The 72,089-nt window shown below is 40.7% G+C and overlaps 2 protein-coding genes, 1 non-coding gene and 1 pseudogene across 4 annotated transcripts; 3 read left to right on the top strand and 1 right to left on the bottom strand.

Moving 5' to 3' along the window:
* The first annotated feature begins 25,720 nt into the window (after window positions 1-25,720).
* LOC147902689 (peroxidase 29 pseudogene) lies at window positions 25,721-28,429 on the top strand (annotated as a pseudogene). Its single transcript, XR_015540907.1, has 3 exons — window positions 25,721-25,936; window positions 26,898-27,252; window positions 27,714-28,429. The product of XR_015540907.1 is annotated as a peroxidase 29 pseudogene (transcript).
* Window positions 28,430-46,039: 17,610 nt separating this feature from the next.
* On the bottom strand, window positions 46,040-48,914 carry LOC147902688 (pentatricopeptide repeat-containing protein At5g66631-like). Its single transcript, XM_087373925.1, has 2 exons — window positions 48,725-48,914; window positions 46,040-48,429 (listed from the first exon to the last, which is right to left on the bottom strand). The coding sequence occupies exon 2, from the start codon at window positions 48,239-48,241 to the stop codon at window positions 46,040-46,042; it is 2,202 nt and encodes a 733-aa protein (XP_087230051.1). The 5' UTR covers window positions 48,242-48,429; window positions 48,725-48,914.
* Window positions 48,915-59,863: 10,949 nt separating this feature from the next.
* Window positions 59,864-66,478, top strand: LOC147902687 (nucleolar protein 56-like). Its single transcript, XM_087373697.1, has 9 exons — window positions 59,864-60,030; window positions 60,239-60,440; window positions 60,882-61,096; window positions 61,210-61,367; window positions 61,550-61,737; window positions 63,193-63,445; window positions 64,380-64,528; window positions 64,694-64,885; window positions 65,020-66,478. Exons 1-9 carry the CDS (start codon window positions 60,004-60,006, stop codon window positions 65,343-65,345), a joined length of 1,710 nt encoding a protein of 569 aa, XP_087229823.1. The 5' UTR covers window positions 59,864-60,003; the 3' UTR covers window positions 65,346-66,478.
* A 2,997-nt stretch (window positions 66,479-69,475) lies between these two features.
* TRNAG-UCC (transfer RNA glycine (anticodon UCC)) lies at window positions 69,476-69,547 on the top strand. The gene has a single exon. It is a non-coding gene; the product is annotated as a tRNA-Gly (tRNA).
* The last annotated feature ends 2,542 nt before the right edge of the window (window positions 69,548-72,089 follow it).

The following is a 72,089-nucleotide window of genomic DNA, read 5'->3' as shown; positions in this document are numbered from 1 at the left end:
TAAAGTAATTCACAACATTGATGAAACATTGTGCATCATCTTCTTCGAATCTTTTCTTTTATAGTAAAGGTACCAAGCTATCAAGAGCTAACCATACTCGTGCCTTTTCCAGTCTTTTTGGTCCCTTCCCCCCTCATTCACAACAGGCATTGTGTAACTTTCTCCATACATCAAACTCATTAGCACGTTTGAGCTTGTCATTCTTCTTCTTTGCAGAAAGGAATTTTAAAGCCTTGACACCACCAAAGCTTGGCTTACAAGGAAAATTGCATGTTTTTCCATTTCTTTTTTCATCTTTTGTAATCTTTACTTGCCCAGAGTGTAGTCCCATATCTGAAAGAACCTTTTCAATTCTTGCAATCATCCTCTCACTCTCTTGTTGGGGCTTCAAGTTATATGTATAAATGATGTACAAATGCACCAACTTTTCAATTACTCTCACAATAGCATGAAGTGCACAAATGTGTACTCGCTCAAGAGGAATTTCAAGAATTGGGCTCCATGATGGATCTTTCCCTGGAGCATCCCTATTTGGTGCCTTAATTTGATCTATCTCTGCAATTTCAGAGGCCCATTGCTTTTGATTCTTTTTACCACTCTTTGCAAGTACTCTCATTTGCATGCATAGTGGACAAGGATGGCTTGTATTTGCTCCATGTACCACATTAAACATACATTTAATAGTCTTGAGGTCAGCAGCTAGATGCCATTCTACACGGTAGGATCCATAGCCCTCAACTTCAAGTAGCTCACCATTGTTATGACTTTTGATCACACTTGGGATATCGGTTTATTCAAAAAACCACTTCAAATTTGAATGTGACTCTTTCGAAGCCTACAAAAAAAACTCACATATTATTTATATATAAATATTATGTGTCTTTTTGCATTATTGCATTAAAATTCAAATTTCCATCATACCTCAAAGGCAGCCAACCACCGAATCTCCACTTCTTATTGCACACTGAACTATCTTGCATCATCAAGCTCAACTTCAAGGTTTAGTATTCTATTCATCATTGTCAAACTAGATCTTTCTAATTTTTTACCTTTGACCACCTCACTTTCATCAAGCTTTAGTACAATCTTTAGAGTACCATTGCATTCCTCCATAGGCATATCATAAAACTTCACCATGGCTTGCAAAACTCTTCGAACATCATCACAAAGTTATTGTTGATTTTCAATTCCAATTCTTTAGTCTCTGCAGCCTTTGTTTTCAAAGTTAGTGTACTACATACATGTTGGGGCTCACTGACTCAATCAAGTACACCCAAATTGAGTGCATGCTTGGCCTTATCAACATCAGTCAGTTTAGGAAGCGAGGCCTTAACTTTTGCTCCCACAAAAAAGACATGCTATTTTTAAGCTCTTCAATATGAGCCGATATGCCCTTGTACTTATCCCTATAGTATCACAAACTCCTTGTGCACTAGTTGCATTGAAATGCTCCACAACTTTGTTCATTGACTCAGATGTTATCTTTGATTTTTGACTTTTGAATTTTGGATGTTGTATAACAGACTCCAACATTTTTTTTGTAAACACTTCACCCATAGCACCATAGTGTTCATCATGGATAGACATGAGTTCTGAAACACTCCTACAAGCTCTCACTCGACGCTTCCGGTGACCACTTGTATTGGATATTTCATCCATTGGATGCAATTTCCTCTTACATAGTCTTGGACCCATTGGAGTATCCTTCATGAATGATAATGTTTTTCCTAACTTCTTGATCTCATCCTTCAGAGCTATGTTTTACATGTGTAAGTCAATTGCATTTATAGTGCTCTCTCCCAATTGAGCAACTAATGTTTGAACCTTTATCTATAATTCCTGATTTTTCTTCTCTATGACATCATATACAGACATTTGAACACTTGTAGCTTGCATAGATGATACCAAATGTTGATTCCAAGCCTCCAACATTGCGATCCTTTTGTCTCTTTAACTAAACAAAGATTGATATTGGCTGTGAAGGCTACTTGCTCCATGACCAATCGACCTCCAACAATATCCTAACAAACCATTCTCACCCTTACATAGGAACTTTATTAAGCTGGTCAATCCATGGAATTGAGGAGTCTGACAAGTTTGTGAATCTACTGGATATATTTTCCCTTCTAACCACAAATCCATATGTGCTTTTCCTTGATTTCAAAGAGCTACTAAATCACTTTCACTTGCTAAGGAGGATTCATTCCTCTTTAAAAATGGTGCATTCTCTGCATCTATTTGAAAATGGATATCCACCTTTTTTTAATTCTGATAAGCTTGCATGATTTCATACACTTTCCACCTAACATAATATAACATTGACATCAACAAATAATATACAAACATGACATGTTTCAGAAAAGTATCAAACCAAGCAAAAATAAAAATCCCAATTGCATGCAAAATCTAACAATTGAAATCTACAAATTCAAAAAAACATTTAGTTATCATTAAACACCGTTAAACTATGTGAATGAACAATACCTCACAAGGATCTTTGAAGAAAAAATGTGATCAAACTTGTCCTCCTCAATGGTCCCTCTTGTAATCTAGGATGCTAAAATTGATGGATTTTTCTCCAATACTAATTATATGCTTCCAAACAACTCCAAATATATTTCAAACCATCTTCTGTAAAAAACCTCAATAGTAAGGGTGTATCTTTTAAAACAAAAAAATCTTTCTTCCTCTTTCAATCATGTATTAGAAGAAAACAACAAAATTACCAAAACAAACTACAAATTAACTGCTTCTTCAAAGTTGCATCATAAAATCTCATTAATTTCATTGTCTTGCATTGTTCTAAAGATTTTCTCACTTGAATCTCCATGCAAGTTGCTCTGATAGACCCTGATTTGAGTTGAAAACTAAAAACATTCTAAAACTACATGAATGAATAGTACCTGATTCTTGGAGCAAGGTTTTTTGAAAGAAAATTGTGATCAAACTTGTCCCTCCCAGTGGTCCCAAATGTGTACCAGGATTGATGAAGTTGATGGTTCTTGCTTTAAAACAAATTATATGCTCCCAAACATCTCAAAATCTATTTCAAGCAATATTATGTAGAAAACCATTGATAGTAAGAGTGAAAAAGACTCATTTCTCATGGAATTTCTTACAAAACAAACAAAATTTTTAATGTTATAAAAGAAAACAACACAACTACCCAAAATGAGCTACGAACTAACATCATTAACAAACAAATCTTGTCATAATCACTGTGTTGCATTGTTCCAAAGATTATCTCATTTGAACCTCCATACAAGCTATCTGGATGGACCCAAACCTTCAAAATGGTTCGAAATCATGCACCCTTAGAGATTGCAGTAGGGAAAGTAACTAGTATTGAGAGATGGGTAAAAGAAAGATTGATTCTCATGCATTAGCAACTGCAATGCCTGAAACTCAATCTGATTTGATCCTTTCTCAAAGAATCTCGTCCAGTAGCTCCTTCTAAGCTCCAAAAGCCTTGCATCATTCATGGCTCATGCAAAACATTGATTGCCTTATCTTCCTAGATGAAATGATTTCAGATCATGGGAGAATCTCGGATGAGAGAGGAAGTGGCAAGATTTGAAGGAGAAGTGCCCAAAATAGAGAAAGAAGAAGGTAGGTTGAATCTCATTCAAAAATCTTGAATGTTTTGAAAGAATGAGAGTGAAATGGGAGGGAAATGCAGGTAGAAAGAGAAGCGATGAGATTTTGGCATGAGAGTCCATCCCATGAGAGGGAGAATAGAGAAAGAAGCTTCCCGCTCAAGAGCTAATAGAAAATTTGAAAAAGGATTGGAGCAAAGAAAAATTCAAAATGGTGCTCAGAAATGAGGGGGAAGCAAGAGAAATGAGAAAGGATGAAAGGAGTGTGGTAGTTGGATGGGAGGATTTGGTTTCAGGTCACATGGTACAAGTTTGGTTGCGAAACTAGGTTTCTTAGTTTGGCTATAGTTAAAAAACGTGATGGGAGAGTTGAGGTAGCAAGTGGGTGCTCCACCTCATTGTTTGGGCCATTGAATAAGAAATAGAGAAGTCAGGCCACTTTCAATATTCTATTACCCTCCACTAGCCAATCTTCTATTGGGGTTTTTTCACCTTATTCTTCCATGTCACCAACCCAAGGGCTCCCTTACAGGGCCCTTTTTTAGCCCAAATTTTTTGTAATGAATGGTTTGAGCATATATGCACTAAAAGACCATCATATATTAATGATGTTTGTGCAGTGAAAATGAAAGAATGGGATATAGTATGGGTTGAGCATAAAGGTAAAGCCCTACGATTAGAGAAGAAGAACCACAAAATTGAGAGTTGGGAGAAGAAGAAGTCAGACTTAAGGTTTGCTACCACCGTCTTAACCTTCCTTGATCTCTAGCCTAACATCTACTCCCTTCCTCATCTCTTTGCTCATGCCTATCACCACTTTCAACTAACCCAATAGTCACAAACTTATGAGCCCTCGCACCTAACTTCTTCCCTTCCCTTGCTAATCCTACCCTTGAGGATTACCAAGCTGCTCAAACCATTTGCCTAGTTCTTCCCTCCCTCCCCTTTGATACCCCTTCCACAACTAACACTCTTCCATATTTCTCTCCGATGTCCCCAAATTGTCTCCCTGCCCCGTCATCACCTCTGACACTACTTGTGCTGCCATTAGCAAAAAATGAGCCAATATTTGATTTTGAATATTTGGATCCGGATAATCCAATTCCCACTCCCATGCCAAATTCCAATGATGTATATGATTTTTATGTGATACCACTTCCCAATAACCCCATCAAGGATTTTTGGAGCAAATATCCCGATATGAAAACTCGAGGTGGATGGACCCTGGACAATGGACCCTGGACAACTTCCTTACCAACCTTTGTCAGCGTCAAATTAGTGAAGATTAGGTAAGCAAGTTGGATCCCCAACCTAATTGGCATCATCCCAAGGCTTCTAACAAAGGATACTTGTTTTTCTTCTTTCTTTCTCAATCTAGGACACTCAGGGTGATAGTGACCTTTTTCACTACATTCATAGCAAGTGACCCCACTCTTATCTCGAGGCCTATCTTCACTCTTTGGTGCTCTAGGTTGTCATGCATTGACCAAATGCAATTTTAAATCAATTGGGAGATATTATGATCTAACTCAGGGCACACATGAATGAGAAGGATGAATCTAGGGAGGACACATTGCCTAGAATGTTGGCTTCCTGACCCCCATTATATCCGATTTGGGGAAGCAACACTTAGAGAATACTCCCTATTCGGTAGTTGCTCCATATTGCCTTATGCCCAACCTAGGTGAAGCTTTTGGGGACATTAGAGACCTAGATAAGCTCAATGCTTTTGGGTTGAGCCTAAATGGCAAGGCACACCAAAGGTATAGGGCTTAAACCATGAAGATCTCGAAGATCGATCGGGATACATTGCAAAAATCATTTTTAGTGGGGTTTGTTTTTAGTTGGCTAGAACTTTACAAGCATTGCAGTGGTTGCTCGCTTGACATGGGCCACAAGGCTACTAGCAATGTGTGTAGCACCACATGTTCCCATATCACCCGCCAGCATTGTGGTTGCTGTAGGGTTGACATGGCCATGGTGGTGGTCTTCCAAGTGCAATGGTTGACATGGTCCACCAAGAATCCTATCTATGGCTTCAAAGATGCACGGGTAGTGCCATGTGTAGGCGCCAACATGGTGGTCACAGATTGCAATGGCATGCCGCCACAGAATACACATGGAGGCACCAACATGGCAATCACAAACTACAACAGCATGTCTGATAGAGTCGCAATAGATCTACTAATGCTAGTAGCATTTGTGTAATAAAGAAGCTACATTTATGGTGGCTAGTAAACATTTTGAACTAGTCCCTCTCTTTTGCACACAAAAAAAAGCCCATGAGTGTGTGTGCTATTCCATGTCATCATGACCCACCTATCGATTTTGTAATCTCACCCACTAGCACACGTGCCGGTGCACCCCAAAAATGGTTCCATGATCTTCTACGCTTGATCGTGCATTAGCCCTCATCATTAGATTGGGATTTCATGGACTCTCCAAACTCCCACTTCAAGAACTAGCATATCATTTCATAAATCATAAATGTCTTTGCCTATTTGAATGAAAACAATTAAGAAATCATCTCTCTTTTGCATATACAATAGAAGAAAGCAAGTGCGAGGGTTGCCAACATATTTCCTTTCTTTTCTACGGTTGGTACTCGATTGGTATATCATGCTTTGAACTTCTACCACCAAGAAGCATGATTCCCAATATTTATGGTTAGCATTTCATAACATCTAAGATTCTCTCATAATCCCTTTTTCATAGTAGTTGTAATGTTCAACAATTTGTCCATACAATTCATCCCAAGGAAAATAAATTGATATGAGCACATGACTTTCTTTAAAGAAGAGAATGCATGGCATATAGCCATGTTACCATATCTTTAAGTCTCCTTATCATCATCATGTAGAAGCAAGCTCCGTGTCTCTTAGCGACATAATTGCTTGCCTTATGAGGAATCCTCTAGGAAGATGAACATATGAACCAAGAAAAAGAAACACCTAAGAAAAAGTCACCTCATTCACAACAAGACAAAGCATCCATAGATGCACACACAGACATGTCTACTGAACTAAAAAAAAACTTACGGGCATGTCTATTTGCACATCTATTTGTGCATCTAGAAACCCACGTCTAACAGTGTGTCTATATAGCAGACAGATGCACATATAGACGTGCATATAGATGCATAAATAGACACTCTGCTAAAAAATTTAAAAAATAGATAGACGCATCGTTAAATGCGTGTATAGACGCATTTATAAACGGTCTTATAGATGCTTTTATAGATGCACAAATAGACGCTACCCAAACAGACAGACGCGTATATAGACGCACTGATAAATGCGCTACATAATATTTTTAAAATTTATAGAATGCTGTGTATGTTGTGTGTGCTATGTAGTTACACGAATCCCATTTCCACATTGTGTAATTCAATTCTTATAGCCAACCATATTTTAATTAGCACTCTTGCAAGCACGTCTATAGCTGACAATTACAATTCCAAATAAAACATTACAACTCCAAAACGTTTAGTTCACAAGGCATTAATTGATAGAACGTTGCACAAGAAAATTGAAAGCTCAAAAAGTGCTTGTATGTACATATAGCACGAGAAGCTAAGCCACGTCATGTGGCTTCAAGTAAGTGTATATACAAGAGGCACGAAGCCAAGCCAATGGCTTTAAGTACAAAAAAGAGTAGCTAGCACTACTTCTATGACTAATCTAAGTTTTCCATGTCCTCGCTCCCTTCCACGCTCCCTTCTGCGCTCCCTTCTGCGCTCCTCGTCTTCTTCCCCGTCTTCTTGTGCAGGGGCCTGTAAACAAGGGACAACATATATCAATGTATGAAAAATCAAATCTTTACTTATAATATTGACATTATTTAATTACTTTCAAATACCTCGGGGGCCACTCCAGTAGCTTGGATATACTGCTCGTCAGTAATCAACCCGTCATGATAGAAGTGCTTCCATGTATCTCCTCTGCGATGGTGGTGGTGGTAGGCTGTCTCGACAGGAGTAGGGTATCTACCCACAATATCAAGCTGCAAGACGACACAATTTGTGAGGGGTTAGTACAAAGAAACAACCTCCTAATAAACTACATAAGTAATATAATTTGAGATCGATACTTACAAATTGGGCCTCCCATGATTCAACACCCCCTGCTCCAAAATGCATGCTTCCATATTGCTCCATCTAGATCCTTCGTGCCTCCACGTGCTGTCGACTAGGGTCCTCCCTCGCTGACTTCATTGCTTTCTTCCACTCACGCTTGTGAGCGGTGTGGGGCGGGCCCCTTGGTGGTTGACCTCCTTCGAGCCTGGCAAGCTCTACTAGTGCCTGCCTCTTAAGCGATCCTTTATTGCCAAGTATCGTAACAATCTTTGACTTGGCCCATTTATCTATGAACTAACAATTGGGGAGGTTAGGATACCTAGAGCGAACAACAGCGAGGGTCTCATCAGCCAACCTCTTTGGCTGGTCTTTGTAGTGGATAAAGCAATCTCTATAATTGTTAGCAATTACAGAGCGCATGAAGGCCATGATGTCCTTCCCTCATGCATCCATCAAGATGCCTCCTGTTTGAATGATGTCATAAAAGATCGTACCATCACCCAGAGGCATGTCTAAATCATCTGAATCATCATTGTCCCTAGCACCACCCCTCCCAAAGCACTGTGCCATGCATCCCCCACCGCTCTCCCTGCTACTACGCCTGCTACCGTGTCGTGTCGATCTAGTACACTGGCCACTCGTAGCTGGAGACTACACGGGACTATGTGGACCACTCATAGCTGGAGAACCGAGTCTCGATTGCACAGGAGTACGCTGACGGCTCCTCGAGATAGAAGGACCTCCTGATGGCATGGGGGAAGGGGCATAAGACGGCATGGGAGAAGGGGCATAAGATGGCATGGGGGAAGGGCCTCGGCTATGTAGCCAGCTAGGCTGTGCTAACTCCGCTGGGGTAATCTCAGCTGGTGTGGGATTGGGGTGGTTTGGAGTCTGTAGTGCCGACTCCTGGGGGGTGTTTAGAGTACCCTTCATGTAGCCGTATAACTCTGCAGGACTGGGAGGGTGCCCTAAAAGGTTGTATAACTCCCTAAAAATAGACTCTTGAAGATTAGGTGAGCCTGAAGACCTTCCTAGCCACATGATGAATTGGAAAAAAGAAAAAAAAGAAGATTACTGATGAGCTGAGAAGAGAAAAAGAAGAGGGAAGGGAAGAGAAGAGAAGGGAAGGGAAGGGAAGAGAAGAGAAGGGAAGGGAAGGGAAGGGAAGGGAAGGGAAGCATCTAAAATTGTCAGAGCGTGTCTATAGGTGTAGCTGTCTATGTCTGTAAACAGGCTAGACATGTCGATAGATGCGCCTGTAGATGCGGTTTTAGACGCGCTTTAAGATGCATCTATAGACACGCTCCGACAGACGGAGTATTCTAAAAAGTGAAAAAGGACATGCGCCCGACACAAAAGCGTAACACTGATACCAAAATCATTCGTTTCTTGGATACGACAAAGGACAAATCCAAAGAGAGCAACTTCCAAAGAAGATCAACTGTAAAGAGACTTACCTTGGATAGAGGTATGGAAGCTTCTTGTCCTTCTTCAAAGTTGCTTCTCTTCCTTGTTCACCCTCTTCTCCTGTAAGCCTGGAAGTAAGTGTGGGTGCCTTCCTCTTAAGTGTAAGCCTAGAAGTAAGTGTGGGTGCCTTCGTCTTAAGTATCGGACTATGGATCTGGATACCACCTCCAAGAGGGAAGGCTAGTAGCCTTTGAAAGCAAGAAGCTTTCTCCCTCTCAAAGGAATTGGCCAACTCATGTGAAGAAAAGCAAAGCAAGTGCGCTAAAAGTAGATTTGAAAACCGCGTCTATAGTCACGTCTAAAACTGTGTCTATAAGTGCGTCTATAAGCGCGTGTAATTCTGTGTTTAAATACACAAAGCAGACACGGTTTTAGATGCGCCTATAGATGTGCACCACAGAACAGACAGACATAGTTTTAGATGCGCCACAGAGTTTTAAAATTAAATATTTGAAGAAAAGCAAATATTTTTGGGTTGTTTCTTTGTAGGATGTCTTCATCTTCAACAAGTAGCTCTAGTGAGGATGAATCCCTCTGTATCCACCATCGCAAAATGTGGTTGGAGCAAAAAATCAAATGTATGTGTGATCGATGTCGAGGAAACATGTATCGTGCATGTAGGATTACACTCAATCACATCTCAAAGTATGGAGAATGGGATGCGACCGTAAACATGGTAAGTGTTAAAGAGTTAAGGTTGATTGAGATACCTATGGGTGTTCATATGTTTGAGTTATGATCCTATTTTAATTTGATACAGGATGCAGTGCCACACCCGCATATGTTGCCCTATGCTCGCCGTGAGGAGGCGAAGCATCGACGATATGAGGTGGGATCTTCAGGAGGGACCGTTACAGATACATGGAGTGATGGTGATAGTAGCCCTCCGCCATTACCTCATGAAGCCGTGGAGGAGGAGGTGTTTGATGATATGGTGTGGAATTTATATGTCCATCAATCCGAAGGGAGGGATGATAGCATGGAGTAGGATTATCTTTTTACCGCAACATCGACTCCACTGTTTGAGGGGTGCACATTCTCTGTTCTACGTGCCTCCCTTGAGTTACTAAACTTGCAAACCATCTATGGATGGAGCAATGCAAGTTTGAATGCATTACTCAAGCAAGCTTTAAAGTCTATTTTGCAAACATGGTGAATTATGTTCGTGGGTCAATTACTCGAATGCTTTTCCTCATTTATGGTCTTCACGTGTAGGCTATTGTGTAAAATGCTTCCAAGGGAGAATAAATTACCGACCTCAAGAGATATGGGAAGGCAACATGTGACCTCTCTTGGAAGATTAGATTACAAGTGCATCCATGCATGCGTCAACGATTGCATTTTGTTTTGTGGACTACATAAGGATGCAAGAGAGTGCCCCACTTGTGGAGAGGCAAGATATAGAGCAGATCTCAAAACTTTAGACGTGCCTCGTAAGGTTTGTGCGACATTTTCCCATAATCCCTCACATCCAACATATGTTCAAGTGCAAATCCATTGTAGAGCTCATGTCATGGCATTTCTCCCATCGATCAACCGATGGCAAGTGGAGAACTCCCGTAGACTCTCCTGCATGGAAGCATATTGAAGACACATGGCCAAGCTTCAAGGAAGAACCTATGAGCTTGCGACTTGGATTGGGTATGGGCGGTGTGAACCCATTTGGTCTCAAAAGCACCTCTTACAGTGTATGGCTAGAGATATTGGTGAATTATAATCGTCCACCCTCTATGGCTATTAAGAAAGGACATGTTATGCTATCCCTTCTAATTCCAGGGAAACATAAAGTCAAAAATCCTAATGTTTATTTGGAGCCTTTGATTGATGAGCTAGAGATACTTTGGAGAGGTATCGAGGTGCATGATGTGAGCAGGCCTCCCTCGTCATGAGACTTCAACTGCAAAGCAGTCTTAATGTGGATGATGCATGACTTCCCAGGCTATGGTGAGTGTTCAGGTAAGCATTGCACTTCTAATTATGAATAGGCAAAGGATGTGGCACCCTAAACCCACCTTTAACTCTTAATTGCATCTATTGTTCAGGTCTCACTACATCGGGTTACCATGCATGTCCTGTTTGTGGTCCTTCGCTTGTTGCCTCACGAGTAGACGCATTGAATAAGGTCATCTATGAGAATCACCATCGATTTCTCCCACCTGTTCATCCTAGATATGTTGCCCCTTGGAATGAAGTCCTCCCACAATCACTCACTGTGGGAGATTGGATGAGAATTTGGGACGGTTCCATGACTCCTCCACCACTTGGCATGAGCCGGTAAGGGTTTGTAACTATTGTGTGCTATATTGGCTGGAAATAAAGATTGCGCGCTAAGACCAGCTTTTGTTTAGATACTCCATCTTTTATCGTTTATCATATTGGTCCCACCTCAAGATCAATCACCTGCTCGTAGTGCATCGAAGGACGTGAAAGATTGTATTTACAAGATAGGCGAGCTTGTGCGGTACTTTACATGATACAAAATATGATGCATATCAATGCTCCATGCAAGGTGTTCATATTGCTAATATGGTGTACTTATTCATCTTCTAGGTATGTGAGCTCAAAGGAAATAGATCCCACCACGCTTGAGAATGCTTGAGTTATGTCAGTGGATGTGGTTTGTTTCCACGTTCTATTCTCACAAGCCAACTACATCTTATAGTGCATTTGGTGGATGAGATTGCTATATGCGGTACTATACATGCACGATGGTTGTTCTTCCTCGAGTGCTTCATGAAGACCTTGAAGGGCTTCATGAGACAAAATGCAAGACCCGAAGGTAGCATGGCCGAGGGTTGGTTGGTACAAGAGTCACTTGTATATATTTCTGAGTTTCTTGTTGATGTGGATAGCTCTTTCCCATGACTATGGAGAGATGATGAAGACCTAAGGATGACCTCTATTGTGCCTCAAGGGAAAGGGTGCAACAAAGTAATAGACACGGAGTTGCATAATAGTATCAACCTCTATTGTGTGCTTAATAGTGATGTGATGAAAAGATGGGTGACAAGATACGAGGATGCAAAGGCAAGAAGACAAGAAGAAAGGGTCCTCTTTTGTACACACCACGGATCTCGTGTGCCATACCCTCAGTATCTAAGAGCACTTCCAAAGGATATTCATGTGGATTCGCTACTTGATGAAATGGAGAAAGCAGAGAAAGACGAGAGGATGCATATCACATGGAAGAATGGAAGTATGCTAGGGAATGCATGAGCAAGGTCGGTATATAGAATGTTATGCATAAGTTAGGAGCTGTCAATAATTTAGATTGCTTATTTAATTAATTTTTTCTTGGTGTAGTGTACTATGTTCAATGCTATATGGTGTGAGGGCAAGCATTTTCGAACACAACGGATTGATTATAAGAGAAACACACAAGATTGCAGCGTCATTGCTAGCTTTGAGGGAGCCAATGGAGCCATGGATGATTATTGTGGCATAATCCAAGATATTATTAAGCTTGACTTTCGACGCTTCTTTGTGTATGTTTTGGATGTAAAGCGGTTTAAGGACATGGTGGAAAGAGGCCCTAATGCAACAATCAAATGCCATGCAAGTGGCTTTGTAGCTATTGACTCCACAAAGTTTTGGCAAAGTAGGAAGGACACACTAGTACTACCGCAACAATGTGAACAGGTACTGTGCACACATATAAAAATACTCGCTTTTAAATATTTGATACCTTCGATGCAAGGAAAATAACTTGATTGTATTTGTGTTTGAATTAAGTTGTCTATCAACCAATGGTGGATAATAATAGATGGTGGCATGTCATACCTATTATGCCACATTCCAAAGTGATGTATAGTACATTTACTAATATGGAGCGTATGGAGGATGATCATGGCCATGGAGGTGATGATGACCGTGATACGAGAGAGGAGGATGATCATGAGATAGGAGATACAGATATTGAGGCCATTACCTATGAGAACGAGCCTACCATTGGTGATGCCGATTTCGATGAGCACATGAGTAGCACAAGTAGTAGTGGGTGAGTAGTGGGTTGAATTTATTTGTAGATCTAAACACTTGTTTGGATTTTGAAGTAGATAGTTTGGCAAGGGTTGATCTCATTGAGGATGAGATTGAACCGTAGCCCACCATTGATATTGGCAAAACTATTTTACATATTGTCTCATTCTCCTCACCTCACTTAATTCTTGTATATGTGGGCTTGCAAAAAAGCATTGTTGTTTTTGTTAAAATTATGTGCTTTGGTAATCATGGGCAATGTTTGGAAAGCAGTGATGTACACCAAAATCTCACTTTCTATATTCTCTGTTTAGCATCTAAATACGCGTCTAATTCTCAGTGTAGATGCGCAAATAAACGCGCTAAGAGACACGCAAATAGACGTGCTGATAAATGCAATGTTCGACAAGCCCATATTTTCTCAACGTAGATGCGCTAATAGACGTGTTAATACACGTGCAAATAGACGAGCCATTAGACGCACTATTAGATGTGCCCGTAATTTTTCTATTCAAGCAATGCCTATAGATGCGCCCGCTATTTTGCGCGTCTATAGTTGCTTTGTGTTGTTGTGATTACTAACATCACATCATAAGTCCACATTTTCAACAACTGGAGGTCTCTCATTAAGTGGGCAACGTGGACATGGTCCATGCATGATAGGCTTTCCTATCATGTGCCTCAGCATGACCACCTACTTGTGGAGAAGCCACTTTAAGAAGATGTATGTACATCACTTTATTATTGTGTATCACAACATATATTCCACATCTCCAAAAGGAGTTCTCTGATCAAGTGGGAACATGTGGCTCTTAGCAACTTGTTGTGTACTTGTGGAAAGGCCAATTTAAAGAGTGGAAATTCAACTCAGTGACATTTTCATTTCAAGGGGAAATCCACATCAAATGCATGAACCATTCAACCTTTTAATTCCCTCACTCTCTTTCCCAATTATGATAAGAAACAAGAATTTTCATTTCAAACTCTAGTGGAGGGTCTTCTTATTTGTCCCTTGGAAAGCCTACTAGTCAAGAAAGTGGAGAAGATAAGGAAAGGGCAAGAGACTTGGGTCCTTGTAGATTGTAGAAGTTATTGATTTAGTAACACTCTTTATGCCCTCTTTATTCTTGTATGCCATCTTCATGCACTCTTCATGCCATCTTCGTTCCTGCATTATTGGAGAAGAAAACAAGTTTTCTTCTTCCCATGCAATCTTGGCGGTGCATCTCCCTACAAAAAAGAGATAGAATCCAATCATAGGCACAAGATCTTTTATGCTCTAATGCCTTACAAATCCAACCCTAGTTTGTAATCCTTATTAAGATTGTTGATTAATTCATAAGCCCATTTCTTAATTAAGCATTCATCCTTATAATCACACATGCTTTCTTAATGTTATGCACAAGTAGTGTTTCATGATATATGCAAGCATATGGTATAATAACTAAAACATTAATATCATTTCTTCCTTAAGATAACAATTCCACAAATGGCTTACCATTCTCATAAGAAAAGATTTTATTAATGGTGAATTGAATTGTAGCATAGTAGAAAACTACAAACTGTTGGGATATCTCAAGGTGTATGCCTCAGGCACACCTTATGTTTCTATGTGTGAGTGCTAGAGGCACAGTTAGGTGCCCACAAGCACAGTTAGGTGGTGGAAAAGCCACATAGGATGATTGAGTGAATCTAGGAGCAGATTGAGGAGATGATTGAGGAGCTTTGAGGTCATCAGTGATGTCAGTGACCTTGTATGAGGTGCCTACTTAAGGACCTCTTTCTTCTTCATTCTATATGTAAGCATTCTGATTTTGTGTCCACTCTACTCTTTCCTTTCAGTGTTCCAACATGGTATCAGAGCCATTTGATCCCCCTTGAGCCCATTTCTACCACATCATCATCTTCTTCTTCATCTTCTTCTTCCCCATCTTCCTCCTTCTTCCCAAAATCTTAGAGAGCTTGGTTCTCCGCCTACAAACGACCATTGCCCAAACCCTCTGAGCTGGAAACTCCTCTAGTATGGACAAACTTCCACCTACAAGCAATTGAAGAAAAAACGTCTGTGGTGGCTGCCATTCTCCAAAAAGCGAATTTCTTCTGTTGCTCAATACTCCCTGCCTGCTCCGCCATTGCCTGAGCCCTCTTAGGAGTAGATGGGCGACCTCAAGACGAAGATTTTGAGCCATTTTTCAAGTCATTTGGTTCAGTAACGAGGGAGAAATCATCAAAACTCAGTTTCAGACTGTAGCAACTCTCCCGGGCAAAAGTACGCACCATTTCGTCCAACCTCTGTGTTGGACCCTCTCTGGTATATGAGCTTTCTTTTGCTTTAGAAAGCCCTCTTTTCTTTGCTTTGAAGAGTGAGCTACAAGCCCTCCAAGTTCAGCTCTCTAGTTTTGACAGTTTTGACATGCTTTTGAAAATGATGCTACATAAAATGCTACTCTAGCATTTCTGGTCTTTTGAAGTTTTCAATAACTTCACTACAAGTGTTGCTTCAGTTTTGTTTTAACTTGCTAGACCTGGTTGTGATTGGAAAGTGTTTATTTCATCCACTTCTATGAAGCATGTAAAAGGAAGCATCATTGTTTGAAATCTAGTCACTACTATTTGCTACATCAAGTGCTCATACTTTGGAAGTATTTCAGTTATATTTGCCTTGTAAGAGAGATAGACACTACCCAATATCTGGGTTAGACCCTGTCATGGCTACCTTATATAATCTTGAGAAGTTCAATGGAAAGGGCTTCCATACTTGGCAAATGAAGGTGAAATTTGCATTGATGCGGGAGAACTTATGGGGACTTGTCAAACCTACTCCTACCGCTTCTTCTACGGCCTCCAATGCTGGACAATCTTCAACTCCGACACGACCGGCAAGAGATCCAGCAAGAGAAGAAAAAGCATATGGTATAATTGCTTTAGCTTTGGGTGATGATTACATACATCATATCTCTGACTTGGAGTCTCCATCGGAAGCATGGCAGAAGCTAGATTTGATTTTTGATGCAAGCTCTCACATATCTAAACTATCACTTAAAATCTCTTTCTTTGAATTAAAGATGGCAAGTGATACTACTTTAGCTGCTCATGTCAACTATATGCGGAGTCTTATGACTTAGTTAGCTTCTATCAACTCTCCTATCACCTATCACCCCTGATGATGCTATGGCAGTACTACTTAAGAGTATGCCTGAAAGTTTTGATCACATTGTAAGCACTTTGAAGAATCTTCCCAATCCAAACCTTGAAGGCATTATCTCAGCTCTCCAAGAAGAAGAAAGACATATGGAGTTAAGGAAAGGCAATGACACTACTTATGTTATGAAATTCCAGAAGGGCAAGTATTCTCCTTGCAATCACTGTGGAAAGACAAATCACCTTTCAAAGGACTGCTTCAAAGTAAATCCATGCAAGCACTGTGGCAAAAACAACCATAGTGAGAAGTTTTGCAGAGACAAAGCAAAGACAAAAAATGCAAATCTACTTACAGTGAATGAGCCTCCACAAGATGAGGCATCCTTTGAAGATTATGCATTTTAACTCATCTCTATGTATGCTCCAGATCTCTCTTTTTATGTCAAGGTACTCAACCTGGATAGTCCTCCAAAATGAATGAAAATAAACTGTTGTGTGTTGTGTGTTTTGTAAACACCTCTGGTCACCTTATGATGTAGGCCATGTGTATGTTTTGTTCCATGGTACCTCCTACAGACATTGTGTGCATGTACATGTAGGGGAGATAACCATTGGAAGGTCTGTTTGTATCCCTTTCTGTTTACCTTACACCCAAGGGAACCCTTGCTAGCATGAGAACCTAGCCATAGATTTATCCTTGACCACCATGAGATGGCATGAGAAACTATGAGACTAGATGTATCCTTGACATAGCCTGAGGCATTTCCTTGAGGGGGGGTTTGTTGGAATATCTCAAGGTGTATGCCTCAGGCACACCTTATGTTTCTATGTGTGAGTGCTAGAGGCACAGTTAGGTGCCCACAAGCACAGTTAGGTGGTGGAAAAGCCACATAGGATGATTGAGTGAATCTAGGAGCAGATTGAGGAGATGATTGAGGAGCTTTGAGGTCATCAGTGATGTCAGTGACCTTGTATGAGGTGCCTACTTAAGGACCTCTTTCTTCTTCATTCTATATGCAAGCATTCTGATTTTGTGTCCACTCTACTCTTTCCTTTCAGTGTTCCAACACAAACAATGTTATTATTGAGGGCACATGATATGGGGCCTCAACAACCCCACCTTGAGGGGACTTTATTAGCTTGCCAAGGATATATTCACTTCAAGCCCTTATCAATAAATAAAGGCATTGGGCCTCCTTAAACATGTCTTAGCATGTCCAATCCACAGCACTCCTGAATTGCTCTTTGATGATTCATTTCATACTTTTTGCAACAAGTCAAAGGGAAAGAATATTTGTATCATCATCTCGAACATAGAAACTAAATGTAAGATTCAAGCAAACCCCAAGTTCTTGAGGTGGAGCTCTTTTAGGAGATATTATCCATCCTCAAGCCGAATCAACACATGAAAACATATCATTTTCTTACTTGAGGTGATGATTTTGATCGAGCTTTGTAGCACGTTCTTTAGAACATGAGATTGGAGGAAATTCCGTATGTAGACATTATCCATGTGTATACAACTTCACAAAAAACATTTTCTTTAACCTATACAAAAACCTTCCTACTGAAAATGTCAAAGAATTTTATTGAAATTTTGCACATTTTAAGCAAAAATATAATTAAAATGCCTTGAAATTTGAGGTTCTATTTTCAAATTTGACGGTTTAATTCCAAAATTTGCCATTCACTACTTTAACGTACACCGAGCGCTGCACTTGAAAATTCATCCGCCAAATCGTTGGTCGATCATGGAAGCTTCAAGGTATGGTTTCTCTTCATGCCAATCATTTGTGACTCAATTGAGAGTTATGCATTTCTGAATTTGAGACTGTAATTAAGGTTGAAGAATCTTGAGGTGGGCATAAAAAGACGTACATGCAGCGACACCATCACCAATTTGATCATCCAGGCCCCGGGGCGATGAAGGGAGCCTTTAGTCCGATCGATCTCTTGTGATAAGTAGTTGAGAAGGTTTAATATCGGCCCTTCATGAACGACCACAAGTAGCTGGCAAACGGATAATTACTTGGATGGAGATAAAGGACGGTCGAGGAGGCAACGGATCATCCCTTGGATGGAGACGGACTGTCGTGCAGACAACGGCGAATTCGTTGCCAGATGCGACTAGGGTGGGAGTAGCTCGCAATTCCCAGCGGAGATAACTTCCAATAGCAACAAAGGCTGTCTGCTGCTATTGCTTCAACTGAACTGAGTCTGAAATTTGAACTTCCACCTTGTACAGTGTACTCCTGTCCGAGGTGGTTATCGGAGATTCTGGACGCATGCAGGTCTACACAGCAAGGGACGATGATGATCTACTAATACCGTCAGCGATGAACCCAGCAAGAGTGATTTTAATGACTCAACCACCAAGTCTCCAAGGGCCACGAGTCACGAGTCACGACACCTAGCTCCTAAAGGGCTCGCTGTACAGTCGCTCTCGACTCACTGTAGAGCGAAAGCTCAGACGATAGCTCAAGGTTACAGCCCCTGCTCGATAGATAGATCACAGATCATAGATGCCCACGACGAGTAATTAGAAGCGAGTGAAGAGAGCGATTAACATAACGTTACAGCAAAAATTTTAATGTGACGCGCGATTAAGCGACTTGCTGAATATCTAGAAAGCTCGAAATCGAGAAAGTTCACAGGACCGCCCTAGGTAAGTATATGAGGGCGGGAAGGGGAGAGAGATTTGAGGGGACGGAGAGAATTGGGGCTCCACGCTGGAGGGGAGACGCTGAGTGAGGCAGGGCGGAGAGAGTGAGCTTGCGGGCATGCAGATCTTCCCGTGGGAGAAGTGGGGGGGCAGACGAAGGGGATGCGGGCTCTAGGTGGAGCTTCCAATGGAGTTGCATTCGGAGCCTCTGGAGGAAGCTTCACTGCTGTTACTGAGAGACATGTGACTCGTGAGGGAGCAGAAGGGGGTGGAGTGCTCACGGGTGATATTGGAGGTGCAGGCGCGGGTGATCTTGGCGCTGATGTGCAGAAGGGGGCTCACGAGTGATCTTTGTGAAGCCAAGGCGGAGGGGAAGCTATCACTGCATCAGGAAGAACGGAGCCTACTGGAGCGGGAGGCTGCTGAGCGCACTATGAAACGAGGGAGGCTGAGCGGACTGTGATTAGGTTAGGTTAAATGAGGTTAGATTAATTTAATGCCATTAGCTTAGGTGAATTTAGGGCCATTAGCTTAGGTGAATTTAAGGCCATTAGCTTAGGTTAATTTTGTGTTAATTAAATGGTTAATAGGATGTCTGAATTAGGAGAGGTGAAGCTTAGGGAGGGAGGCACAGCTGTGTGCGAATTTTGAAGAGAAAAATAGGAATCTATTGGAGTTGATTCGGTTGAAGATTGTTAGTAGAGTAGAAGATAGGAATTTTATAAATTAGAGGAGCAATTAGCCATGTACGTATATACAATTAGCCATTTACAAATCTACATTCAAATATAGCAATGGTTCTCAATGATAGTAGCATGTAGATTGTTAGTAGAGTAGAAGATAGGAATTTTATAAGTTAGAGGAGCCATTAGCCATGTACAAATCTACATTCAAATATAGCAGTGGTTCTCAGCGATAGTAGCATGTAGAGCTTAATTCGAAGGCCAAAATTCTCAAGGCTCCAATAAATTCCTCTTTGTATAGAAAATTCCCAGTGGGCTAAGAGAGGGGAAGGATGGGTGGGTTGAGCAGGGGAGAGAGGCGGAGGTTAGGGTGAGCCTGAGAGACTACCTATTGCTTGCAATTATGAGCAATCACCATGCTCTACCTCACCCCAATATGCTAGGGGCTTGGCAAATTTGCCAGGATCTCTATACGTGGGAACCTTCTCTTAGGGGACGACCACACATGTTCTCAAACTTCATGGATTTGAGAATGGATATCACACTCACACGATAAGGGTGGATTTTGGAAGCTTTGCAGAGAAAAGAGGGTTCTTTGGCTATGCACATAGGGTGGTGGCTAGCATTGAAGGCTCTTACATGAGGTGTCATTAGGCTAGGCAAGACTTCATTGGCTATAGCCCATTTAATACAATCAACGAAGCTGCTTCCCTAGTGATGCCCCTCCTCAGAAGAAGGGGCTATACTTGCCTCTATCAACAGAAGCAGTTCGACCTTTTTAAAGTTCTGTGATGTCCAGCTCAAGGTGTGAGAGTTTTCATCCTGGAAGCTCGGAAATAGTGTGAGAACAAAGAAATTTTCCTGCTCTATGAATTTTCTGACAAAAGTTGTTTAGCTGCAATGATTCTCTTCAATTTTCCCGATGATAACGCAAGCTCCTAAAACTATGGCACAAATATTGAAAACTATAATTTATAGCGAATCTACAATTGTGGGACATTGTGGGAATGCTCTCTTAGAGTAAAAGGTGATAACTAGTTAGCAATGGGTGGGAAATTTCCTAAAAGCCCTAACTGCAATAGCATTGTTGAGCACTTTTGGGGCATTCATGAGCATTTCTTGAGGAAGGATTTCTTCTCCTCTCCGATGTTTGAAACAAAAAATTTCAAGAGTCCCAAATCATAAAAAAAGCCTCAATACTATTCTAGCTCACATAGATAATAGCTCATCTCACTTCTAAAATCTTTAAATTTAGATTTAAAAGTTTGATGACCATGATTTCAAAGCAAGCATTTTTTTTTAATGCGTATAAAAATCACATGCTAGAAAACTAATTAGATATACAAGTTGAACCTTAACAGTAATGACATTTGTTAAGGTAGGGCTTATAAGCATAACACAATAGCCTAACCAACCTAACTAACCTACACTAACATCTAATCCAACTCAAAGAAATTAACCTAACATGAACTATCAAGGAAGGGAATGCAAGTGCAAGGAGGAAAGGTGGTGTGTTTGCAAGGCCCTAGGTTTGGTAGAGAGGTGCAAGGAGTAGGCACAGGTAACCAAGTGGGTCGAGAGCAAGAAGGGGAGGGGGCAGCCATGCAGAGAAGAAAGGGGGTGGAGAAGAAGAGGTGGTGATGCGTAGCAGGCAGCAAGGACAGGTTGCTTTGGAAGGCTAGCAAGGAGAGCAAGAAAGTGGAGGGAGCAATCAAATAGAGAAGAAGGGGCCAATTAGGTTAGGCTTAATGGTTTGGAGGCCCTTATAACTTAGCCTAATTGATTAAGTTTTCAAGGGGGAATCCTAATTAATGGGATTTTGATTTAAAGTTGAGTTAAAGCACATAAGATTTTAAGTTGTCTAAGCGCACATAATTTGTTCCAACATGCCAAAATCATTGGGGCCTCAAAATGCCTAAGTAGCTAACCATTTTTCCCATCTCTTTTAGAGTAATAGACACATGTTTTGATTAAACTAGCCATGAATGCAACCCACGATGGCACATTTATTAGAGATTATAAGGACTCATTCTAGTAAAAAGAGCAATAATATTAGTTCATGATCAAGAAGATGGGTGGAGGACATGAGCTAAATAAAAGAGGTGCATGTAGCATGATAGATGGATAGAATGAGCAAGATGGAATCTGGATGCCTTTTGTATATATGAACATAAGAATGATGTTGCATAGATACACATACGAACTTGGTGTAGGGTTAGTGTAGGCCAAATGAGAATGATTGCAGAAGATATTTCAAAATATGAGCATGTATGCTTTCATATTCTCTCGACTATTGAGCCATCATTCATGACCATACTAAGCCAATCTCCATGGACAAGGTTTTCACCTCTAGATGAGGAGAAGTCATCGATAGCAAGATGTGGAAGACTTAAGTAATAAGTTGTCTCCTACTAGTCCGCATGTTTCTATGTGAGTCTCCGTGGTTGGTGACCCAATTTAGCTAGCATAGGAGGATCACAATCTACTTTTTTAGCTCCCAAGGAGTGCCCATCCCACCTCCTAGAACCCCACAAAGTACTAGACATCTTTGTCCACAAGAATCATGGAGCTCATTGATGGGTTCATCAGTGGGGACTGCATATAAGAAAGCATTGCTTGGTCAGAATCTTCAGATTTATGGTCAATAGCCAATAGATAGGGACCTTCACTTGCTCTCATATTATTTAATCTTGCTCCTTCTTGAGTCTTCATTCTTGACCAGAACTCTACTCTAGGCTTCGATTTTTTAATTATCAAACTAGATTCTAGCAATTCCTCTTTTAATGGAATATAAAGTACTCAGAGAAAAGGAAAGGTAGCACTAAGAGCTGGTTTCAATCAAAGAAAATGGCCAATGGCTATTGTTCTTGTCTCGAACAACATGCATGAAAGACCTGAGTCTAATGTAATGTGTGTGTGTGTGTGTGTGTGTGCACGCATGCGCGTGCATGCGTGTGTCTATATTCTCTCTCTCTCTCTCTCTCTCTCTCTCTCTCTCTCATCTACTCTTGCATACACATATACAAACCTCTTAAATCTATAAGTAAAATTCAAAAAGCTCTATATCCCCAAGAAACAAAGAAAAATAACAATTTTGACATATATAGGTACTAATTAAACTTATTATGTCATAAGTGCAATTTTAAAAAAACTTTTGGACTAAAAAGGCATTCACATTACATTAGACCTAGGTCTTTCATGAATGTTGTTCATTATTTAAAGACAAGAACAATAGCCATTGGCCATTTTCTTAGATGTTAGGTGTAGGGTTAGTGTAGGCCAAATGAGGACCATTGTAGAAGATATTTCAAAATATGAGCATGTATGCTTTCATATTCTCTCGACTATTGAGCTGTCATTCATGACCATACTAAGCCAGCCTTCATGGACAAGGTTTTCACCTCTAGATGAGGAGAAGTCATCGATAGCCAGATGTGGAAGACTTAAGTAATAAGTTGTCTTCTACTAGTCCACATGTTTCTATGTGAGTCTCCATGGTTGGTGACCCAATCTAGCTAGCATAGGAGGATCACAATCGACTTTTTTGGTTGCCAAGGAGTGCCCATCCCACCTCCTAGAACCCCACAAAGTACTAGTCGTCTTTGTCCACAAGAACCATGGAGCTAGTTGGTGGGTTCATCAGTGGGGACTGCATATAAGAAAGCATTGCTTGGTCAAAATCTTCAGATTTATGCTCAATAGCCAATAGCTAGGGACCTTCACTTGCTCTCAGATTATTTAATCTTGCTCCTTCTTGAGTCTTCATTCTTGACTAGAACTCTACTCTAGGCTTCAATTTTCAATTATCAAACTAGATTCTAACAATTCTCTTTTAATGGAATATAAAGTACTAAGAGAAAAGGAAAGGTAGCACTAAGAGCTGGTTTCAATCAAAGAAAATGGCCAATGGCTATTGTTCTTATCTTTAATCATGAACAACATTCATGAAAGACCTAAGTCTAATGTAATGTGTGTGTGTGTGTGTGTGTGTGTGTGTGTGTGTGTGTGTAGATATATATATATATATATACTCTCTCTCTCTCTCTCTCTCTCTCTCTCTCACACACACACACACACACACACATCTACTCTTGCATACACATATACAAACCTCTTAAATCTATAAGTAAAATTCAGAAAGCTCTATATCCCCAAGAAACAAAGAAAAATAACAATTTTGACATATATAGGTACTAATTAAACTTTTTATGTCATAAGTATAATTTTTAAAAATATTTTTAAAAAAACTTTTGGACTAAAAAGGCATTCACATTACATTAGACCTAGGTCTTTCATGAATGTTGTTCATTATTTAAAGACAAGAACAATAGCCATTGGCCATTTTCTTAGATGTTAGAGAAGATGCTCAAGTTTTCAAAGTAAAGCCTCCTAAGGGTGCTTCCCCATGCATACTAGCACAACTATTCCAAGCCCATTGGCAGCTAAATTACCATGCCCCACGCTTATTGTAATGATATGGGTTCTTTTTTCTTAGGGTTGCATTGCCAATGCAACAACATGGTTTGAAGATGTGCTGGTAGAGCATTACAATGCCCAAGCACTAGGATTGCCTCAAATACTTTCATCTTCCATCCTTGTCAAGCCTTATAAATGTCATGGTAAAGCCTTCATGGGAACCCATTCGTGCCATGCTAGCTTGAGCATTCCAATGCTGAAATCTGAACCTTAGAAGCATCGTGTTGAGGTCTTATAGGGATTTCTTTCTTAATTTAATTATTCAAATCTTTAGTTTTGACAGTAGAAATGTTTTAAACTTTATAATTTAATGATAATAGTTTTAAGCCTCCATTCATGGTTACAAAGTTTTGAATCCCATTTTTAAGGTTTTTAAAAAAATGAATTTTGTTCATGGATTAGAATGCAGGGTTTTGTACATTGCCATAATTCTCATTGCTAGTAGATACTCATCATGAATCAATGTTAAGTGCGAAAGCGATTGCTTAGGCTCAATGCACATGAAACCTGAAGTGGAGCACTGGTGGCTAGATTTCGAGACTTGCACAAAAATTGAGGCAAAGGTGAAGCATCTCTCGTTTCAAAATTCACAACTCAATTTTAAAGAATGTCATTTTAAGCACTAGTGCTCTATTTCAATGCTCCCATAGAGGTACAAAGTTTGATAGGTAAGCCAATGAAAGATGGCAAGTTCTCACACGTAGAGACTTAGACTTGGAGTGTTCACCAATAACGTTTTTGGGTACCAATACAAGAACCTTAAAATTTTTAAATTTACAAGGTTTTTTCAAGATTTTTGCAAGTTTTTCATCAAATATACCTAAAATGGCCTTAAAATTTACAAATTCCAAAACCTTCTCTCCCAAAATTTCAAGGTTTTTTCTAAAATCTAACAATTCACATGACATTAAACCTCGATTTTTCGTGAACACCATCTCCCTTGAGAGTACTCAGTCATCTAATAAATGCTTCAAGCTATTGGGCTATTACAACATGTGAACCAAATCAACCTATAAAGCACCAACTTGGCATTTCTTGCCCGTGTGCAGTACTCAAGCACGTAATAACGGCTTCAAGCTATTTGGGCTTTTACAACATGTGAACCAAATCAACCCATAGCACCGACTGTGCATTTCTTGCCAGCGTGCACTAACTCTCACCTAACCCGAGTGTAGACTACCTAGTACATAGCCATACAAGAGCTTCGAGTGAGCTGAGGTCACAATTGTGAAATCACAAACGGTGGGAAAATGACGAGTTCGAATCTGTTGATGCATCTAAGGCATCCTGCAAGGCAGTTAAATTTCCAACAGCATGAGTTTTGACTGTTTTTGGAAAGTTAAGCTCCAATTTATGACTGTCAGACATTGGTAGACGGCCTGAACCGATATAAAAGCTTCATCTCAATTATAAGAATTGGTAGGTGGAGTTATTCCTTCTCGGACAGCTGCGAATTGTTTGTCAATTTTTCCAACTGGCAGCAAAGAATTGCAAGTAGATAAGAGAATAATAAACTGCAAACTGTGGATTGTCCTGACCATTAGATGCATCGTCTCCATAATTTGTAGTAGTCGGGAAGAGGTTCTTTGATCTCTTGATACTTACCTCTTCATCTTCATCTCTCTCGTGTAGAGCTTCAGAAATGGGTTCTAGCCAGCGGCATGTGTTTGTGCTGCTGTTGGCACTGGCAATGGCTATGGTTCAGCCTTCCGTAGCCCAACTCAGTTACAACTTCTATGCCAACTCCTGCCCTAGTGTCGCGGGCATTGTACGAAGTGTCTTCACTGCCAACTTGGTCCGAGATCCCACTTCACCCGCTGCACTGCTCCGGCTGCTCTTTCACGACTGTCAAGTTCAGGTCTGTTAAATTCTCTACTATCGTCACAAGAACATTCTAGATTTAAGGCAGCTAGTCGGTTGGGTAAGGTGCATTTGGGTGGCCGGTGCTTGTGTGAGGCAGTTCTGTTGCGATGTGAACAGAAACATTCTAGATTTGAGGGAGCTAGTTGGTTGGTTGGCTACCTACAACGTGCATTTGGCGGGGCTCTCGTTAAGAGGCCGGTGCTTGTGTCAATCAGTTGTGTGTTGCTTGCTATGTGTGTAGTCTCTGGGCTTTGCTGGGTTGTGTGCACTGTGCACACAACGTGAATTTGGCCAGGCGATCGTCGACAGCGCGGTGCTTGTCTGAGCCAGTTGTGTTGCAATGTCCGTGTATGGGACTGTTTGGGCTGGTGTTCTGGGATAGTTTAGTGTGTGTGGAGCTTGGCCTGTGTGAGACAAGATGTGTGCTTGCATTGTGCGCCAATCTCCTGTCGGTATTGGAAGGTAGCGTAGGGTACCCTACATGTATAGAAATCCGACTGGGCTACGGTGGTGGTCTGCGCGGTGATTCTGAGCTAGTTATTTGTGATGGAACATGGCTGGGTTGAGACAAGATGCTCGCTTGAATTGTGCACAAACCTCTGTCAATCTGCTGGGTACTGTAGATCTGGGAAGGTGGCGAAGAGGGATGCGATGTGCGGCAGCATGTGGGGAAGGCTATCGTGGATGGTGCATGAGGTGGAAGATGCTGACGTGAACGGTTCGCAAATCTGTGAAGCAGGGTACGGTGCATTGGGAGGATGGTGGTGTGTGTGAACTGCGGCCAACAGCGAATGGTGCAAGCGAGGAGGAGGACGGAGGGAGGCAGGGAGGGGCGAGGAGGAGGCTGGGTGGAGGAGGAAGGAGGGGCGAGAAGAGGAGGTGGCGATAGAAGTGTTGGTGGTGGAGAAGGAAGGGCGGAAGCTAACGTGAGGGGTGTTGGGCGATGGTGTGTGCAGGGCTGCGATGCTTCGATTCTGTTGAAGACGCAAGGAGGGATAGTTTCGGAGCTTGAGTCGCCTTCCAATCTGGGCATTCGAAGGCTGGATTTCATCGACCTCATGAAGGCAGCTGTAGAGTCATCTTGTCCTGCAACTGTTTCGTGCGCAGATATCATCGCCCTCGCAGCAAGCCAGGCCGTCAACCTCGCCGGCGGTCCTCTCATCCGTTTGCCTCTCGGCCGTCGCGATTCTACCTCCGCCAGCAGCTCCCGCGCTTCGGCTCAACTCCCCCCCGCCGACATCAGCTTCGATGGCTTCCTCCAGGTCTTCTCCTCCAAAGGCATGTCCCTCCCGGAGAGCGTCGCCATGCTCGGTCCGTGCTCTTCCTTCGATCTTACCGCTCTCATCCTTTCCATTTCTCCCGTTTCCCGGCCAATATGCAATTGCATCGTGAACGATTCCTGTTGCCAAATGCGTCCGCAGCAAACTTCACCGGCCGTGATTTCGCTCTTGCGTTTTTCCCCCTCCAAGAGAGTATTCGTTTGATCAGAGAAGAGAATGAGCCTGCCATCTTTCCCACGAGATACGACGTGTGCTCCATGAATCCTCGACGCTCGATTTAATCGCATTCTAGCTGCGATTTTGCAAATGCGTCCCTCTCGATCTCTCCACTTTCTGATGCATCATTGACGATTCCTGTTGCAAATGAGTCCCAAGCAAGCTCTCCCCCAGTGGCGATTTAGCTCACTAGCTCCATGTATCCTCACAGCCGAGAAAATCTATATTAGTTGCCATTTCGCTCACCGTCTTTCATTTTTCCGTTTGCTGTTACAGGTGCTCATACGCTCGGTGTAGGCCACTGCGCTAGCGTCACCAACAGACTTTACCCTGCACGAGACCGCAGCCTCGGCTTCTTCTACTACAACATTTTGCGACTGCGCTGCCCTCCGCGATTCAGCTCCTCCGCAGTCCTTCCCAACGATCTCACCTCGCTCGTCTTCGACACTCAGTACTTCAGTTACTCGCTCTCAGGAAGAGGCCTGTTCACTGTGGACTCCGAAGTGGCCAGAAACCCTCAAACCGCACCCATTTTGCAGGAATTCGCTCGTAACCCCGCGTCCTTTTTTGGAGCTTTCTCCTCTGCCCTCGTCAAGCTCTCCAGTACTGGTGTACTCACTGGTTCACAAGGTCAAATCCGGCGCAACTGTCGCCAGGTGAACTAATGTGTAGTCTGAGTTCCATCTTCTGAGTATTGCCTTCTCCTTCCCCTGAATACGCAAGTCTTTTCTAACCCAACTGCTGTTGCCTTTTGTCTCTAGCTCCTTGTCCTGATTGCACGCATTGGCTCTGTAAATTGCTTCTTCTTGTCTTATTCCCTCCAGCAAGTCCTCGTGTGTTGATTCTTCGACACGTTCCGAGTCCCGACCCGTCCTCCCCGTTTGCCTTTCCTACTCCTTATTGCTCCCGTTAAAGGAAATATTTGAAGTTCGAACGTCAGACTGAAAAAAACACCCCGTCCGCTATCTCACTCTGGGTTCTGCCCTGCCCGGTGCCATTCTTCCGTCAGCTACGTCTCCTCTGTGCCGCTGAATGAATACCTCATTCCATGAAATTTCGAGTGATATCTCGACAAGCAGCACAGAAAATGTGAAGTTCAGTAATCTGTATTATGCAATGTACTATTGCATCCGAATTTGAATTTGCAAAGTTGCGGCAACGAATAGAAATAGGTATGCATTCTTTGCCAAAAATGTAATCTATTAGACAGTTACGCCTTCACTATGTAGTTCTACACATAGTGATATGTCACAAATCTTTCAAAAAAATAAAGCTTCCCTTTCTCTTACTACGATCCATATGAGTTTGGTCTCGAGGTAAAACCTCAACAATTGCTTAGCACCTTTTTGTATGAGTGATTCCTCCTGCCTCCGGCCAATTCCCTTTTATGATCGTATGCCTCTTTTAAACCAATGCACTCAAAACTTATGCTTGAATTACACGTTCACATAATTCCAAATTTTTAAGGTTGATTATACTCTTTATAGTATTCTAGAGCTTGAATTTCTTAAGATTTCCTTATGTCTTATGTAATGATAGATTATAGCTTATAGAAGCATCTTTCTCTTAGAGAGAAGAGTAATGAAACAATTCATTTCTAAATGCCTTTAGAAGTTGGCATCTGATTGAGCAAAAATTACACCAAGAAAAATGTGCCAAATGGAATAGTTTTGCATTTAAGTGTGTGTGCCAATTTAATTGGTATTGGGGGTAGTCCACAACTAATAGTGACATTTAAAGAAAACTTTTGGGGTAGTCCACACCCTTCAAAGACCATCTCATTTTTTGACAGAACTAATCAAGGAGGTGTTCCACATCCTTGATTAAATTCATAAGTAAATCAAATAAGGTTATAAAATGAAACAAAAAGGTTAAATAACCATAATCAAATTAAAGCTAATCTATAGTAGAAAAAAATTGAAGGTTTCAAAGCACCAAGGAAAAAAATTCATTTGCATTAAGAGTTTAAAAGAAATGAGGAAATTAAGTGAAAATAAAGAAGGAGAAACAAAATAATAAATGATACACTTGAGAAAGTCACAACTAAAAAAGACATTAGGAAAAAAGGGAGCTCATTTTGGGGCCTTTAAGGGTTCAAAAAAATGTCTCTCAACCAATGAGAAGAAGGCCAACGCAACGTAGAAATTTTACAAAAAAAGAAAAAAATATGAAAAAGAAAATAGTACTTTATGTTGTTACAAGCGTGTGGCATTAATGAGAAGATTTTTTTTTAATTTCTTTACAGTTCGCCTGTCGTATCAAGAGATGTGGACCCAATCAAAACAGAGCTCCATTTTGAAACCTTCTCACGTGCGGGGAAAATCTTTTGGCGAGCTTTTTAATGTGAGCTTTTTTACCATTTTCTTTTTTTTTGTGAGCTTTTTTTAGAAATCCATATGTGTTTTTGTTATAAGAAAGATGGGGAGGTTAGAAAGAGGGGGAGAGGATATAGGATATGTTCATTTTCATAGCATGTGGGAGGGGTGGAAGAGTGTATACTATGCACAAGGGGGGGCGGATGTGAGTGGCATTAGGAGACAAAAAATTATGGAAGATATGTCCATATTCAAAGTAGAAGGGAGGAACTATGGGAGATATATTCATTTTAAAAGTGTATAATTTGAAACTTTTGACCTCATATTTGGATTCCTCGTCGAATTCCGGTCATTTTGAGTACCAACATGACCATATTCCGATAAAACTTGAAAAAATGGTGTTTTTTGTCATTTTGGCCTGTTTTGGGCCTATTTTGAGTCTAGCGTTTTATCGGAATATGGTCATGTTGGTACTCAAAATGACCGGAATTCGACGAGAAATCCAAATATGAGGTCAAACTTGTCAAATTATACACTTTTAAAATGAACAAATTTCCCACATGCTCTCACTTCCCCTTTGCATTTAGTAGATGAACATAACTTTCACATTCCTCATCCTCTCTCTCCTCCTTGCACTCCTCTTTGCATACCTTATAAGTTCCCCCTCTACGTTCTCCACTATGATAATGAATATATGTTCCAACTCCCCTCCCCTCCCTTCTCCATGCCACCTTACCCATGCACCCATCCCTCCCCCTTTCCTTTATCTCCCCTCCCCCCCCTCTCTCCTCTTAACTGCAACCATAACCCAAACTTTCAACCCACCCCACTCCATGAACCCCCCCGCCCCCTCTCTCTCTCTTAGGTGAATGAAAAGCTCGCAATATTAATGAAAATTGAAAAAAAGCTCATGACAAAAAGCTCACCAAAAAATCACACCCCTCACGTGGTGACCCAAAACAACCATTCTCTTGTTCTCCGACGCCATTCCTCTACTTTCACCACGACGAGCCATTCCATTCTCTCTTCGACAAGCATTCCTCATTGCATCACTATTGTTGTGATGCTCTTAAACTTTCAAGACAATAAGCTCCTTTCACCGTTTATTCGCTTGTTCTGAGTTTCATTCATTTTTGTTAATGTCTTACTATTTTAGTGTGTGTTCGTTTGACTTCGTAGGTATTAGAGTGAGGATTTCAGATGGCAACCAAAAACTTTGGTCATGCCACTAGGAAGTGGCCTGTCGCTCTACTTATGGTGAAGATGTGGATGTAGAAAGTATCTCTTTGCCGCGAAGACCTACCTCACTAATCTCATGTGTAGAAGTTTCCAATACTGTGAATGTTGACAGTAGCTGGAAAAGGATAGCAGTGGCAAAAGGAGATTGGGTTCTAATGCAACCCAACAAGCGGAGAAAGCAACAATCAACTAATACTTTTTTGGCTTCTTGGAAGTGCAAAGTGAAAGATTTTACAGTAAAAAGGAAGGCACAAGATGCATCAAAGAGGTTCAAATACAACATGTCTACATGCACCAAGAACTTGTATTATGAGATCATCCTACTTATCTTCCACACCATAGACCCAATTGTAAATGTATTTGTGTAATGAAATACTTGAAATGAAATATATGTTTCTTCCCATGATAGACAATCTCTTTGTTTTAGTTCAGATATAGATCCCTCATCATACGAAGAGTGGCAACCACTAGAGTGCATACTGGGATTCTTTGATGCTTTACATGGTGCTATTGGGGAGCTACACTACAGAGGTCAAAAATCAACAATGCTGGCTGAATCGCGTATATATTTTTATAATCACTTTTATCAATTGATGGACAATGCTCACTCACACGATTTATTAAAAAAGCAAGATCTCCTGGCATGGAATAAAATTGATTGGCCAGTCCCTAATGGTAGCATCACAGAATCCTACAGAGCCAAACTATTTTTAAAAGTACAACATTCCCTAAAACCAAATATTGCTACCAGGATAATTAAAATCAACATTTTTATGCCACTTACAGTTTTTGTAGAACTTTTTCAGGATTATCTAGTTAAAGTTTGTAACACAATGTTGACTTTCATAGCAAAAGGGTATGATCCCGGGGGATTCACAAGAGGAAACTTATGATATCACGTGAGTGTACAATAGGGGGGTTTTTTTTAATGAGGCATAAGCTTATACATTAGGGGTGGGGGGCCTTTTATTTTTTCCCAATATTGAATTTAAGTTAGGGGGGCCATGCCATATTTAAGAGGGGGGGGACATAGTATAGGCTACCTTGGATAACTAGTCCAAACAAGTTTGGTTTTGTGTATGGTTTTAAATAGTCATAGGGAAAGTAATCTAAATTTTCTTATTGTGCGATCTAAATGCTTGAGAAAGAACGCAGATTTAAGGAAAGGGGGGACATAATAGAATTTTGGTGGTATCTTATAAGCTTAAATAGGGGTGTTTTATCATCCTACATGGATCTTAAATAGGGGGTTTTCTTGAAGTTCATGCACGCAGGTGACGTCCCCCTTTCATGAAGAGTGAATCCCCCGGGGGTATGATGAAGTTCCAATTCCAAAATTTTTGGATAATGGTTGAGATAGAATGGTGGCCTATTGAGAATGACATCCTTCTAACATCCATCTCACTAGGACAATGCTGCACTCTCTATCAGTTATACAATGACATTATTATGGAGACTGAGAACAACATCCGTAAAGAATTTTCATTCATTTTGAACAATAGGAAGTAAGTTAGTTTCCACCCTATGTTTCTCCTAATTTGACCACCCTGTGTTTCTCCTAATTTGATTCTCTTTACATTTACATATTGCTAAAATTTTATTTTTGCAAATACTTCAAAGGAGCGAAAGAAAAATTCAATGCAAGGACATTGTAAATAGAACAATTCAGATAATACAAAGCTATTAACTCCAGGTATTACTTGCAACCAAAAAAAAAAGTTGACATTTGATGTATTAATACAAAATGATTAAAAGTATCATCTGTTTTTCTATTATTGCTCAGAATCATTAGGAAAAAAGGGAGCTCATTTTGGGGCCTTTCATGGTTTGGAAAAATAAGCTCTCAACCAATCAATAAAGGGCCAATGTAACGTTGGAAATTCATGAAAATAAGAGAAAATAGAAAAAAGAAACAATACTTTATGTAGATACAAGCGTGCTACATTAATGTGGAGATTGGTTTTTTATTCTCACAAGATCTTTGGACAAGAAGATAGAATCTAGTCTGACATTTTATCTGACAAGGGCCTTCCCGCTTCCACCTTCCTTTGAACTTTGAAATGTTGTGCCGCCTTTCCTTCGAAAGGTCTACCATTCTACACCACTTCCTCATTGTGCAGCAGCCTCTTCTTTTCCAAAACTGCTCCCTTGATCCTGTTTGGCATAGAGTAAGATGTTTCTTGTCAACTGTCTGTCTGCCCACTTTCTCTTTCTTGAAACTTCAATTTGTTATCTTGTTTACATTACTTTGCTATTGTTATAGATTCAGAAGGTCTCCATGGTGAATAAAAATCACGGCCATTCTTATGGAAGACGCTCTGTGGATGATAATGCTATGAAGGCAGAATTATACCACACATCTTTACCCCATCGACCTGCTTCTTCTATTTCTTCGGTAGAGAATTCAAGTATAGTCAAAATGGAAGGAACTTGGGAAAGGTTTAGTGTTTCGAAAGGAGCATGGGTGCTCATGCAACCTAGCAAAAGAAAAAAACCCCAGATAAAAAACATTAACTTGGCATCATGGAAGGGAAGAGTACGAGATTTTAAAATCACCAGAGGGAAGATATCGGTGAAAGAAGTTTTGATTCAGCATGTGTACATGCATAAAGAACTTGTCTTGCGAGACTATCCAAATGATCTTCTGCAACACAGGCCTAATTGTATATTTTTCTATTGTGGTTTTTTTCTTTACGAGGTGTATGGATTTTTAAGATGAAGCTTTCTTTCTTTGCTTATTGACATTCTTGTGTTGTTTTATTTCAGATTTATACCCTTCATCGTATGATGTGCACATTAGCTATCGTCATGCACAGGCTCATGTGGATGGCATTGATAGCACCATGGACTCACGCGTCATTGTGTGAGAGTATCACTTCTACATTAGTGATGATTGATCGCATGATGCCCATTTTGTGCAGCATTGCTTCACTTTGCATGATAGTTTCTTGAGGGATCATGGTGTCACATGGTAGCAGTGCTGGATCTGGTCAGACGGTTGCGGTGGTCAGTTCAAATCCGCTAGACAGTTTTATTGGTTCTGCAGATGGCACCGTGAGACAGGCATTCCGATTACATGGAGCTACTTCGAGAAAGGGCACGGTAAGGGAGAGCATGATGGTGCAGGTGCTTGCGTGAAGCGTGCTTTGCGTCGATACCAATTGCGTCACAGTGCCGATCGCTTCAAGGATGCACATGATGTGGTGCGGTGGTGCAGCCACCACTAGTGCTACCTCCTCGTTTCAGTCGCATGACGATAGGGTGGTGAGCCGGTATTTTTGGTGCGTGGACATTGGGAGTCTTGATCGGTCAAGGCCTTTTGATTGTCGTTCTGTGCCTGGCACTCTTGATTTCCATTCCATCAGAAGCATAGGTGAGTCTCACCCCGCGATCTTTTCTCGACGGTTTGCATGTTTTTGCTCTGCATGCATTGATGATGATTGGGGAGGGTGCTCCATGATACCATGGGCCGATCCATGGGTACGGCGAGTGCTTTCTCCCTTCCAGCCTTGGGAGGAGGTACATGATGATCAAGATGCAGGATTCAGTTCCTCTAGAGATTATGACCAGCTTACAGATATTTTGCATATTGGTGATATCTTTGCGGTTATTGCTTCGGAGGGCAATGAGGAGCGTGTGGATTATTACTTGTTGCGATGCTCTATGCTGAAGAGTGTGCTGAATGAGGATACAGAGGATGGACATGGGATGCACTTCAATGCTCATAGCATGATTGTAGGTGGCCACTATTTTCAGCAGATACAGAGGCGTGGTCGCTATATTGAGTTCCAAGAGTACATGGCGGATCAGGAGGCATACATGTATTCTCATCTTGTTGTTGGGATCAAGATTACTTTGAGTCGTGTTCGCACTCGCAAGGCGACATCCACTCCACGATGGTGCCTTGCAGTGGCGGATCACGAGAGCATACTTGCAACTATTGGCATGAGAGCTGATCCTGAGGAGTAGCACATTAATATCATATTTTTTGGGATCATCAGTTGATCAGATTGATTTTTATTGGGTATCACTAGTTGATTACACTTTTTTGTATTTGATATGTATAGGCTCACTGTGTGACCGTACCATTGTAATTTTCATGGACTCATATTTTGTATTTCACTATGATGGCTGTATACATGTTCATACACATCATTGTATTAGATTCTATTTTTTACATAATGTCCGATGTCTTCTCAATGGGATTTGTTGTGTTTGTAAAACAAAAAATTGTTTATTAGTAGTAATGTTGTAATTTGTTTTGTGCTTTAGGACATTTTAAAAACGTGACTAAGAAAATTCACGCACGTACTAATGAAATACGCGTGGACTTACTTGTTGGGGATGAAACTTCGCATGACTCTTAGGCCACCCTAGACATACATCCACGTGAGATTTGGTCTGAACTGATTTGGTATGCACCACATGGAAGGTACAATGCGTACATTTTTACAATCCCTACTAGCACGACTGGGGCAAAGCTATGGTGCATGTACTAACGAAATACGCGTGTGGACTTATCTGTTGGGAATGAAACTTCGCACGACTCTTAGGCCACCCTAGACATACATCCACGCAAGATTTGGTCTCCAACTTATTTGGTATGCGCCACGTGGAAGGTCTAATGCGTACATTTTTACAATCCCTACTAGCACGACTACGTGTGAAAAATGGCGCACGTACTAACCAAATATGCATGTGGACTTATCTGTTGGAGATTAAACTTTGCACGGCTCTTAGGCTACTATAGACGTACATCCACGCAAGATTTGGTGCCCAACTGATTTGGTATGTGCCACGTGGAAGGACAGCTGCGTACATTTTTACAATCCCTACTAGCATGACTACGTATGAAAAATGGCACACATACTAATGAAATATGCACGTGGACTTATCTGTTGGGGATGAAACTTCACACGGCTCTTAGGCTACCCTAGACGTACATCCACGCAAGATTTGGTCTCCAACTGATTTGGTATGCGCCACGTGGAAGGACAAATGCATACATTTTTACAATCCCTACTAGCACGACTGTGTGAAAAATGGCGCACGTACTAACGAAATATGCATGAGGACTTATCTGTTGGAGATTAAACTTTGCACGGCTCTTAGGCTGCCGTAGACGTACATCCACGCAAGATTTGGTCTCCAACTGATTTGGTATGCGCCACGTGGAAGGACAAATGCGTACATTTTTACAATCCCTACTAGCACGACTAAACCCTAAACCCTAAACCCTGAACCCTAAATCCTAAACCCTGTTGGGGATGAAACTTCACACGCCTCTTAGGCTACCCTAGACGTACATCCATGCAAGATTTGGTCTCCAACTGATTTGGTATGCGCCACGTGGAAGGACAAATGCGTACATTTTTACAATCCCTACTAGCACGACTAAACCCTAAACCCTAAACCCTGAACCCTAAATCCTAAACCCTGTTGGGGACGAAACTTCACATGCCTCTTAGGCTCCCTAGACGTACATCCACGCAAGATTTGGTCTCCAACTGATTTGGTATGCGCCACGTGGAAGGAAAAATGCGTACATTTTTATAATCCCTACTAGCACGACTAAATCTTGAACCCTAAATCCTAAACCCTGTTGGGGATGAAACTTCACATGCCTCTTAGGCTACCCTAGATGTACATCCACGCAAGATTTGGTCTCCAACTGATTTGGTTTGCGCCACGTAGAAGGTATAATGCATACATTTTTACAATCCCTACTAGCACGACTAAACCCTAAACCCTAAACCCTGAACCCTAAATCCTAAACCCTGTTGGGGACGAAAATTCACATGCCTCTTAGGCTACCCTAGACGTACATCCACGCAAGATTTGGTCTCCAACTAATTTGGTATGTGCCACGTGGAAGGTATAATGCATACATTTTTACAATCCCTACTAGCACGACTAAACCCTAAACCCTAAACCCTGAACCCTAAATCCTAAACCCTGTTGGGGATGAAACTTCACACGGCTCTTAGGCTACCCTAGACATACATCCATGCAAGATTTGGTCTCCAACTGATTTGGTATGCGCTACGTGGAAGGTATAATGCGTACATTTTTATAATCCCTACTAGCACGACTAAACCCTAAACCCTAAACCTTGAGCCCTAAATCCTAAACCCTGTTGGGGATGAAACTTCACATGGCTCTTAGGCTACCCTAGACGTACATCCACGCAAGATTTGGTCTCCAACTGATCTGGTTTGCACCACGTGGAAGGTATAATGCATATATTTTTGCAAGTACCTTTTCAATGCTTAATGTTTACAATTACGACCCACGGCATTATTTTTAAAATACATTATGTATTAGATGTGTGAATTGAGATATTTGAAATTCAAAATCATACTCTTAATTTTAAATACGCACATGGGGATGAAACTTCGCACGGCTCTTAGGTTTAGTGTAAAAATTGCAAGCATTGATATATACGAAATTCAATATGATATTCAAAATGATAAAGTTGGAACTTGAACACTTTTTCAATGCTTAATGTTTACAATTACTTCACATGGCATTCTTTTTTAAATACCTTATGTATTAAATGTGTGAATTGAGATATTCGAAATTCAAAATCATACTCCTAATTTTAAATGTTTATGTTACATTTAAACAAACTATAAACTGAGATAAACTGAGATAAACAAAGTGTGAAGAACATCATGAAAATACAAAAATGCTCATACATCATAAAAGTGGGAGCAATATCATGAAAGTACCAAAATGAATCTGTACATCATCATCATCATGCTGCAAAAGTGCATCCCTATACAAGAAACGTGTGAAGCCTAAACAATCATCCTGAATCCGAATTTGATAGCTCTACATATGATCCTCTAGTGGAACGCTGACGTGGCTCCTGTATGACCCGCTACCCAACCGTCCGCTGTGTGCCCTCAGGCAAAGCCGGCTCAGATGGGCCAGCCTCATCACCTGCATGAGATGGGCCAGCCTCATCCTGATGAAGAGGAGGGCATGCTACATGTGCCACCGCTGCCATCTCTGCCTCCCTCACCTCCTCTATGTAAGCGCGTCTCAGCTCCCATAGCCGTGCATCTGCGAATACTCGTGCCTCAAATCCAGCGTGAGTAATCGTCTCTACATGTAGAAGATGCTAGTCTCGGCCCCGCCCTAGCTGCTGCTCCACCCACTGCTACAATGATGTCTGCAGCTCTGCCTCTCGCTCAATCCGACGTGCCTCCTCTGCTCGTGCCTCGTCACCTGGCATGAAATCACCATACGAAAAGCGTCGTGGAACGCATGCTGCAACCACTGATGTATCAGCACCCTCCTGCATTAGCAACGCTCTCTGTGCCTCCTCCTTGTAGTGCTCTGTCAAGACTACGCGGGCGAATGGATCAATGGCCTGACGATGACCAGGATATAGATCATCCATGCCTAGTCCTCTATATGTGGCCACATCAATGTCAGCAAAGCATACAGGGCACACTGATCGTGCCACCATGTGGCGGGTCATGCAATGGAGATGTGCGATGTGGCCGCACCCTAGTCCAAACCACCCTACGGTGTCAAACTCCTCGTGGCAAAGGACGCAAGTGGCAGTAGGAAGCCTGGCTATGACTGCTGCATCTATGGGTGTCCTAGTCGGCACATCTACAGGAAAAGCGGGGTATAGGGCCACGCTGGGGTCGATCCTATGGTGAGATGGATCACGACTAATATGCCTCAACTGCAAAATATAGTGCTCCGCACGATGGTATGCTATGCGTGTCCGAATCCTCTGCTCCTCCAAATCTGTCTGCAACAGTCGTATGCGAGACTCCATCTCCTGACGCAATAGATGTGCCTGCAATGCAAACATGTCGCGTACATGGTGAGAATTAACCAAAAAACTTCAGTTCAAAACACGCTACAAAAAAATAAACTAACATAATCAAAATAACTAACCTCATCCCTAGACTCGGCCAGCAATGCCTCCAACTCTGCAATCCGTGCGTCTCGAGCCTCCAACTCATGCTGAGGCGGTGTAGATGTGGGAGGTGGTGTAGATGTGGGAGGCTCCATCGATGATCGAGGTGGGGGAGGTGGAATCGCAATAGATCTCGATAGGGCAGAGACCATGTGCTACAAGGATGATGCCACTGAATGAACATCCCCCCTAATCTGTCCTCCCACCGCTCGCAATGCCGGTGCAGGGATGGTGTGCAACTCTGGTGCCTCGCGTCGACGCCAAACACCTACAATCTGATGCTCTTGACGCCCCATCCTACCATGTCCCGCTCCTGATCCTAGACGGGTACTAAGGTACTCTACCCGATGACCAAGCACAAACTCAGCGTATAGGTGCATGGCAAATGACCTGGCTATCTGACGGTTGTGAGGCAATCGACCACCATTCGCAGCGAGATATCTCGGATAAATGTGTGCTGCTATGATGGGGTGCCTACAACGTAAAATATGCAAGGGGAGCCCTGATCGTGGTCGCATCACCTCGATGTGACCATCCCAAAACATATCCTCTAAGGCCTGCCTGTGATGTGACTCACGCTCAAACAACTGTCGAATGGCTCTCCAATCCAAGCCACCACCAGTGATCGCCGCCTCAGCCTGTGCCTAAAAGCTATCCACAACGTCCTCAACTGTGTCCAATCGACCCAGAGCCTCAATAGCTGAATCTAGACTCGCAACCAAGTGAGGGGGTGCCCTAGCATCCTGCAGTGCCCTCATCTCAGCTCTCAGCATCTCTATCTGCATACGAATAGTGGTGCTAGAACCTGTGCGCTGGCTGGCACATGCACAAAAAAAACACATGGAAATTAATATTCTATTTGGGTAATGAAAATAATATTCTATTCAATATGACTTATAATCTATTTACGTAATGAAAACTATTTGTACGTACTCCTTGATGAGGTAGGATGTCGTTGGGATCATCCTATGCACCTACCGGTAGATGGGCCAAATGTGTGGCTCAATATTATGTTTATCAAAGTCAATATTATTAAAAATTCTTAATTTTGATTAAAATTTTTTCAAACTCTAGTTGTTGCATTTTTAAACTTAGATGTCTCAAATATTTTTCCCTTATATGTTTCCCTTTTTTCACTTTTTATCCAATATGAAACTTTTCCACATGTGGTGTAAGGACCACATTGTCCACTTATGGCCCCTATACTAAGGACAGATAGTGGAGAGGTTTGGTTAATAAGACCTTCTTTGAATGCTTTACTGCCTTGGGTTTTCAATAGATATGGAGGAGATAGAAGGATACCTAATACATTACTTTGAACGATACACAAGCAAGGCACATCTAGTATTTCTCGGACTACACATTAAAAAAGAGAGCGGGTTGACACTACAGACCTTTTAAAGCGAGAACTTTGAGAATATAATTAAGCCTTTTCAATATTATCTATTTTGGTTGGGCAATCCACCTCAACTAGTGGCCATTCCTATAGATCATTACTTGGTTCCCATGCTTGGGGAGAGAGGAGACCTTTGGACAATCATAAATTACGTATGTGTTTTTGATGCGCTGGTGCATTTACAAGATCCAATTAGCCATATGCTTATGCATCTAACCACTCTAGTGTTGGGGTCTTTGCCCATGTGGTGTGGTGTTTTAGGGATAATGCCCATGTGGTGTTTTATACAGCCTACTTACTCTACCTAAATTATGAAACAACTCTTAACCAACTATATAATCTATAATATTCCACATAAAAGATGATTTTTTAAAAGATGGTTTTGAAGACTAAAATTTAAACGTTTTTTTATTTAAATAACAATAGCACCAATTTCAAAAATAGCATAAAACCTACTTTAATCTCTCTTTTTCATGTTCTTGTTTTCTTGTTTTCTTGTTTTTAATACATGATTTTCTTATTTTCACAAAATTCTTATTTTCTTGTTCTTGATACATGATTTCTAAAAACAAAATTTAAACGTTATATTAAATTCAAAACTTCAGTAATTTGTAAACTTCAATTATAAATTTTTTTAAATAGATTATTTTAAAAAACAAATTATATACTTTTTGACATTTAAATACAAACTTAAACTCTTATTTTCTTTTTTTTTTAAGATCATTTTTAAAAATAAAATTTAAACGTTTTTTATTTAAATATAAATAACACTAATTTAAAAAATATCTTTAATCTCTTTTTTTTAAAATATGATTTCAAAAAACAAAATATATACATTTTCAGGCTTTAAATAAAAAAGTACGTAATTCTAAAAATAATTTAAAAAACTTTAAAATGCATTTCAAATTTAGAAATATTTTATAATTATTCCTATAAACTAAAATTTAAACGTTTCTTTATTTAAATAAAAATAGCACTAATTTAAAAAATAACTTTAATCTCTTTTTTTTAAAAGATGATTTTAAAAACAAAATATTTACATTTTCACATTTTAAATAAATAATTACGTAATTCCAAAAATAATTTAAAAAAACTTTAAAATGCATTTCAATTTTAAAAATATTTTATAATTATTCCTATAAACTAAGATTTAAACGTTTTTTATTTCAATAAAAATAGCTCTAATTTAAAAAAATAACTTTGATCTCTTTTTTTCCAAAGATGATTTTTAAAAACCTAATTTTTACATTTTCACATTTTAAATAAAAATTTAAAATGCATTTGAAATTTGAAATATTTTATAATTATTCCTATGAACTAAAATTTAAACGTTTTTTTAAAAAATAACTTTAATCTCTTTTTTTTCAAAGATGATTTTAAAAAACAGAATTTTTACATTTTCACATTTTGAATTAAAAATGTCGTAATTCAAAAATTTAAAAAAAACTTTAAAATGCATTTCAAATTTAAAAATATTTTATAATTATTCCTATGAACTAAAATTTAAACGTTTTTTTCTTTAATTAAAAATAGCTCTAATTTAAAAAATAACTTTAATCTCTTTTTTTTCAAAGATGATTTTAAAAAACAGAATTTTTACATTTTCACATTTTGAATAAAAAATGTCGTAATTCAAAAAGTAACTGGCTATCATCTACCTCATGCTTGTCTTTGCAAGCGGCCTTTTGAATCATCCTCATAGTTCCATTGATCATCTCTTAGTGGCTTAGAATTCATGGCATTTTCTTGCTCTTCCATATTCTGCCAACCTTTTTGTCTTATATGCAAGTAGTCTTCTCTCCTCGCCACATATCTCTCTCTCCTCACCAAGCATGTATCAAAATTTTTGTATCGTGTGAATGATACGAAGGGCTGCTTGAGAATAATTCCCAGTAATCAGATAGGTTTGCAAGATGTTGAAGTCATAGGTTTGCAAGATGTTGAAGTCCTCAGGCGTCCTAGGTGAAATCGTTTGTAATATCCTACTAAAGGGAGTAGCTATTGAAGCTTTGCTCAGATTAGCATAAGCTTCTACTATGAAAACTTATGCACTTGGTTCTTAAAATGCCTACTCAATTCTAATTCTGCGCAAATTCCCACTTGATATCCTTAACACAGCTCTCCCCAGCCAAATCCTACTATGAAAATATGTGCACTTAATTCTTAAAAATGCCTATTCTCATTCCGCTCAAATCCCCACTCTATACTTTCAACACATCTCTCCCCACTAGGATTGCCAAATGTTGGTCTTTTTCATGTTTCTTGAGTTGACTAAATACCCATGTGCCTGAGCTCGGTTTGTGAGTGCACATTGGTAGAAGATGCCCTCTCTTGTAGTCCCCAGGTTGTTGTGCAAGGCTTCTACTAGAAATGAGGTGTTGAGGAACAGACGCCAACATATAAACTAACATAACAGGATAATGTGTCGAGTGGGTGAACTGTATGGAGACACTTCTTGCACACTTAAGCAGAAAGATAATAGAATACCAATCCAAGGAATGTCAATATTATTGAAGTTAGAACGGATTTTAGTATCTTATAGCTCTTGCACACCTTCACTCACCTCAACTAAGGCTTGAAGCTCTATGAGCTAGTAACCTTTTTTTGCTAGACTCACTAGGACTTGTGTACTCACTCATATCTCACTATCAATCGAGTAAGTTTGAATTCTCCCCACCTATGTAGGCAAGCGCATGGCCTGAATGAGGACAATCAAACTTGTCACCTTCTAATCATGTTCTTTCCCTAACTGGCTAGACTACACTCTATGATTGGCCGTTGCTAACTATAGCTTTCATTATTGCATGATTTGTGGAGTCCCACTACCCTAGTCCCACTACCCTAGAGAAAGGTATAGAGAAAATCTATTGTCTGAACTCTGCCCGAGGTCCTCTATGCCGAGTTGGAACTCAACTGGAGTTTCTTGTTGTTAACTAGAGGTTAACAAATACTGGCCTGCTTTCCCTCCAGCCTTGATAAAAACATTAGAACTAAATCTTAAGTCCTTATAGTAGGATAGTATCAAGAAGATTGCAAGGAATCACATAGGTTATTGCCTACTGAAGCAGCCATTATTGTTGCTCACTTCTACAAAACATTGTGATTGTCATGGCTATCGTTCAGCGTCAATGTATATGGGTTGTTGCATCATTTTAGAAGGATAAGTGTGTTACGAAAACTAAAATCAAACATGGTCACAAATTCAAGATTTACCAAAAACCATAGAAACCAAGAACTAGGAAACAAGTAGGGGAGAGAAGAGAAAGAGAGAGAGACACTGCATGGGGTCCAATCTGCCCCCCCTAGATAGTGGCTCTTGCTTCCCATCTAGAGTATTTATAATTGTAATTCCAAAAAAAGCAAAGAGCCAATAATAGTACATCCAAAAGCATCCCTTGTCCATAATCAGAGGGATTGCTCAACATAGCTCCACGAGCTTAAAATATCACAAGGCTTGATATGCCCTCATCCCACAATTAATAAAATAAATTAGCCCATGGCTTAAAAATCCATTACTTTACAATATGACCCATGGCCTTTGACAACCATTAGATACTTCGATCAATCCAAATCACCTTCACCATCTCCATTCCTCGTTATCTAACTCATCATCTGTACTCAAGCCACCAATTGTGTTAGTTATTACAATCAATTTATGAATCATCACACTAACTAATCCCAACACAATTGTACGCTTGATATAGACATCAAAATACACCTTGGGATCAATTGCAATAACACCAGTAACACTAGCGACATTAGTATTAACATGGAATCACCCATAATACTAACCATCCAGCCTGGCAAAACACGGGTAGTTAGGCGTCCCCAACTAAAATCCCACAAAGCATCCACTAGGACCCCCGCTGCGTCCGGTGCGCTCCCATGGAATACTTTGCCATAGTCACACTTCACTAAAATAAAATAATTTCCATAGCAAGAAATATTGGAAATACAATTCCGTAACAAAGTGACAAAAGAATTCAAGATAGAAAAAGTGTATGTCACAATCATTTCTAAGATGTTTTCTATGTTAGCAAAGGAAGAGCAATCATTGTAGCTCTCATTTTGATATACTTTATAAATTTTGAAAATGATACCTTGCACCTATTGTGGTGTGTTTCTGTATATGTATGTATCTATACATGCACACTTGTATGTATGTATGTATGTGAGCCTCTCTCTCTCGACTGTACTCGCCCCCTCTCTCTAATCTCTTCCCCCCTCACATTGTCTCTCCCCCCCCAAATGCACCCACTTGTTGCGCACACAATAGGTGAGGGGCCCTAGCTCCTCCCCCTCTCTTTCTCTCCATACCTCCTTCCCCCTCTATTACCCCCCTATGCAACACACAAGGGGCACCCATAATTGCCCCTCTTCACACACCCTCCCTCCCAGCCCACAAAAACACCACCACCCCTCCCACCACTCTTCACCACCATAGCTATAAACCCCAATAAGTTATTATAATCTGTCCTCTTTATTACAACCATCCCTTCCCCTAAGAATTTTACCCTAAAATTAAGTTTCTTTTATTGATCATGATTTCTTGCTGTAAATTAATTTTTGTGTGAGGCTTTGAGCAGAGATTCTGGAGACCTTACAACTTTAGTCACCCTTCTGCTGGAAGTAGATCCGTGTGCATGCATAGGGAAACCTAGGGGAAGCACGATTCCCCTGTGCTATTGTTGCCTCATAAAGTCTCTTCAAAGTATCCCATAAATCATTAGAAGCTGTAGCAAATGTTATAGGTGGCATTATGATGATAAGAGTGCTGATAAAGCCCAGCCACCTAGAAACATAGTTCTCATCTTTTGAGGCATCCAAATCAACACTTAGATGGAGGCTTCCCTTTCATAATTTGTACAATCTAGCTCGGACAATTTGCTAGCACATAAAATTTTAAGGCCTTATCTACCACCTTGTAGGTCTTTATGTGAGCTGAGATGAAGTTGGAGCAATTTGATGAAAACTGCAAGACTCCCAGCAACTTGTGTTCAGCACTGTACCTCTTACAAACATTGCACACCAACAGTTATACCTACACGTGTATGTATGTATTTTATACATGTAGATGAATCCTACAATTCATCCTTTTAAAGAGAGAACAAATAGTGCAGTTTAATGTCACGATAGTCATCCAGAAGGTTGAAAGCCATAAGATCCATCATCGAATAGCAGGAACTTGCTACTCTAACATTGCCCATAGACGTCACACAGGCAAGTATGTAGCAATGTAGAAGCAGATTTCCTTTCCAGGTCTAGGCCACAGGATACAGTCAGCTACTAATGCAGTTATAGCTTATCAATGAAGCTAGTTGCATTGCTTCTATGTAATCATGACATCAACACCTGGACCAAGGTCTGTAGAGCTCACAGGATCAGCAAAACATGTCACTCCATTGATATAAACATCTCTCTCTCTCTCTCTGTCTATCTCTCTCCCTCTCTCGTGCATGCACATGGTCAAACGTGTACATGCACAAATTATACACATGCGCGCGCGTGCACTCACACACACACACACATGAAAAAGCAGGGCAACAGTGGTATTGCTCTTGTCTCTCATGCAAAAGCTCTGCACATACAATGGCACCTTTTGGCGCACAACACAAAAACCACTCAGCACCAGCAATACATGCCAGAGTAATGCTTGACCATTATACACACTCATCAAGAAGGCAAGACGTACGAACACAATTAGAAATCATTAACCACCACTTGTGGATAGTAAAATAGCTTTCTTTTCGACAAGGTTCTTGTCCAAAAGATCGTAGATTAGCATCAGATTCTCAGAGTGATGCCAAAGTTTGTTCATGGCAACTTTTTCAAAATGTTCCCTCTCAAGTGTCTGTGCCTCCTTACGCCTGTTTAATAAGCGTAGGCCTTTCGACACAGTATCAATTAAGTCACCACTTGGTTCTACACCAGCTGCTCTACAGTCTTCAAAAACTTTCAAGGCCATATCCGGTTTCTGACTCCAGAAGTACACTTTGATGATTGCAGTGTACACGTCCACATCGGCTTTCAAACCAGTATCTGGAAGTAACCCAAATATTGAACATGCAACATCTAGTCTACCTGCCAACCCAAAGCACTCAATCAGCATCACATATATTTTGGCAACAGGCCTCAAGCCTGCTTGTTGCATTTGTTCAAAATACTCTCTGGCTTTCAAACAACGACCTTGCTTCACAAGTGCATGAATTAGGTTGGCATAAGCCTCTACGTTGGGTTCTGAACCAAACTCTTTAATCCTACTGAACAATTCCATGGCAGCATCAGAATTTCCCACCATTCCATAGGCCTTTATAGCTGCCGTAATTATGTTCACAGACAAACGTACACTACCTTGTTTCACTTTTCCAAAAAGTTTCTGTAAAGCTGGTATATCCCGATTTACTGCAAGTATGACTGACATTCTGGAAACTATTGGAGATGTAGGCTTGAAGTTTGGCTGATGTTGTACCCAATTGAAAAATTTCCATGCAACATCTGCCTTTTTAATACGACAAAGAACCTTAAAAACCAGTTGGCTTGTCCAATCCATCTGGGCAGCCTCAAGACAGGAAACAGTATTTGAAGTCCATCTTCTAAGGGCATTTGCAAAAGCATACACATTTATACAAGCATCGTGACCTGCTTTTGACCTGGAACTATTAAAAGATTGCACAACTTCACTGTACTCATGCTCCTCAGAGACCTCAGTGCCACAATCATCTTCATCATTTTCAAGCGATTCAGCCGCTTCAAAATGTAAAAACATGGACATTCTCTCTTCTACAGAGAGTTCAGGCCAAAATCCTTGAGCAACTGATTCTGCTTCTGTGGATTTTCCTGACTTGACAAGAGCCTGGAGAAATGATAGCACTTGCCTAGTAGGTTTCACACCTGCGTCTCGGACTTCAAGGCATAAATGTCTCACCTGTTCATGGCTGTGAGTTGAAGCAGATGCAGATATAAGGATGGCAAACATTAGAGCTGTTTGCCTGACTTTCAGCAGTGGTAGCCTCCTGAAGACCATATGTGCAACTTCAAGTTTCCCGACTATTACAAGATGTTTTATGAGGATCGTGTAAGTGGAAGCACTAAGGGCACACCCTGCATTCACCATCTCATAATACAAAAGCACAGCTTCATGGTAACGCGTGTGTTTTGCTAATAAATCGATCATGGTGTTATATGACCCCATTCCTGGTTTAATGTGAGACTCTTGTATTTGATTCCACATTTTTAGCGCTCCTTCTAGATTATTTGTTTTCCCATACCACCGAATAAGGTTATGAAAGTACGCAGAATCTTGCCCCAGCTTAGTCAGTCGATATTCCTCAATAAGCACTGACATTTCATCAGTGAGGCCAGAATCTCTAAGGACCCTAATCATACTGTCGTACGTGTAAAAGTTGTGATCAAAAGCCTGCTCATCTTTGAGCCAATTAAAAAAGCACAGTGCTGTTGTAGGCGGTATGCCACTCCTCAGCACTTGAGAAACAACCTCACCATTAAAAACCATATTCATTTTCTTCAATCTCTCTTGAACCTCTAAACTCCAAGGCGCATCGTTGAGCACCCTGTGAATTTCTCTGATAATCTGTAACCTCTCGAAAAACTGATTCAAGTCACAGCTCCAATATTTGGATTCAGAGTTTGAGGATCCCCAAAGCACGTGGCTGCAATCGAGCCCTGGTGAGATGCTCATACTCTTTGCCCATGAAGGAAATGATTCGGACCTTAGCAAAAGCTTTGTACGAGACAAAGGATCAGTCGAAACCTGCGACACACGAAGAGCATCTGAATGGATGCACCCTTGATTCGATGCCAAGGAAAGCTCCCTGTCCACGAAGCAGCACCTAAGTGATGAAGGAGAAAGCTTTTGCCCAAATCTTGTACGCACCATAGAAAGCCTCCTCATGAATTTTTACCATCATATTCAATATTCTGTGAGCACCATGCTCCCAAACCAAGCTAAGCCGAGGTCAAGCATTGCCACTACTCCGTGTGCGTGAAAAGGAAAGCAGCGTCTCGTTCCAGGTGACTATTTTTGGGGTCAGCCATATGCAAAAGGGGCTGGAGCGCCGGTTGGAGTTGAGAGTACCATGTCTGGAAGTCAATAAGATCCCTTAGAGACCGGTTAAAGCAGCAGGAAGGGGCAAAAGAACAAACAAAGCACATACAGCGCAAACCAAGAAGGGAATACACATGCACGCTATCAGTTGAATGTCGTTTCTGTGGGAATCAATCCTAAGAGGTTCTTTTGGGGGGGAAAGAGAGCACAGAGAGGGAAAACTATAAAAATCAAACCCATGGAATCCATGAGCTCGAGGGGAAAGCGAGCAGCGACAGCAGCAATGAAGAAAACAACCAAAACCCTGATGCTATTGCTATGTATATGTACCTTGCAAGCCGAACCTGCTGATGGAGAAGCTGTGGTGAGCTCGCATTTCGGATTGCCAAGCAAGTGAAGCTGCAAGTGAACCTGCCACTGATGTAGACTTGGAACAATCACATTTCGATTTTTGGCCTGCCCATGGACAAGCACTAAGCATCTTGGGTCGGGGTTTATGGGGTTTTATATGCGATAATGTCGTGTGTGACTCTATATGGCGAATGTGTGAGTGGAATGTGCTCCTATTTCACTCAAGAGAGTTGGATAGCAAGTTAACATGAACACCTTAGGACAGCAATCGCAGATTTAGATTCTGGGTTTTGCTGCTCTCTCTGACATCTAGATCAGATTGCATGTGTGATGATGCACCTGCATGCCACTAATACAACCACTCGTGCACAACAGTTTGTTCACATGAACGCATGGCACACTCTAACAAAGGCATGGACATGTCGCCTGCTAACTGTTGCAAGTTATGGAGCAAATCACCAGTTGCTTTCTTTATGAAACTTGCCCATCGCTTCTACCTTATGCCCATGCCCACATGCATTTAAGTCAAACCTGTGTTTGAGCCTCCTATCATGTGCCAAGTTATCCAAGCCTCTCTTTTCTTTCTTTAGGAGACCTCACAAAGTGCCTCATAGTTGAACAATATTTCACATGATCATTTTCTAGACCTATTTTTCCCCACCCTTTTTACATATATAATAGCAAGAAACCATGTCAATACCCTCACACACATACTCGCATGCATCATAACTTGTTTGAGCACTTGAAGGTGTCCAAATTTTTCAATTCAAAAGACAAATTAATTATATTTCTCTTAAGGAAAAAAGACAAAAAACACATGGGTATTTAAAGACATCATTAACTCTTTGCGATGACTACTCTACTTTGGACAACTTTATCTGTAAGTTCCTTAGGCTTTTCTAGTTATTGTATGAGATGAAGTCCAATGAATGCCACTGGCTTCCACCCGAATTGTGACAATCCCTTTAAGACAAAGGTTTTTCACTACTTGGGAAAATCTGTTGATGAACAGAAGACCTCCCTTTAGCGCCCAATTTGTGAGCCATAACGACTTGTCCAGTGCTGCATCGCCATATAGGCACCTCAATCCCTTCCAATGGCATCCCTAGAATTTCACCTTCTAAATTTGGATTAACTTTGAAAGTATCTCAGTTTTCTTGATCTTCAGTTGAAACACCGAAAGAAGAATATATTGCCAAGGGCTAGGAATCCCATAGGGACAACTCAAGATGATCCATGCTTGGGCTAATGATGCCCACGGTTGATTACTATGAATTCGTAAGAACCAATGCATTGAAAGACATAAAGCATAATATTGAATTTTCAAACACTACTCATAAATATGTTTACATTACAAAGATATGCCTCAACCCATCGTAGATAGGTGACGCTACTTGTTCAATGCCACAAATATAGCATGTTTATCCCCACGATGCACGCCACCAAAACCCCACACGACACCACTAGCCAATGCTTGTGCTTAGGGTCAAATATGTTTACACTACCTTATATAAATACCACATAGTCTAAGCTTACCTTAATGTACTTGAATTGCCTTGCACACTATCTTTAACAACTCAAATATAAATATGTTTAAATTACAAGGGTATGTCTCAACCCATCTTACATAGGTAACGCTACTTGTTCAATGCCATAAAGCATATCACATTTATCCCCACGATGCATGCCACCAAAACCCCATACGACACCGCTAGCAAGTGCTTGTGCTTGATTATCACTAGCTGGTACCTCTCAAAGTATTGTTGCAAATTTTCTTGGTTAAGGTCCTTGCAATATCCCCAAGATGATGTATAGGCAACCAACACCTTCTTTGGTGGGGAAATGATGCACATATAGTCACAACCAAATATGGGATATGCTATAAGGAACTTGTTTGTTCTATGCAAACTTTACAATTCAAAAGGCCAAACATTGTGTATTAAAGTTAAGGAAAGGATCAAGCAAAGGTTGATCTTACAATCCACCAAACCAAAAATATTGTAAGCTTGTTGATCGACTGTCTCATCCTTGACTATGGTTGTCCTCCTATGCAACAGATCAATAGATTAACCACCACTGCTAGGAGAGGCATCCTCCCTCATCCCCCATTTTCCTTTGGGATGCCCTTTCCTCTTTAATCCCCTTCATAAGTGGTCCCCCCTTTTCCAATGTCATACGTCCCTCCCTCTTTAATGCCCCTCCCCCTCCCTCGTTTATTTAATTCAAGCTCTCCCCTCCCTCCCCCCACATCCCACTTCCCCTATCTCCTCGTGAGACTAGTGAATTTCCCTCCGCGCCCCCAAATCAAGCCCTTTCCCTTATATCCCTAAATATTTGCCATCATATACCACTACCCACTCCCCCCATAGCAACTAATTAATTAATAGGATTTTTCACCAACTGGGGGGCCCTATTTAGTAAGGTGGATGGTGTGTGATGGGAAGACCCCATAAGGTAAGGTTTAATGGTGCGAAGGGAGGTGTGTGAGGCTTAGATTTAAATTTGTGAGGCTTAGATTTAGGTTTGGCATAGGTTCAGCTCAGCTAAGTCCTTGGCTTTGATGGTGGCTTAGAGTGAGTTTAAATAGATTTGGAGCTATAGGTTTTAGGTTTCTTAGGGCTAGGTTTTGTGCATGCCTTGTCTTTCACTCTAGCTATGGCAGCTTGGTCTCTATGGCGGGCAGCCATAAAGACGTTGCTCCTTCTCTATTCCAAGCCACTACTACTACAGGGTGTCTCATGGTGCTATTGCCGGTCTCTTCTCATGCTCTCTTGCAACTGAGTCATCTTTTTTTATGGCTATGGCTTGGTGGTAGCGACCATGAAGTAGATAGGTTGCATGCCTGCATGCTGGCTTGACATGTTGGTGCTGGTCTCTTGGTCGTGCTTTGTGCAGGTGCTTTCTTTCGCGCTTTGCTTCATGGTGCATGATTAAGAATTTTTTGATGGCTATCGCTCTATGGTAGTGGGAGTGTAGTAAATATAGTGAGTAAGTATAGTGAGGATATGTGGTAGCAATAGTATAGTTTGTGAGATTGTCAATTCGATCTGCTTTCATGTTGTCGAATGGCTTCTCAACTCTTCGACTGTTATTGTTCAAAAAGAGAAGATTATGTGGTATGAAAAGAGATCTTACATCTAATAGTTGTGTGTGGCAGCACTTCGATATATGTGTGCACATATCCCTCCAATGCTCATATCCCTCCAATGCTTGTGCTTAGATTTGACAATTCTATGGAAACCAATCTAAACTATGTCCTTATTCTTGATTGCGAAAGCCAAGAAGGTTCTCTGTCTACATGCGAGCACCTCCACATCTGCGATCTCGTGGTATTGAAAGAGACCCTGTGTTTGGACTGCTATCTTCCAAGGTTCTTTTTTTGCATGCAACATCTGCTTGTCGTGGGTGCTCAAAGAAACTTTTTGCAATGATCGCTCTAATTTGAACAAATTTATTCCTAATTTCCTTAGACTCTTCTAGCTCTAGGTGTCCTTTTTGGCAATGATGGCTCACCCTTTTATCGGTCTCTGATAGTCACAGGCGATGAAGCAGGCTATTTCTCTTATTTCTTAAAAAGGAAAGGTTGCTTCTATCACAGGAAATCTTATATTCACCTCTCCTATTCCAACCCAGTAATCAAATAGTTTTGGTGCATGGAGGCTTGATTGACCTATGTTTATCTATGGCTTAATTTATTTGTGCTTTAATTAACCTATGTTTCTCTATGTCTTAATTTATTTATGCATTAATAAACCTATTTTTCTCCATGGCTTAATTTATTTTATGCATAGACTATGTCCATACGGGGATTCCCCAAATGTTCCCTTAATCTCTATGCTGGGCAGCCATAAAGACATTGCTCCTTCTCTATTCCAAGCCATTGCTACTATGGGGTGGCTCACGACGCTATTGTTGGACTCTTTCTCGTGTTCTCTTGCGATGGAGTCATCTTTTTTAATGGCTATGGCTCTGTGGTAGTGATGGTGCAATAGATAGGTTGCATGCTTGCGTGGTGGCTCGACATGCTAGTCCTGGTCCCTTAGTCATGGTTTGCACGAGGTGCCCTCTTTCGTGCTTTGCTTCGTGGTGCATGATTAAGATTTTTTTATGGCTATGGTTGTATGGTCATGGCGGTGTAGTAAATACGGTGAGTAAATATGGTGAGGTTTTGTGGTAGCAATAGTATAGCTTGTCAGAATGTCAATTTGATTTGCTTCCATGCTGTTAAATGGCTTCTCAACTCTGTGGCTATTATTGTTCATAAAGAGAAGATTCTATGCTATAGAAAGAGATTTTACGTCTAATGGTTGCGAGTGGCAACACTTCAATTTATGTGTGTGCATATCCCTCTAGTGCATGTGCTTAGCTTGGTCTCTATGGCTAGCAACCATAAAGACGTTAGAACTTCTTCTTGTGTTGTTTGTGGGAGTAACCATCAAGTTTGAAAATATCTTTTCCCGGTCATCTTAACACAACAGCCCCTCCAAGTTGCAAAAATTGTGTTGGGGAGTGGATGTCAAACTTTGTGGAGGGTTAAATCATTTCAATCCCATATTCTTTGCTAATGTAGGACTGACTAGGGGAGTAAGATTGTGACTCAGAAAAATATTTCTCATAATGCTTGGGGAATTCTGAACAAAGTCCAACAAAGCCTTATTATCTTGTTCAATCAATAATCTGATCCAGATCTTAGTGGAGAGCTAATTGATCCAACTGATTTTCTCTTTTCCCAAGACTAAAACTCTAAAAAAGTCATAAAATGATAGATGCATGCTCCTTCTCTATTCCAAGCCACGTGGTGGCTCATGACACTATTACTAGTCTCTTTCTTGTGTTCTCCTATGACTGAGTCATCTCTTTTTATGGCTACGGCTCTATGGTATTGACGGTCCAGTAGATAGGCTGCATGCTTGCATGGTGGCTCGACATGTTGGTGCTAGTCTCTTGGTCGTGCTCTATGCGGGGTGGTCTCTTTTGTGCTTTGCTTCATGGTGCATGATTAAGATCTTTTGCTAGCTATGGCTCTATGGTAGCGGTGGTGTAGTAACTACAGTGAGTAAGTATGGTGAGGTTCTGTGGTAGGGATAGCATAGTTTGTCAGAATGTCAATTTGATCTACTTCCATGTTGTTGAATGGCTTCTCAAATCTATGGGAGAAGATTCTATGCTATGAAAAGAGATCTTACATCTAAAAGCTGTGAGTGGCAGCACTTTGATATATGTGTATGCTTATCCCTCCATTGCATGTGCTTAGATTTGATGATTCTATGGAGACCAATCTAAACTATGTGCTTATTCTTGATTGAGAAAGCTAAGAAGGTTCTCTGTCTACATGCAAGTATTTCAACATCTACAACCTCGTGGTATTGAAAGAGACCCTATGTTTGGACTACTATCTTCCAAAGTTCTTTTTATGCATGTTTCTTGTGGGTGCTATGCCAACAGTCTTTCCACAGAAAATCCTGACAATCTTGTCAAGCTACCCCAGTGATCTTGCTACAAAGGGAATCACAGACATAACGTATATTGTCATTGAGGGCAAGACATATTTAGCTCTCACTAGCCTATGCAAGCAACAATTTCTTGTTTTCCCATTTTGCAACTATTTTTTGAAAGCACCAATCAAATTTGCTATTTAATGAAATACCTAGCCCAACGGGACAGCTTGGGTACTTGATAATTTGTCCTAGTTTGACCCACTAAAATTGAAAGCAATTTACCCAATTTGGGGTCTTCCCAATCAAGAAACACAACTGTAGTCTTGGAGGTGTTGATCTTTGAATCTAATACTGCCACAAAGTCCTCATAGACTGCCAGCAAGATTGAGTTTACCTTTCATATGTGTGACATTGACATAGAAGAGACATGACATGTATTTTGATATATATTGTCATCTGCAGAGAATTGGGAACATAATGTCGATTTATCAGGTAAGGGGAGGCCAGCCTGAGGTTTTGATAGTGATCGGTTTGTCATAGTAGGGGTTCTATTGCTATTGCAAACACTAGAGGTGACAAGGGGATCCTTGTCAAATCGATCTCTGTAGCCTGAAATTCCCGTTGTAGTACCCATTCACGAATACCTTTGCAAATGCATGCTAGAAAAGCACTCTTGTCACCCTGCAAAATACTTTGCCAAAACCCATTTTTTGCATTATTCTTATCACAAAATCCCAACTTAGCCTATCGTTTGCCTTTTCCAAGTCAAGATTCAGCATTACATGATTGCATGATCTATATATAGCAAGAAGAACATTTAAAATTGCATCATGAATGTTTCTTCCATTTACAAACGCGTATTGTCAAGGATGAATAATTCTTCTAAGAATGAATTTTATTCTATTCGCCACATCACTGGCCATGATCTTATACGTGCAATTGAGCATGGATAGGTCTCCACTGATTTGGCAATAATCTATTGGGGGATTACGGGATGAACTTGATTATGCAGTGTTCATGCTACGGGGAAGGCATCTTGCTAGATACTGAGCATTCCAAAAGTTTGTTAGATCTACACCACAGGCTTTCCAAAAGTGTTGAAAAAAATATATAGAGAAACTGTCATGTCCCAAAGCCTTGTCCCTTGGCATTGTCATTACTATGAACTTGATTTCTCCCTCAGAAAAGGGACATTGAATGAGGAGAGCCTCGTGAGGGAGAACACTTTTTGACACATTGGAGAGGGAATTCTCAATGCAATCATTGTAGTTTTCTGGGACGAGCGGTTCAGTTCCTGCCACCTTAGCTCAGTGTTTAACAAATACATCTGCAATTGCACTGTCCCCCTTAATCCGACTGTATTCTCATTGTGATAAGCTTGTTGTGCTCAACCGATCTGAGGAATGGCTCTGTGGCTTTAAGGAGTGAAGCAGGTGTTGGGTCTTCAGGGGCCTCCTGGATTGCTTGAAGTAGGTAGGTCTTGGCTTCTACAACAAAACTTTCATTTGCCCTTATTGTGCGAGTGCTGGCTCCCTCTCGAAATCCTTGGCACTGCTGGTGATGCAGACCATACGTGCTTCCCATCTTCGAAAAGGGTCTTTATTTATCGTGCTGTCTTCCACCATCCTTCTTGAACTGCATGATCGAAGTCAGGGTATCCTAAAGAGCGCTTTGAACTTGAATGGTATTGGGCCTTTATTTGCATTTGTTGTGGCAACTAGATCAACATGTATTAGCAAGGGAAGATGATCCAATGTTACAGAGTCTTGGATTACTTTACCTTGCACCAACGGCTTAATCCACTAAGCTCCCTCAATGAGGTAGATTCTATCAAGCCTTGTAGATCTCCATGAAGCGTCGTGGTGGTGGTTATGCCAAGTCAGAGTTTTCAGGTGTTTGATAAAGTCGAAAGTGACCCATAACGTTGTTCCAATCTCCCATATAGAATGCTTGCTTGCCAACAATCCTCGCCCTCAACCTTTCCCACAACTTTGCTCTTTGAGTAAAAGGATTAGGGGAGTAAATAGAGGCCACACAGAATGAGACAGATCTAAAGGAGAGTTCTAGGAGACAAAACTCCCCTCTCTCATCACAATGGGTTGAGATCAAGTCTAGTTCCAATCGAACTAAGCATGTAGTACCTCCTTTGCCATCTAGTGGGGCAATTGCTGATCAGTTAGTATCTGTTCATCTGTAGTCCTCAAGGTTGTCCTTCCCTATTTTCAATTCGTGAAGTGCTAGGATATGCAAGTTATGTGCCCTAATGATTATTTTAACTACTACTTGCTTCCACCTCAAACAAGCACCATTGACATTCCATGACATGATGGCTATATTTCTGGCTGAGTTGGTCTCCTATTATGAGCCTATTATTCATCTCCATCATCAGAGACTTGCTCCATCTCATCTGCCAATCGGGAAAACATGTTAATGAACGCATGACCTTTCCTTGGGCTTTCTTTAACTAGTCTAAGAGGCACCTTCTTTGGAGTTGTTGAGTCAACACTTCTCTTCTGCATGGGTGCCATGTCATTTTGCAATTTGCCCTCACCTGCGTGCACTGTCTATCTAGAGGCACCGTTGTTCTTTGGCACGTCTTGCAAAATCTTTCATTGCTCCCTATCTTTTGTTGCGCTAGTTGCAAGCTTCTCTACATGCATCACAGTTGATTGCTCCTAGATAGTTTGATCCTTGCTTTTGCTCTTTGTCTTTCCAGTAGTGGAGGCATCGCATGCACTTCTAGCCAAGCTATCTTTTTGAATTGAACCTTCAATGGCAGTTCCCTTTGGTTCCACTTGCTTTGCCAAACAATCTCTTGCAAAATGCCCGCTAGTCCTGTAGTGGTAACAAGCATCAAGAAAGGTGTCGAAGCATACTTTGGTAAAGAGAGTCCATCCGTTTGACATGACCATTTCCAACCCATCGAGGGTGTCCTTCCTCTGATCCCACAGGATGCAAGCCTTGGGTGATGACTTCCTAACTTGCTTTGGTGGTATGTAGAGAACTCTGTCCACAAGAGCCGAAATCTTTTTGACTTTGCGATGCAACAATTTGTTAAGGTTTGGATACTACACCCCCACTAAGCTATCATGCTAAAGCACCTCCTCTAGAGAGAAAGTTGCACTCCAAGGGAATGCATAAACCAAATTTCCTCTAAAACCAACAACACTAGAAACCAATTAGTCATGCTTGGCCAAGCATTTGACATAGACACTTGGTAACTCTTCCAATGAAGCGGTAATTGACCAGCTCACACTTTGCTTAATATATGCTCCTGAACCACCTTGGAAACTCATCTTTTGTTGGTATCCTGCCCATGAAGCGAACATAGAATTCACGATCTTGGAGCCCGTTATATTCTCTACATAGGTCTCTTGGTTGAATATCCACCACTGCAACTTGAACCACCTTTTCGTTTGCTCTGTCTATTGCTTGGAAGACTGCACACTTTGTGAGCTTGGTCTTTTGTAAATCATTCTCAAGGTAGGCAATGTCCAATGGATCAAGTTTTGACATGAAGCTCTTAACTATGTTTGCATAAGAGTCAGAATTCTCTGGCATTTCCATGTCCTTGCCATCGTCACACGTTCTTAATGCTTTCCTCGAGGTCTTGTCCATAGGGGAGTTGGGTTGCGAGCCATGCGACAATGTCTTATCAACGGGCATGGTGATGAACTCACAGAGAACACTTAGTTTCACTCTAGCTTCACTCCGGTGAACTCTTCCATCTACACAATTGGCATATTGTCATTTCTTGCATGTTGATACCTCATTATAGAAGCAACGTAAACATAGATCTCATCTTGAAAATACACACATCTTGCGTGCTTGGATGGATGTTCATATCAAACCAACAAAGGCACCCTTTCAAACTTTTAATTACAAAGATTGGATGCACAATATGGTGGGAGGGTTTCCCTTAAGTAAGTTACTTCAAGATTAAAGGGCAAAGTTGTCAATCGTGGGATTGGGGGGTTGTTCAGATAGGGTTATAGCTTTAACGTGCATTGGTGATAGGTTTTGATTAATAATGGCATGTTTCGGGGAGGGGGGAGCATACTTTATTAATTCGTTAAGAGAAATATCGCATATACAAGGGCATCCTCTTAAGAGATTCATGGCCCACTCTTGTTTTGAGAGGACTCTACAACCATTTATGACTATAACGTCATTTGGTAATAATAATGTGATTTTGATGTGTGAGCTTTGTGCATGCTAAGTGTAAGTCCATTGCTAAAGTCCCGCACTATTGACTTTAACTAACAAGGGGGATGCTTTGTCTCCTCACATTATGAATTATACATGTCTTAAATGTATGATGGTAAGGTTAAATCAAAGCAAGTACGTCATGATGAACAAACTCAACAAATTGATAATTCGATGCAACCCCTTGAGGAGGAATGACATAAGTTAAAAGCTCACATGAGGCAGTACTAACTAAATTACAAAGTTTTATGAGGTACATAATTTCATATGTATATGCATTTATAATGAACTTATCATGAGCTTACATTTAACTAAATTCAAGTGCCTAATCCTCCCAATCTTATGAGAATTTCAAAGGTATGTAATTGGGGGATCGGTTACCCATATAGTGCTCATAACTTATATGCCATGATGGGTGCTCACATTAAAATGATGCAATAAAAGCTCAATTCAATAGTGTCTAAAAGTTTTGTTTGGATGGAGGGGGCATTTATAATATATACAAAGGCACAACCAAAATGTCTTGCATTTGCCATATGCAAAGGCATATGGCAAAATGCACAGCACATGACATGTGACTATTCTATATGAAAGTTGTAGCACTTGGCAATGCATACCATACCAACTTAAGTAGAGTCTAAACGTTTGGTTTGGATGGAGGGGGCATTTACCATATGCAAAGGCACAATCAAAACCTCTAAAAGTTTGGTTTAGTTTGAGTAGAGTGGTCCCGATGGAGGGGCCATTTACCATATGCAAAGGCACCACCACGAGTCAGTTTCCAGATGGACATCTATAGTTGGTGGTGTGGGCACTCAGTGGCCTTGCGGTGGTGGAAGGAGCACAAGCTACTGAGGCCACATGCTCTAAGCATCGCGGTGGTGCTCCTACCATGTTTAAGAATCAAGACTTGCCAGTCCCAGGCAAAATTCTATTTAATGGTTAAAACATAGTCTCATTTGTGTGAAACACTGTGGATAGGAGGCGGTACGCCATCGAGCACTGGTGTAAGAATGCATCCACCGTTTTGCGCAGGCTGCGCCACCTCCACTCCACGTGTGTGAAGGTCATGATGGGATCCAGGCTCTTGCTCCAAGATGCACGCACTCAGGTTGTGTAGAAACAGGTCTGAGAGGGTCGTTTGCTTGTATTTGCCATATGCAAAGGCTGAATCAAAAGGATTTTTTCTTCTTCTTCTTTTTTTGGATGGAGGGGACGTTTACCAAATGCAAAGGTCTTGCCTTATCACCATATACGGGTTGACCAAGGCAGAATCAAAAGGTATTGAAATTGAAAGTGTCAATAGTGCTCCGGGGGCGACCAAGGTAGAATCCAGAGGCTTGAGAGCAAAACTGGCAAGTATACACAGGCGCACAAACACGTGTTAGCCTGGTGGTCCTATGCCCAAACGTTTTGTGTGAATTTTGATACTTAAAGTGTTTGCCCTAATTGGAGTTGGGGGTTTAAGGTGGGCTTTAGCCAAAAGTCCCAAAAAGTGTCTTTGTGTGCATGAGCACATCATATTGGGAACTTTCGGGCAGCTGAGAAGAGATCCAGACACTTGTTAGCCAAGGAGCTTGCTGCTGCTGAACAAGGAGCTTCATCATCATATTCATGGCGGACTTTCATCCTTCCCAACAGGTCCCTTCTCATCGCCATCCCCTCTTTGCTTCTCTCTCTTTTCGGCTCCACAACACTTCCCTTGCTTTCACCTGCTCTTTCCTTTCACATCATGCATCACAGAGCTCCCGCTTTTGTCGTTTGCAAAGTTTTGAACTATTCTCTTTACCCTTTTTGCAAGCGAGAGAAGAGTATAAGCTCGGGTTTGGCCTTGTCACCATGCTTGCAGGCCCTCTATTTGCTCTACGAGTCTGCTTCCGGATATAGCTTGTTTCAGGCCTATGGACTTGACGAGATTGGTCAAACTGCGGATGTTGTCCAGCAATCGTTAGTTGACCTCACAAGATTTGGAAAAGTTGTGAAGTTGAGCGCTTTCAAGCCCTATAGCTCCGCCTTAAATGCCTTGGAGCAATGCAATGCAATATCGGAAGGTAGCACCGCTTTTCAAATTGTAAGGCAAGGAAGTAAGAGTGCAGCTTTGAGTTTGTTCTTGCTCGTTGTTAATCGCTGTCCACAATTGGATTATACAGTGTGTAATCTCGACTCCCGCTGACTACAAAATTTATATTGCTTTATTCTACTTTTAAACAGTATTGTCGTTATGGATTAGGTTGAAATGTGGCCTATCTTGCAAATTCTCTATTCAATAGAAACAATGTTACTTCGCTCGTTGCTGATGGTGACTCTTCGTCGACGAAGGCAATATACGCTTGCTAGTCAACTAACTCTTAATGTATCCCATCATACTAGGAGCAATCAACAATGTTGCTTTCCCATTTTCTGAATTTATTGGGTTCTGATTTAGATTGTTTGATTGAATCCATGGATCATGTTTTTGCTTATATTGTACTTCGTTATCTGTTCAACTACAGGGATTTTGACCGAAGATCTATCAAATTTTTTGGAGCTAAATATGCCAAAGATTAAAGAGGGGAAGAAACCAAAATTTGCCTTGGGAGTGGCGGAGCCTAAATTAGGCTCTCAAATATTAGAATCCTTGAGGATTCCATGCCAAAGCAACGAGTTTGTGTCTGAGTTGCTGAGAGGGATAAGGTTGCACTTCGCAAAATTTGTGAAGGACCTCAAGGTAACAGCAATATGACAAGAGGAGTGAGGGCAGGTCAAGCGCACAACGATCTATTGAACTTTTATAAGTTATTCTACAGTTTTAAAGATATGGCTGGGCCTTTCATGTTGCAGGAAGGGGATATAGAGAAGGCACAGCTTGGACTCGGACACAGTTACAGCAGGGCAAAAGTTAAATTTAATGTCAATAGAGTGGACAACATGGTAATTCAAGCCATCAGCTTACTTGATACGCTTGACAAAGATATCAACACCTTTGGAATGCGAGTCAGGTATGTAACACCCATGTTTTGTGTAGCATCTTATGTCTGATTAATAGTGTAGAAGTGATTATTAACTTCAGAGGAGTTATATGCGTTGAGCTTTGGGATGGGATGGGAAAGTGATGCGTGCAGATGTTCGCTTTCAGTGGAAGCATTGGATGCTGAATTGTTTTTCCTTCTGTGGTGAGCAGGGAATGGTACTCCTGGCATTTTCCAGAATTGGTCAAAATAGTTAATGATAATTATATATATGCTAAGACTGCTAAGTTTGTGAAAGATAAATCCAAGCTGTCAGATGATTCATTGCTTGAGTTGACTGAAATTGTTGGTGATGAAGAAAAAGCACGAGAGATTATCGAGGCAGCTAAAGCTTCAATGGGTACTTTTTAAACTTATTTTAGTGTGTGAGAGAGAGAGAGAGAGAGAGAGAGAGAGAGAGATAATCAATGGTTATAAGTTGCTGCTCTTCAAGTAGCTGGCAATCTAACTACATCCATAATATCTTTTATGCATGACTCTAGCTGGTTATTAAAGGGGGCTTTGCAGATTTTAGTGCTAGAGCTTGGATGGATACATACATACATACCTATGCAGGCATGTGTGTGTGCATGTGCATGTGGGGGGGGGGGAGAGAGAGAGAGAGAGAGAGAGAGAGAGAGAGAGAGAGAGAATCAAAGTTATGTCTCAAATTAGCAGCTTTTGTACCTTGGGGCACTTTTGTTATGAAAGTGTCAATGACAGTCGTCTTTTTACTTTATTTTTATTTTATGAGACGAAAGCACTAATGCTATCTTGTCCTTGCAGTATGTTGCAAATTGCCCGCCAAGTTTACTCCTTGAGGCAGAATCTGTGTGTCTCTCTGATTTTAACCTCCATATGTATAATATCTAAAGCGGTGGGAAGAAAACTAGATAGCAGCCACTATCCATATTGTGTGGAGGGTTAACAGTTCCAACAAATAGGGCTGTGTTCTGTAGCTACCCTAAGCAAAAAAATTCATCTTATACGAATAATTTGCATGGTGTAGCGCTGGTATTTGGACCTGTGGTCTCTCATCCACCCTCAAAATTCTGTTTTGGTTTCTGTAATTTGTAGCTGCCTTCCATGCTGTTTTTGGGAGACTTGTTCTCGGCTTTCTGTGTAATTTGAGCGTATATCAGACAAAGATGTTCCAGCTTAATAGGTTGAGTGGAAGCTTAGTCTCAAGAAGAAAGATGGAATAGGGGGTCTTGCTCAAGAGGCAATGGAGACCAGGGTCACGTACCAGGGTTGGCCGACAGTTACAGGGTCAGTTTGAACAGGGGTCTTGCTCAAGAGGCAATGAAGACCAGGGTCACGTACCAGGGTTGGCCAACAGTTACAGGGTCAGTTTGAACAGGTTTGCCTGCTTTCAGTCAGCCAACGGCAGGAAGGGGGGGGGGGGGGCAGCCTGTAAAAGGTCCCCCATTCTTCAGTTTAGCCAATTTTATTTTCAATTTGGTGATGACTGGAACATTGAAATGAACTTTTTAGATAAAATAATCTAATGCTATTTTAGTGCCAAAAATGCCTGGGTTTTACTTTGCGAAGGCATAAGATTGCATTTTTTTAAAAAAAATATTTTTTAAATTATGGTTACTTTAGGATCTTTGTTTGCAAACCACATTGCTTTCTCTGTGGCGAGCCACTTGTAAGTGGGTTTTTTTGCGTATTTTTGTTGGATTTGTATGTTCGGTGGGGTAAATGTAGCCACTTGGAGGATTTTTGACAGGTTTGGTGATGAAAAATATTTGATGTGTAAGAAATTATATTTCATTTTTTCCATGACTTGATGTACTGTTTCATTGTACTGCAGGGCAAGATATTTCCATCATTGACCTTCTGAATATTGAAAGCTTTTCCCAAAGGGTTCTCGAATTGTCGGAGTATAGGAAACAGCTTCATTCCTATCTTATTTCAAAGATGCAGGCAATTGCTCCCAATTTGGCTACTCTTATTGGAGAGATGGTGGGTGCTCGGCTCATTTCGCATGCTGGCAGTCTCACTAACCTTGCAAAATGTCCTGCATCAACTGTCCAAATATTGGGTGCAGAGAAGGCACTGTTCAGGTATGTATTTATGGAAGTTGGATCGTAGTTGAATTGATAAATTTGTGCTTGGATGAATGGTTTTTATGGTTGCCTGACAATGTAGAGACGGCATAGATAAGTGAACCAGGATTATGAGTCAGAGGGTGAGTTTGGGCATGTTTTGGATTCATCTAGAGCAGTTGTAGTTTGCATGAAGAGGGTCTGAACTACTTTTTGATTAGCCTTCATTTTGTGCTAACCTTTTTCACTGCTGAGTCAGGCCTTCACCTCTGGAGTGCTGGCAGTAACTCAGTATGAAGATGTTTGTATAAATGGATGGTCAAAGTTTGTCTGTGCATGTGAGATAAGTATTTGTTAGAGCATGTGTTTATGCCTGTGGTCTACACGTGCTGGGTGCTGATGACATCAGTGGGAATGTCATAGTGGTTAGTCCCTGCTTTGTGATGGAATTTATTCTTGTGTGTGTGCGTGCGTGCTGTGTGTCTGTACAGAATCTGTATCTGTCTGTGTCTGTATCTGTATGTATGTGTATACACTCACATGCCCATCTATCTATCTGTCTATCTGTCTCTCTCTCTCTCTCTCTCTATATATATATATATATATATATATATAGAGAGAGAGAGAGAGAGAGAGAGAGAGAGAGGCGTTTTATGTGTGTTTGGGGCTGTAGAAGCCATTGGTGAGTTCATATATATATATATATATATAGAGAGAGAGAGAGAGAGAGAGAGAGAGAGAGATGTTTTATGTGTGTTTGGGGCTGTAGAAGCCATTGGTGAGTTCATTTCTTGGAGTCCCTGCAATGCATGATGAAACCTTGTGTGCGATGATAATGTCAGCTGTTCCTTTGATTTAAACTTCAAGGTCATGCGCTGAGTTTAGGCAACGTTTCAGCTTTGCACTGTATACATAATGTTCATCTTCACCTCATTTTCTTCCTTGATAACAGAGCTTTGAAGACGAAAGGAAACACTCCCAAGTATGGGCTTATATTTCATTCATCTTTTATTGGGAGAGCCACTGCTCGCAACAAGGGACGCATTTCTCGTTACCTTGCAAACAAGTGCTCATTGGCCTCAAGAATAGATTGTTTCTCAGGTTATTTTTGAAGTTCTAAAGCAATTCTCTGCATTGGCCTTACATGCTTCGGTGGGCATGTCATTTGTTATTGGAAACTCAAGAATGAGCAGTACTTTTTTTAAATTATGTATTAAGTATATATATACAAGAGAATTTGAATTTATGTGTGGCTGGATTTTACAGAGGTGAATTCAAATATCTTTGGGGAAAAGCTCCGAGAACAGGTGGAAGAAAGGCTAGAATTCTATGATAAGGGCATTGCACCCCGCAAGAATGTTGATGTAATGAAAGAGGCATTAAAGGCTTCGACTGATGGTAGTACTCTTGCAGAGGAGGCAACTGCAGATGGAGCTATTGAACCAGTACCCCAAGAGAGTAAGTCTTTTTTCTCAACTAGTGATACGTTTTGCTATAACAAGGTCAGAGGTTCGTTGGTTGCGATCCCATGTTTTGGGGAAAAAATCCCATGTTTTGCGATCCCATGTTTTGGTCTCTGATTATTGGTGCAGATGGAGAGAAGAAGAAAAAGAAGAAAAAGAAAGTCTCAATGGAGACTCAGTCTGCAAATGGAGTGGAGTCTGAGAATGCAGTAAGTGCTCATCTAGATTCCACAGTCCCTGAGGAATCAGCGAGGAAGAAGAAGAAAAAGTCAAAAGAGGCAGATGTAATGATGGAAGAAGAGGTGGATTTGGAGCAAGAAGAGACACCTCAGCTGGAGTCCAGTAAGAAGAAGAAGAAGCGTGTTGTGAGTGACTCAGTTGAGGGAAGTACACCAGGCTTGGAGAAGTCAGCAAAGAAGAAAAAGAAAAGAATGATCGGAGGTGAAGAGGATTGAGTGCCATTATGTTTAATAGTAGAAAAGATTAGACGGGTTACTATAGAATGGCCTCTCTTTTTCCATAGAGATGTGCACCTTCAGCTCTCCCTTTGTCATTTAATGAATGCTGAGTAACACCATGGTCAATGCATGCATATGGCTTTGTGTATTGCAGTTTGCTGCTAACAAAATTTGGATCTGAGCACTAAACACTGCCAATTTTGAATGGTTTCCACTCATTCTGCAAGCTGTAATATCTGCTAGCCTGTCTTTTCCTTTAATTAACACCAGTGCAGAGCTGGATCTGAATAACCCCAGACGATCAGCTCAATTGTAAGTTTTACAACAAGACTACCCTGAAATGGCTCTTTATGTCAAGTCTTATGAACTCCATATTTTATGATTCTTGCTAACTAAGCGATACCAAGGTGGTTTCGAATTCATACGGGAAGTGACACCAAGGTCATAGGGTTGAAGCTCTATGAAGTATGGATCTTATGGTCCAAGGAAATGCATCAACAAGGGTGTTCAGTGCAGGTTCCTTGTTACAGTCTGCCTTCTTGCCGGATTTGATTATATTTTCTATAAAAGAACAGTGAGTTAACTTACGAAAATCTCGGGTTGAAAGCATAGGAAAGGTTCGAGCTAAGCCTTTCTCACTTTACAAGGCTAGACTTCTGTAGGGATGGCTTTGCTTGCTGTTGATTTTAGTTTTGCTCAGTTCCATTTTGTTTGTAATAGACTTTACTGTCTGCCAAGGGTGTCTTGAGGAACAAGAATGGATGGCTTATCTTCCCAGATCTATCTGTAATCAATGGTTGAACACTTTGGTAATTTGGTTCTTGGGATGGCCTTTCTGGTTTGAAAGTTGGGGTTTTGCTACTATGCCATGTTGAGCGTGCGAATGTGAGGAGGCGAGACTAGATTCTTGGCTGTCCAGGTGGAAAATTCTGCCTTGTTTTTGCACTCAGCTCTGGGGAGCTCATTTTCGCCTAATAATAGGATATGAAATCTTGCGATTTGCATTCAGATCTGGGTGTCAATTCTTGTTCCATATGGATGGATTTCCACCTGTACAGAAAACGGTTTGCTCATGTCTTCTCAAACAGCAACTTTATTTATTTCTGAACAGCATATGTGCCAAGCTAGGTTTTAGCCAAGGAAGAGATTTTTTCAATGTATGCAAAAACCTATTGAATGCCCTCTGAAGCTATTTGTCAGGGAGTTATGAACTAGCTCAATTTTGATGTATGTCAATTATTGAATGCCCTTATTTGATTTAAGGGAAACTATATATTCGTTCAATTTTTTCTTTCCTTCTCTCTTCTCTTTCAAATGGAAGGCTCTGGTCCTCTTGCAACATATGTTATTGTTGACACTATTATATTTCTTCTTCCAAGGCAAAAGGGAACAAATCGAGGTAGAGGCTTCATATACTGTAATTTAAAAGGCAAACTATGGATGCATGGAAAATTGACTTGTATTTTGTTAGTGCCAATGTGAGTTAAGTTCATCAAGGTGTGGAGCCTTTTTTGTGGTTTGAAATCCTATTTGTATCATGAAATTGCTTTAATGAGGGTTAAGGTTGACATAAAGGTTAATGAAGCTAGGGTCCATGGGTAAACCTTGCACATACTTAGTTGTGGCCCTTGGCTTGGCCTCACATGTTGCAATCATAGGTATAATTGCATTATTGCATTATTGTGAGGAAATTAATTTTTGCTTCTTGAGGAATCTAAAAGAGAATTTGGGTGTTAAATGAATTTTAGAGTTCAAGTTTGGGTTTGGTTCCTTGCGATTTGATGGGCCTTGTACCAAAGGAGTTGCCATAGTTTGGCACATTAAGGTGCTCCTTGATCCAATTTTAAGCAGAGTTTCAAAACTCATATTATAAAGTCTTACTGACTAGGGCCTCAATAATCTTTGGCCAATTGCTTAGCTTCACATATGCAATAATTATTATTTTAATTTGATATGGATGTCTATTAAAGCATATGTTGCAGGATAATGAGCGAGGTGTAGGTCCTTGGACAACTTTGAAGGCTCTTAAAAAAAGGGCTCGTGATTTTGTCCTTTTGAGCATAATTTGGACAACATTGGAAGATGTCAAAATCTTACATGATGACCACAAATGAGGCTTCAAGCATTGATTAATTTTTTTGAATGACAAGACTTTTGAAGATAGAGGGGGGAAGGATAAAAGTTGGGATTGCCAGCAAGGCTTTGATTATTAATAGGGATTCACATATTGTAGGACAACCAAGACTTTGACTATTGATAGTGATTCACATATTGTAGGACAACCTATGTCTTGAACCACATTATGGTATCGTACCATAACCTAAGTCCTTTCAAGGTTTTATAGTATATCAGGGGATATTGAACCATATAATGCAAGTTGAATACAACTTAATCACTATGCAATAACTAGCATAGAATAAATAAATGCTTCGATTTTTTGGTTCAACTCTCTTTTTTACTCATTGACAATATAATTGAATGATCATGATGTATGCACATGGTAGATAGTAGATAATCATTGGCAGTGTAGTTGGTATATTCCATTATGGTTAATAATGTTAAAATTGAGTCCCTTCTATGTCATTCTTGTGCTTTGTTATGCTTATTATAGCATTTTGCTTTTTAGTTTAGACCTTTTTGGCATATTGCCACTAATAGTGGGTTTTTTAGTCTACCATTAGATTACCTAGTACATGACTTGCAAGAATAGGGTTTGAAAGGCATAGTACACCATGTGCAAGAAAAGTTTTGGTAATGGGGCTAAAATTTAAGGCATTATTCGATTTTGGATGTACACATGAGGCATGGATTATCCAATTAAGGCAAGCATGATTCTCAAAGTGCATATGTAATTGGTGCTTGTGTAAGGTATGGAGCCAAGGGGGTCTAAGAGTTGTAATGATCCAACATGGATAAGTGGTTTGAGTTTGTCCTGAACAATTGTTAATGCATTTGATCTTTTAAAATATTCAAGGATTACAATCCATACAAGGTGATGATGAGAGAGAGAGAGAGAGAGAGAGAGAGAGCGGGGGGGGGGGAAGAAGAAAATTTTAAGTGATAACACTATGCCATCATTGTGCAAGAGGGGAGAGGATAAAGATGGGGAAACATAATAATCAAAAATATTCAAGGAGTACGGGATCTACTCAAGCAAGTGTTTAGAGATAATGGATTTAGGAGTTCATTCTCTCCTTGGCATAGAAATATGCTTGAAATCAAATAGGATCTTCATATCTTGGGAATGGCCTAGATGTTTTGAATCATCAAGAAAGATAAGACTCCACAAGGTGGGCACGAGGATAGAGATAGAGAAATGGAGTAGCTTGGCTATTAAAAGATATGGAACATAGCAATAAGGTACTTTCACATGACAAAAATAGCTTAGCTACTAAAGAAATTCCCCACACACACACACACACACAAAGGCATAGGTTAGCCCTAGTTCTCTTTGGATATTGTTTGGTTAAAGTATATTTCCTAAACCTTTAGCTCTCCTTGGATGAAGTTTGGTTCCCATCCCTAAAATAGGGCCTATGTTACAAATACTCAAGTTGTCCTTTGGTTCATGTTCCTAAACGGTTAAGCATAGAATAAATTTCAAAATGGCTAATCTTTCGTTGAGACATAGTAAATTGAATTCAAAATGGCTAAAATTTTCTGAATATTGTGTTCCTTCTTTTTTTTTTTTCCATAAAAAATTGTGTTCCTTCTTTGCAATTGCGGTCACAATAATTTTACGTACGAGAGGCCAGAAAGCTGCGGTGCTTTTAAAAAAAAGAAAGATCGTCTTCTTCCAAGTAAGTGGCTTAGCTCAAAAGCCGAGAGTATCTCCTTGATCTCGTGCGGTAGCCTGCAAGGTTCTTGACAGATTTGCCGAAAGGGAACGGAAAGAAGCAGCATCGTGAAGGCCTCTATGCTAATCGCATTTCACACAAGAACCGGAGAGACATGCCTTCATGACCCACCAAGTATGTCCCCCACACATTTTCAAGGCCGTGGGCCGTGGTCATCGCTGCAGACTCGGGATTTTCTCCAGCCAGAAACTTGTACTAAATCACAGACACATTTAGTCACAGATAGAGTTTTACATTCTTATATTAAATTACAGACCAATGTCATCACGGGCGTTTGTAGTCCAACGGTTAGGATAATTGCCTTCCAAGCAATAGACCCGGGTTCGACTCCCGGCAAACGCACTCGTTTTCCTTTTGTGAACCTACTTTAATTTCAATTTACCTATTCTTATGTTTCGTTTTCCTTTTATACCTATTCTATGTAACTTTCTTATGTTTTAACATGAACCTACCTTAATTTCAATTTACCTATTCTTATGTTTTATTTAGCACTGCCCTGGAGCAGCGCTCACTTACACTTTCATTAAAAAAAGTAACCTTTCGCCACCCTGAGTAATCAACTTGTTTCTATTTTTGTGCTCTCCCCCTCCCCCCCCTCTTTCCCTTTCCTTTCTATTTTTGCGCTCTCTCTCTCCCCCTCCTCTTTCCCTCCCCCTCCGGCTTCCCTCCCGAGTAGTAAAGGCAATCCTTCTCTGCCTCCCTCCCTTAGTAAAGGCAGCTCACGAGTACTTGTACTTGCTTGTTCTTTGCCTGCCCTCTCTCTTGCACGTGCTCTCTCTCTCTCTCTCTCAACTTTCAATTCGCCCTTTTTTCATGCACCATCTTGGGCAAGCACATGAATGAAATTCATCTTTTTCTCTTTTAGGATTTTGGGAAGGCCTTATGAATGATCGTACATCATTCACCTTGTTTCTTGCTTGTTACGAAATAGAGGGTTTGCCCTTTTCTACTTGGAAGCATTGGAGAAGCCACTTGGTACCCTCTCCCCTTGGCACATTACAAAAAGCCGAGGATAAAGCACGTGCCTCAAAAAGCAGCAAGCTTTAGTTCGCTGGAGGGATGGCATACCTGCCAGCAGCAGCAGCAGCAGGTATGTTACTCGCTCTCTTTAGGATCTCAAGGAAGATGACGCGCTGCCCAATTTGTTGATTCGCTTGCATCCTGATTCAGAGCAAGAAGAACAGGAGTCACAAGATTCTATTCCTGTGGCATACCAACGGTTCCGACAATGAAAACGAGAGAACAGAGGTGGGCGCTGGAATGCTCGACAGATCGCACCTATTTGACACCGTAATCACAGCAGCCAATGGCTTGAATGTCGTATCATTGAATGGAGTGGAATTTTATATCTACGGTGACAGTGCTAGATTAGACCTGCTAGCTATACAAGGGCGTATTGCCCACTGAACATTGAAATTTTAGCTACGAAGGAGGAGGAAGACAAAAGATGGAGAATACGAACAGAAATGGAAACTCTTAAAGCCAATGAAACCGATGAGGCACAAAGATCGGCTCCGTTACCACCAGTGCGATATCTCAGAATAACCTTGGGGGGTTTTCCCAACTCTCATGGCTACACCGCAATCATGGTGGTGGTAGACTACTTCTGTAAGCAGGCCCACTTCATTCTTGGGCCGATAGAATTGCAGAGGATCCCGGAGGACAATCTCCAGTCCAGATCTTGACATGAAAGTCGATTTATACTACAAATATGCATGACATGTAAGAGCTACGTAGTGATGATATTGGCTAAAGTGTCAAGCTCCTGCATTTCTCATGATACACTATTTTTTTGGCTATATATCAGAGTGTACTTTTTCTGGGTCTAAAGTGTCTTTCGTTACTTGTGTGCACATGGTTTATGGAGTGCGATTTTAAAGTACATCTGGAGTTTTTCAACCCTATTTCCATTGGTATCTCTAATGATCTTGTGCTTCAAAATAGTAGACAATGATTAACTTCAAATATGGCATCTATACAGTCATAAAATTTGGCACCAATATGAAAGACTATACCGAATACTATTCCAATACTTGCATTTTAGAAAAAATTATAGAAAGCATTTTACAAAAGGTCCCATACATGCGATCATCAGCTTAGTTCATCATGCCAAATAAATCTATCTCTAGTTGTATTCCTATATCACCCATTCATCAGGATCTATGTAAGCTAAAAAGGTGATGATGATGATATAGATGCACTAGAGATGTACTACTTGTAGTCTCCTCCGAAGAGAATGAGTGGCAATCACCACTATCCTTTGTAACATTGATGCACCAGTTGGAAATATTAGCATCTTCGTATCCACATCTCTCTCTTAAAAAGTTGGTTAAAGATTTTTCAATCAATTAAGATACAAGTGTATGAGAAATGCTTGAAATTGAGGTCACAAGCCGAAAACATATGTACTTACTTGGTCAAGAAGAACAAAAGTATCACCTCTTATCTATCCAACCTTTGGATGAGTCTATGGCAAAAAAGCCATTGGCAGCTTTTGTGATTGACCATTGTAGATAAAATTTGAAGTATTTACATCAAGAATGAAAATACTTAATTGTCTAAATCCAATTTCTAGAATAACTTGTATGAATTATGAGGAAAAGGAACTGGCATGCATTGTTCTTGTTCAACTATCTTGTATAAAGTCAGCCATGATTCCACAATCAAATGTGGTTTGCTTTGAATCGATGGAAGAGTTGCCCATATGACAACAATGCAATTTACTTTTAATTTTACAAGAGAAAAGCATTAAAACAATAAGGATAAACGTTATATTGATGGCGGCCATGACGTATAACAAAATTCAATGTCATGGGTTATATTAATAAGTAAGAAGCTTACATGTAGATCACATCCCCTTGTAAACTTCTTCTCTCATTCACTT

The sequence above is a fragment of the Dipteris shenzhenensis genome, chromosome 4, assembly GCF_047967505.1.
Source record: "Dipteris shenzhenensis isolate YYH24624 ecotype China chromosome 4, Dip_SZ_1.0, whole genome shotgun sequence".
Classification (NCBI taxonomy): Eukaryota; Viridiplantae; Streptophyta; class Polypodiopsida; order Gleicheniales; family Dipteridaceae; genus Dipteris; species Dipteris shenzhenensis.
The sequence above is the reverse complement of the archived record's forward strand: the minus strand, read 5'-3'. Positions and strand labels throughout refer to the sequence as shown.

What these genes read in the sequence shown, in the direction of transcription:
- LOC147902688 (XM_087373925.1), bottom strand. Translation starts at nt 48,241, where the DNA reads ATGAGGAGGCTTTCTATGGTGCGTACAAGATTTGGGCAAAAGCTTTCT.
- LOC147902687 (XM_087373697.1), top strand. Translation starts at nt 60,004, where the DNA reads ATGGCGGACTTTCATCCTTCCCAACAG. An exon ending in GGCAGCTAAAGCTTCAATGG is followed by an intron (nt 61,738 to 63,192) that starts GTACTTTTTAAA and finishes ATTGTACTGCAG; the next exon opens with GGCAAGATATTTCCATCATT. An exon ending in GCAGAGAAGGCACTGTTCAG is followed by an intron (nt 63,446 to 64,379) that starts GTATGTATTTAT and finishes CCTTGATAACAG; the next exon opens with AGCTTTGAAGACGAAAGGAA.